Genomic DNA, 64,313 nt, shown 5'->3' with positions numbered 1-64,313 from the left:
CATTCATGGGGTCAACCAATGAAGAACTCAAAGAAAGGGAAAAACAAGCACAGTATAATGCCATGTCATAGACAGTATACTACAATGATGGATGCCCCACACATTATGGGGACAAAGAGGGCTCGGGATGGTTCCCGAGAGAATACAAAAAGTTTGGTCCACACCCAGACCATGCCCTAAAGCACTGGAAACAGAGCTTCAACAACACGTGCAAGATGTACAGGATGAAGAAAATCACTGCAGGATATTACCCGCGAAAGGATGGGACAAAGAAAGAGTTGGACAGAAAGGACGCCACGATATGGCAGAGGGCTAGGGCCTCAAGGATGAGGCCCAGGGAGGGAGGAGCCCAAAATTCATCCACGGAAATGGAACCAGATACCAGAAGCCTACATAGGCAAATCTGAGGACTCTGAGAACAACTGGGCCAAGCCGAGGCCACAATTTCGACAAACGATAAAACGATCGAAGAGATGAAGCAGCCGAACGATGCCCAGTGATGCACGATCGAGATGGCAAACCTCACCTTGGAAACAGTGAGGGTAAGATGGCGGAAAGCAGACGACAAGCTCAATAGGTTACGGAGATCCATGTGTTTGGCAGGACATGAACTATTGAAGCTAGGAGACAAAGCCTGATGGGACTCAGGCTTAGAGGGAGAGGAGCTAATATCACGAACGTGGCTTGGCATGGAAAAGGTTTTCACATAACTCATGATTATGAGTCACAGGTACGTTATAGTTTCATGCATATGATTTATTTAGGTCATATGACTTATTATGTTATGATTTGTTATGTTTCGCACATGACTCAATTATGAGTCATGAGATGTGCTCCGAGTAAGTATACCTTGTGAGTATACCTTGCGGGTATGCCTTGCAGGTATGCCTTGCGCATATGATTTATATTTCACACATGACCTCATTATGAGGTCATGGGTTTCACGCATGTGACTCAGTCGAGTTATATGACTTGTTTATTGTAGTATAATTGGTTTATGAGTTTTTGCACATGACCTTGCTATGAGGTCATGTGTTTTGAGCATGTGACTACTTTGGTCATATGATTAGTTTGTTATGATTTGGTTTCACACATGTGACCACTTTGGGTCACATGACTACAGGTGAGAAGAACACTAAATAAGGAGGCCAATGCGGTCATGGAGGATAGGCTCTTCACGCTTTGTTCTAAATACTTTTCCTTGTCCTTGCCGTCGCTTCACCTCAAGTGATTCTTTCGCACCCATGATGGGTCCTGATGTCTCGGATTCTGTGAGAGATATCTGAATTTGCTCAGTAGTTCCTAGGGTTCTTGGTATTGAGGTTTGTTAGGCATTGCATGGCGGATTACTTGTTTGCTTCTTATTTCATTGCCTGCTGGTTACCTCACGATACTGGCAATTTGAGCTATTTATCACAGTCGCTTACGAGCCCCTTTCAGTAAAATATCTTCAGCTTCCTGTCTATCATCTACTCACAGGTTTCATGTTCGTTTGCGGGGATTGAACATTGTGTTTAGGGGGATCACCTGTGTCGTTCTCTGGGCCAGCTCATGTTCTTGTTGGGTTTTAACAGAGTCCTTAGGTCTCACGATATAAAATGCCCTTGGGTTAGACTGATGATCTTACCAAGTTTAACTCATCATACCGGCCGCATCATTCCTCAGGTGGCAGGGCAGTACCCGCCCAGCCACTCCTCATTATGTTTTTATTTCTACAGTCAGAATCCTACCATGTTGTTTACTTTTCCTACTTATTACTTTAACGAATATAAAACACCTTTACGATTTTTATCTTTATTGCAATGTTATCGTTACGCCAAAGAGAGCGCTTCATGAAGAAGAGTTAGAGAAAGCTTATGATAGGCATTCCAGATAGAAGACCAAGGTCTTATACTATCGGTAACATAGGCAGAGGCCTAGTGCTATCATAAGACTAAGGAAAGAAACAGAAGAAGAGAAGTATCATTCCCCATCGCCAAGAACTAACTATCCAAGGACGGATCGTTACACAAATGCGCAAAACCTATGTCTTATAATCAAGTCATCTGTAAAACATAACAAATCATAACCTAAACAAGTCATATGACTTATAGTGGAGTCATGTGTGAAACATAATAAATCATAATAATATTTAATTATATCTCTGAACACCTGACCACCCTTAAACAACCTTGAATATTATAATAATCAAGATAGAAGAAAAAATTAAAAAAAATACACCACAGTACAAGTAGCAAATGTAAACATATAAAGAATCTTAAAATTTATTTTGCATCCCTTTCCACTGCTTGAATTGTGCAAGTCTCGTAGGCATACTGTTGATATAACAATTCTAATCACTAGGTTATAAACGATCACACACCTCCTGAACTGCCATTCTCATCTGATAGATGGTTTTAGGAAAGGTATCTCTTCTCTTAATTTGTTGCTTCAATATCCTCTATACTCTTTCTATCAGATTTAGGACTGGTAACAAAGCTGGCCAAGCATGAAGTGAAATACCTAATCTCATTTTTCATTTTATGAGAATTCCTTAGGTTCTATGAATTGAAGCCTCATCCTCAATAAATTCGGCTTCTGCAGATACATCATAGTTTAGGAGATGCATGTAGGCAGGAGCAATAATTGGTTCAATAACCTGATAGAGGTAGTCTTTTACCGTAATTCCTTTTTTACCTGTTCCTTCAAGAAAGACTAGTGATAACTTCTGATTATAATTAATCGCTCCCCATATCATTTGGGATGCACAGCCACTATGAAATAAATACTACATGCAATTATCATGGTAGCCCTCTCCAGAAAGTCAAGTAACCTAAATGCCACTTTGCTGAGATGTATCAAAGATACATTTATCTGAAAACATATGCTTTCGCCATCAGTCTATGGGCTTGAGTATATGTTCCTCAGCATAGACCTTACACTTTTGCTCATTTTCTCTTTTAATAAAAGGCTTCTTACAAGCCTTGCATCTAGAGTATCCTCTTTTCTCTAATACTTACTTAATTATCATAGAGAAAACTGTTAGGAGTATTGGGATCTGATACTTAGTTACTACCCTAAGTAAGGTAACTCCACTCAGAATTGGAATCTCTGGTCTCCAACACCCCCCTCCAGCCCCCTTATGGGGCTCACATATCATCATACATATTTATCTTAGTTGCGTCCTGTAACTGTAATACCACAGAGTTCAAGGTGTTAGGAAAACACCGTCTACATTGCTGCTATCTATCCAACCAGATCCTGTTCTTAGGGTCTATGAGAGGGGACATTCGGCTAGATCCGAAAAGAGAAACAGAGTAAATCTGTCAACTACTCAAAGAGTTACTAGGCTTCAAAAATGTAACATCTTTTGTACAGACCATAAGTAACAGGACATTATTGCTCAAAGATATGATATTGAATGTTAGAGGATCTCTATAAAGGGCCAACACATTCTCATCCACCCTACTATAATTAGGAGTGTCTAGAACTCCAAGGAATACTACCAAAGAAGTCAACGGACTTTGCAGAGTGTTACAACCAGGTCCAAGGAGGTTTTGTAATTGCAGGAATTGTATCTAATACCAAACAATGACTAAAGTCCTACTACCTAGAACAATCAGGAGTTGCTAACCAAGGGATTATCTACCAACCTGGTAGAATGGCTTCCTTTAAATTAGTAGGAAGTTATCTGGAAGATATCTGGCAGTTAGATCAGGAGTTATGAAGGTTTAAAGTCGGTGATCTAGAAAGGTTACATCTACAACAACTCCTGCAGACACAACCCGTGAATGAAACTAATCGTTTCATCAATAGGGAAGACAATTGAGGCCAACACAGTTCAACTTGTGAACTAGGCTATAAGTCTAAAGATCAGATAATTACTATTGGAAACAGCACAGTTTCCAATTGACAAAATAGTAATTACTGAAGAGTATATGATAGTTTTCAGGGTCTTATAGTGTTTGCACTTCAGGAGAATATCCAACATTGCTAGTTATAGTTAAAGAGGTACACAATTTGTATGAGAGATAGATGTTGTCCATGAACACTCAGATGCAGAATATAAATATCGAAGTGCCTCCCAAGCTTGTATACACTACCAAGCAGTAGAGAAGAGACCTTAACAATATAATGTTGTATTACAATTCAATTATACTTTACTTTACTCTTAGTAGTCGTAAATGAAATAAGTTACCCTTTGGGCCTTCCTAGACAAATCTCCATCTACAAAACAAATCTTGATTGGCCTAGACAATTCTGTATCTATACAGATCATCTCCGCCTAACAGAAACTGTCAATCCCACCACTTAACTCAACCTTTGCCAGCAAAGGTGTTGCCCCTCCTAGCCACTTCAGAGATGGAAGATTAATCGCCAAACATCTCGCTCATCTAGGAGGTGTGGGTGTCCTGGTCAGTCCCATTGCCTTCATGACCGTTGCTGCTTATTCCAATCACTGATTGTTCATTGTGGAACCCCAGTCTGCCATGAAATCTCGGATTGTGAAAGCCCAGTGGAGAGCAATGTGAGAACTCTGGCTTGCATCGGTGTGCTATGCCATTCACCGAGGGGAGGCTTTCATGGGGGGATAGAGGTCATTTTCAGCAAATATAGGTATTGGGGTTGTGATTGCGATGTGCGATCACTAACCGTGATTTTTGTCCACATCCTCGTACATAGAACAAAAAATAATTCCTACACAAATTGTGTAGATACTATTGGCTAACACCATAAAGTAATCTACGGGTAATGCAACACCTGTACTTACTCGATACTAAAAAATTATCAGACACAATGAATCATAGAAAATCACTCTCACGAGAATAATACCCTGGGCACGGAGCTTGTATTAACCTTATTATTGGGAAGAAAAATTGACTACGATATCCATGCTCCGACTGCCGCTTACCACTATCTTCAGAACCCGCACGCAATACATATTCTAAAGAAAAACAAGAATTGACACAGAAGCACCATTAAATCTCCTTGATTTCGAAGACACACAACCCAAGCCAGCAAATTATCAAGGCTAAACACAAAAAAAGCCACCGAAAATAATTTGCCCATAGACACCCTGCCGTAGATATCCCCATACCAGCAAGTTAATTTCAGTATTTCAGATCCTAGGGTTACAAAAAGGTAAACCTCTATCGTTGAACGAGAAGCAACGAGACAATAAAATAGAATAAGAGAAAGAATGCGATCCCTAGCTTAGATAGATATAACGAAAAGGAGAAAGGAGAAAGGAGAAAAGAAAAAGAATCACCCACAGAGCAGAATTGATTTTTTTTACAGGATTACTTGATCAGGACAGGGTTTCAGTCGAGAACCGAAACAGCGAAAAGGTAACGCAGAGGAAGAGGTAAAAATCGACTCAGGAAGGAGGATGGAGAAGGGGAAAAATCGATGAAACCTGACTCCCACAGTTCGCCTAATTTTTTTTTCGAAGAAAAAAAAAGCTCCCCACCACCCGCTCCCTAGCCTCGCCTAAACAGGTCCGCAAGTCTGCTTCCACCGCTACTTCTAGAACCACTGTTGCCGCCATTGCTGGGGGAGGAAGAACCACCAGGTGATTGTGACTCGTTCGGCGGGCGTAAAGAAGTGTTAAATGGCCATACAGCTGGTCGGGGCTGTTGCGCATTTGGTGACTGTGGCTGTTGTCGTGGATCTTCTGGTGTAATTGGATGCCTGCATATAGGGCAAGTCTAGAAGTGTTAGTTTTGTAGTAGTGAGCGATATGGGGCGACGAGCGCCTACATCATGCTCTTCTAGCCATCTCGAGACGCATTGGAAGTGGTAGCAATGTTTACATGGTAATTGCGAGACCTCTTCATTAATAACAAGGTCTTCCTTGCAGATTGCGCAGTCGTCCCCGTCTAATACCATTTGGTGAGTGACCTTAACTTTAGGCAGAGACTCTATGGCCTCTCTCGAAGCTGGAGGTGGAGCATTTCCTTGGTGTTGCTCCATGAGTTGTGAAAGCACTCGGTCAAGCTGCGCCTGAGAATAGACAAAGTCACCCTCTGCGCCGGGGGGCATTCCCATTAATCGAGCAAGCAAACCGCCCGGGCCGGGACCAAGTGCAGGCCCACCCCCCTCCTGCCTAGGTCCAAGTAAACTGAGAATCCTATCAATATATTTAAAACATGTTAGCAACAATACACCTTGTACCCTAATGGCTGCCAGTAAAATCATCAGGGTCCCGAAAGTAATAGCAACAATAACGTACGCTGTCAAGTCCACCACTCGCGGCTCCCCTGCCGGTTGCGGCGCATCTGCATCTCTCGGGCTCAATCTAGCACCAGAATCATAGAAGAATCTCTCCGAGCCACTGAGCCCCGCGGGGCCAAACATATGAGCATGTGCGTGGGCATGTGCATGAGAATGGGTGTGGTTATGTTCATCAGCCCCGTGTGACTGTGGCGATCCACCCCCACCTGGCCGATGTGGCGGCTGACCAGGTGATGTCACAGGACCAACCAGTGTCTGAATGATGTTCGTGAACATATTCACCATATCCTCCGTAGCAACTAGCGGGATATCATCGTCCAAGCCCGTTGAGCCCGCCGAACCCTGCCTTGGCGGCTGGTCGGAACTACGAGGGCCTCGGAAACTCCGCTGTGTAGAGGTGACCCTCAAGCCCGGGCCATCAAAACGAAATAAAGTGGCATTGGTACGGTGTCTGTGATCATCGTCGTCGTCATCATCGTCAGCATCATCAAGTGCGTGATGAAAAGCGAATCCACCTCGACCCACCCGGGGATCGTTATTTCTTTCAATCTGCAAGGCGTAGATTAATAATTAGTACAATGATGGCCCCCATCAGGGAAGAAGAACCAGGACAAAGGGGACGGGAAGCTTGCGATCTCGACAACATCGCTACCACAGTTTGGGCGCGGGCAAACCAAGCCATGCTCATCTCTATACCATTCCTCTGCGCAGGCGTGGCAATAAACTAATTCCCGCTCGGCAGGATGGCTTTGGTTCGAAGACATGGCTAATTTGTGCTCTCCGGAGTTAAACTCGTGGGAGGGTGGAAAGAGGGGTGTAGTTGAGTTTGTTTGTGCAGAAGCAGAGGGGGCCGCAATATCAAGTCAAGCGACTACCGAAAGGAGGAACGGAACGGATGAGCGTTCTCGTTTGTTGTAGGCTAGTGGTGTGGGGTGAGTTTGAAGCTTGGAGAAGGAAGAGGAGGGGGTTTAAGGATCGGGATGATGTCGACTGAGCAGGGGGGTGGACAAGGGGCCGGGTGGGGCAACGAACTCCAGGGTTATGTAGCTGGTGCCGGTATCAGCCGCAAGTTTGTAACCTGACAAAACCAGCGTCAATTGTATTATGATATGATAGAGTTCCCAGTTTCTAGGCCCGTTGAGTACACGAGCCACGCAGATGCCGCAGACAGAGTCAGATGAAGGGGGAGAGGGAGATAGTCTACCGGTATGGTGATGGTGATAAAAGGAAAAAGAAAGCAGGACCCCCCCCCGAGACCATAAATCACGGCTCCGATACAGAACTTAATAGTTATCGCCAGATAGGACACGAAAAGGTGGCGGAAGGTTCGAATCGGAAGTGCAGTGACAGTAACCGATGCATTCAGTATGGGTTATGATAGAGATTGCTCTATCGATTAGCAACAGCAGGGTTTCGAAGCCCTATCGACCACTGGCTGCAGCTGTGATGCTAGCAGTCTGCCGGTATGCCTGATACTGGTACGGTACATATCACAGCTTAATAATTTACACCTGCGAGATTTCCCCCTCCCCCCATTCCTGCAAAATACCCGTACCACACGAAAGTTGCCATAACCTACTCGAATATCGACAGTGACTTTGGCGGTACCATATCACAAGTTAAAAATTTCCTCCCACAGAGGCATATCCGATACCGGTATCGTATAATACTGGCCGGCTAGCGGAAAACCAAAAAACATCCTGGGCAATCCAGCTTCAGGCCGAAATCGCTGGAATGTTCCATGGGTGCGGTGGCTCTGATCTAAGGAACAACTCTGATTAACTTAGTCTGTTCCGGCTTCGCGAGGATTGCCAAGTCTTTACAGTCTGATTGGTCGAGACTTATTTGCGGTGCCTAATTTCTGTGTGGGCACTTGCAGTGCCAGAATCTCGCGATTCTAGAACACACTGTATGCTACCCTATCGATAAGTTACTGTAGAGGGCTGGACCATCCAGTTTCCTTGTGTATCTGGACTCTCTGACCCGAGGGGATCGCGGTGCTCGACTTCTATTTCCACAACAAGTGCTCGAGCGTGATAGTACTGACACTCTTTACTATGAGCACGGAAGCCGAGTATTGAAGAAGAAAAGGAAGGAAGAAAAATCTAATACCCATGATATACGGGAGCTAACCCCGTCATCCTGCCAAATCAAACCCCAATAAAAGAAAAAGTGCCTTTGAAGTGAAGTAAAAAACGGGCAAAAAGTAAAGTAAAGGGACACAAAAGAGATATCAAAGACTGTGCAGAGAACCTATCACAGCTGCTACACGGCTTTCTGGAAACCCCACCACACTATGCATAATCTCACCCCAAGTTTAGTCAACACCCTCCTCCCCCTTCCACAATACGTTGATCATAGGAAACGGGGCATCAATACATGGCAATCGTTTCCCTCGTATCATTCACCCCTTTTCAAGCGCCTTCACAGAGTCAAATGTGCGCAGCAAGTGTCACTTCCACCACTGCTCACCGCTTTCTAGACATACCTCTCCAGAGCGCGGAGCCGACAAGTCCTGCTGCTAACGCTACACCGCCGACGATGGCTACGCCGAGCATACCCTCTACACAAATCCACACACATCAGCACCCGAAACTTCATCATCAATAGAAAATTGGAGAACAAACCCTTAGCAACCTTATCATCAATCAACCCCCTCAAACTCTGCGACTGCAAATTCGCCGGTTCGTTCTCTAGCAATCTGTCATTGTACCTCCTAGCCTCGGCGTAATTCCCAAGTTTATAGTTTCCGAGAGCAAGGTAGTAAAGGCATTCACGGCGGCGCTCGTTATGGTCGCGGAAGATATCTATTCCACCCGATCAGCTCCACCCACCCAACACTAAAGCGGAGTGAGGGGGAAAGAGGACAAACCAGTCAATAACCTAACCCCCATCTGCTGCTCCAACCGCTTCTCGCTCTTGATCAAACCCCATGCGTAGTTGAACTTAGTCTGGACGCCAACAAACTGTCCCTCTTTCTCGAACTGGTTACGAAGAACCTGGAGCTCTGCTTCCTTGAGAGGGCTACTAAATATCAACCTCCGCCATGCCCGATACTTGTAAAGTGTAGCAGTTATACCGGGGGCAAACAAACCTTTCTGCATCGACAGCGTCTAACCCCTCGAAAAACATTCAGTTCCCGGCTCACTTAGAAATCGAAAGGAAAAAAGAAATGAGGGGGAAACAACTCACGTGGCAGGTTATCAGACGGCATCGAGTTCTAATTGAAAAACTTGGCTCGGAAAAAAAAAACCCGAATGTGAAACGGGTCTATGTATGGTGGACAGTGAGATAGGTTGTTGGGGGGAAATTATTGAAGGTTAAGGTACTCCAGTGCAGAGGCGGGTTGGTCGGTAGGGTAGCCAGTCACTTTTAAAGTGGCGGATGAGCGAGCAGCGATACGGGATCGGATGGATTGTGTATGATAATTATGATGGCATTTGTGGCAGTGGATTTTGTGTTACTATACAAGTATCATACTATTATTATGATATAATATTATGATATAAATTTTGAGAGTGTGTGAGTGGCTGGTGAACAGTAAGGTCTCGCGTGGCTGAAAGACAGGAGGGGGGTTGCCGTGGTAACGGTTTTGGACTCTCTTTTTCTCTCAGCCGATAAGAGTTCTTGCTTCATCACAGCTTCTTCCTCCTCTCCCATCTCACTCACTACAATCCCCCCACGTACGAAAACGGCTTCCAAATCTCCACAGCTTTACAAAGGCAAAACGGAATAGTTCCAAAATCAGGCAAAATGGTCCTCCTAGATGAAGCCCCCGGTACCCTCACTACCCCATTATATCCCCCCACCACTAACCCCCCCGATAGAATTCCTAATACACGAAGTCCTCTCAAACTTCAACATAAGCAGCGACATGCACTCCCTAACACGCATCAACGAAACCCTAACGCGCATCGCCTCAGAGCGAGAAAAAATCCATGACGACTCGCGCGCGACGCTGCGCGCGCTGTCGCGTAAGATGGAGATATCGAAGCAGTCGATGGAGGCGACGGCGAGCGCGGCAGGGCGCAAAGAGCATGGCGCCAATATGCTGCGGCTGGATCGCGAGAAGTTTGCGCTGGCGAAGGGCATCAACGAGCTCGAGAGTAGCGCGCATGGGCTCGAGGGACAGTTGGCTAGGTTGAAGGAGGAGCTCGAGCAGGTTGATGGGGAGGACCCCATGCAGAGCGCGCTTGTCGAGGCCGAGGATGGGACGTTGCTGAAGTTGAAAGTTTATAGGTCCCTAGGCATTGATTTGCAGGAGGATGGGGCGGCGGGGTATTCGAAGGCGGTTATTCGTGAGTTTTCCTTCCCTTCTATTTCTAGTGGGATGGTGCTGACTACTTTTTATGATTATTATTACAGGAAACTCTTCAAAGGGCGATATACACGTCGTCAATATCGAGAGAAAGTTCTCACATTTCTTTTATGCGAATTACTTTTGGAACGTCATGTAAGTTCTTTGGCTTATCATACTTTCAAGGTTTTTTTTCCTTTTTCCTCTTTCCTCTGTATCTCTTAGGGACTAGCGGTGGTGTTAAGATTCAAGTTTGCATGTAATTCGTTTATACAGTACTTGGTCAAAACGTTTGTCCGATGCCCTTTTTATACCAAGAGTATCCACCTTCACCACCCTCTCTTACAGTGCAATGCCTTTGAAAATCTACTAGAATTTTGGAGCGCAACTAGTAAGCCTACAGACAACATGGGGAATACTACAGAACTTTTAAGTATTATAAAGGAGAGGAGAAAATGTCATCTTAGTATGAAGTATTGGTTGTGATGTGCTTTTTTGTATAGCTCCCCATACAAAAATCTAGCTCACTTTCACACTAGTGGACACCATCATAAACAGTTAACACAGCTTTGATTCATTACAGCTCTACTTCTAGAGGGTTAAACGGATAGTAATTGTCTGGTCTATGGAAAGAATTAAAGTGTTTTCAAAAGGGTAGCGTTGGGAAATGTCTGTTTGGAAATGCCCATTTTTCGTTAAATTGGGTGTAAAACCGGGCGTCGGACGAAACGTTCTGACCTGGTATGATACCTTTATATAGGATTTACAAAGACATTACCGTATATCACCTCCTTGAAATCCACAACAGCAGCAAAACCATACCATATGACACTTCTCCAACCTGATGTCGCAAAAATAGCTCTCTAAAAAATATAGAGGCTCAGAACCGCTAAATTGCACAAACTCCACCAGCATTCATAACCTATCACCCGTTCACAACTCATCACTCAGCCGCCGCTTCAATCGCCAGCCGCGTCTCCGCCCACGACTCACTTCCCCACTTCAACCCACCGTATCTCTCCTGATCCCTACCCCTCCAGTACTTTGCCCGACCTAGATCCGATAAGTGCCTCATCGTTGGCCTTCCGTGCGGGCAGTTCCAGGGTTTATCTAGCTCTCCCTATACACCACTTCTTAAGCACGCCTGACAGCAACTGGGAATGAACAGTGTGACTCACCATGTGCTTGACGAGTTTCTCCATCCCCTTCTCCGTAAGTGCTTTTCCAACCATGACGCTCTTCCTGCATGCCCTCATAGCAAACATCTTTCGCACCTTCGAACAGCGTACGGCGGAGTTCCCGGGGTCTTCGCTTATTAGGTGGATTAACTCTTCCAGATCTATCCTCACAAGTTTAGCCCCAAACCTCATCTCATATGTTTAGAGCGGGGGGTACGGTACCATCCAAACCAAACACGGTCTCCTTGCTTATCGGCAAACTAATAAGCTTGCATTTCTCCCCAACGGGCGCACCGGTGTCAACCTCTATCACAAACCCATTCTTCTTGAAAGTATCTATGTGATCGATCACAACAATTTCGTCCACCGCCATCAGGTCCAACTTTTTCGGTACTGCCAGCCGCTGGTTCTGCACGATTGTCACCTGCTGTAGTTTTTCAAAATTGTACTTCTCGTCACTGGCGTGTTGATCTATTATGAAGAGGTCGTCGGCCCGAGTTGCTAGTATGAATCCTTTGTTGAATTGCCCCTTTATTTGCATTTCGAAGAAATCTTGCTTTGTGACGGCTAGGTTTAGGCGTTCTTCAGCGACATCATCGCGTTCTTCCAGCCCAGTCTCACCCCGGCCCGGTGACGCGATGTATTTTACGGTCGAGGCAACCTTGGATAATTCATGCACTCGGTCTCGCAGCTTGTTGATTGAGGTAGGGACGAAGCGGACCGCATTCTTCGTAGAGATTTTGTGCGAGTCTTCTAGGATTCGCAAGGCCCGTTCGAGGGATTCGGTAGTAGGCTGTGTAGGCTTCTCTTCGGCTTCTTTAAGGAGGCGTTCGGCTTTTTGAGCGGTTTGCTGACGGTTTTGTTCTTCGTCTATATAGCCCCCTTCGACGTATGCATCGGAGGAGGAGGCGGGGGATTGTAGGGCGGTCTCTTCGTCCTCCTCAGAATCGTCAGGGTCGACATCGGGGTTCAGGTTTGGGAGGAATAGGGGAGAATCATCTTTAGTGGATGGCTCGACCGCAGTCATTTCGGTGTCATCTCTACAATCGCCACCTTTCTCACCCCCATCTAGCGCCATAATATCTGTCGCCGGCTCCTCCGCCCTACCATCCCGAACCGCCTCGCTGCTGCTCTCTTCACCCTCTACAACTTCTGAATTATCATCCTCATCCATAAGATGATCACCGTCTTCAGACTCCTCGTTGTCCGTGGTCGGGAGTGGCAGTTCAGTTCCCGGCGCTGCGAACCGACTAAGTGTACTGGAGAACTTAGAAATGCCGGTTGTCTTCCCCTTCCTGCTCGCCGGCCCATTACCCGTCTTCCTCCGCTTAGTGGGCGAGTGTGGGGGGCTGTCCCCCCCAGAAGTTACCGGCTCCCGATCACCAATCTTTATTGTTGCCGGACCCTGCTGCGGCCTCCTAGGAGACCTATGTGAAGCAGCGGGAACAGCGCTCGTAGAAGCTCGGTGAACTAAGCCTTGAGACTCTAGGCGCAGAGACGGGAGCATAACATCTTCTTCCATGCCTTCAGGATCTTCATAATCAGCAGCATCAGGCCCTCCGGATGGCCCACTAACTTTATCGGGATTCTTGATGCTCCGAAAGGAGGGTGTTGGATGGGTTTCTTTGCCTTTCCCTTTTGGATCAGAACCTGCTGCTGTAGACTGTCCCAACGAGAGAGAATCAAAAGCGGCAGCACGGGAAGGCGATGAACTGAGAATGTTCAGTAATTTGGGTGGGGCATAATAACTTGCGTCATCCTCTTCGGCGGAATCATCTTCCATTACTTGCTGCATTGCTTGCGCGGGTTTGGCAGGAGTTTTATCTAGAGTCATCTGCTTCAAGTTTTGCGTTTTTGACTGGGTCACTGAATTCGGGACAGTTTGTTCGTGATTGTCGAATAAGTCCGTCAGTGAAACCTATTATTGCCCCGTCAATATCATTTCATTGGCATGGGTCTCAGGTAAACACTTTTAATGACTCCATCATTTCCGCCTGATCGTGCAGGAGGATGGTCCTCTTGTCGGGAGAAACGTTGACGTCGTATGCATCTGTCCTTGATTAGAATTGCCTGTCTACACAACGCGCCGAAGGAAGGGCTGACTAGTATCAAGCTGGATATCGGCAAATATGAATGGCGATTGGGTCACATTAAAATGCTTGTACACTTCGTTTATAGCACGAGCAACCTTGTACTCTGTGAGCAGCATGCTCAGATCACAGCCCATATGCAGCAGTTACGTACCTGGGGTAGCATACAAGGCCTTCCGTTGACGAAGAACATCTGACGATCAGGGGCCAGCCTGCCTTCCCCAACGACAGGCCGTGATATAAAGCCCACTATCTTGATCATTTTTTCACTAGGGCCCGAAATTATATGTAACTTTGCTCACGGGCCAGATAGAACTATAATAGGAAGGGGGACTCACCTGGGTTTTGCTGCCTTCTGAAATCCCTTCCTCGTAGGCTTCATTTCAAACTCCAAATTCATTGGGACCAAGGCGGACAGAGCTTTTGCCCCAAAAACATTTGAGACATTCTCCCTAACGGTAGGATTGCCCTTGGTAGCAAAAACCGGGGTTCTCCTCCTAATAACCCAGTCAGCACTCCTCTTTCATTCAAACAAGCGCGACAATATACCCCTTCGCCGGCTGGTTGAACACCGAGAACTTGACCCCAACACATACGCCAGCATAAGCCTGGAGTATGCCTAAGACCTTCGTATACTCCCTCTTGATATTCCTCTCCAGCTCCTTCCGGCGAACCGGGAGCGTTTTGAATATATTCTCTACAAGGACAGCAGTCCCCTTCTGAGCGGCCGTGACGGAGCGAGACTTGAGTTTCCCGGACATTTCAAACTCGAGCTTTGTGCCCTTCGGAGCTTCAGACGCCGTCGCGGTGACTATCTGCAAGTCTGAGAGAGCACAAAGCGAGGACAAAGCCTCCCCTCGAAAGCCGAATGTGGTGACGGAATCAAGGTCCGCATACGAGGTCAACTTGGAAGTCCAGTGCTTGAGAGCTGGACGGACACCCAATATTCAGCAGACAAAACCCCCCAGCAGTAAAAAGCCAAAATAAATAAATAAATAGGGAAAAACGTATCCCTTACCAATACTCTCATAATTTTCCGGCGAAATACCATCCCCATTATCTATAACCTCGATTGCATCGAGGCCATTACTCTTAAACCTAACTTCTACACTCCCCCCCACACACAATCAGAGCCCATACATTCACGGTGTAGGAAGAGGACGATTGCCATACCGATAGACGTAGCATGAGCATCCAATCCATTCTCCACCAATTCTTTAACAACAGAGGTCAAGCCCTCGCTAATAACTTGTCCAGATTGTATTTGGTGAACCTATCAAAAACAAGCCAATCCAAGGCGAAAGCACAAAACCGGCCACGCACAACTCAATTTAATACACTTTTTCTTTTCTACAAATTTTTCCTCTTCCTTCTTTACAAACTATTCCAGCAGGAGGGGTGGGGGAGGAGGGAGAGGGATTTCCAACGTACCGAGCGGCCTTCAATAGGTCTAATTGTGGCCATACTGTATTTGGAGGGTCCGAGTTTTGCTGGAGGGGTTTGTATGTATGTATAGTATAGGTCGGTGATGTCGTAATTTTAGAAGAGAGAAAGGGAGGGAGAGAGTAGGGGTGAGAGCATCTCCTCCACCCTTGAAAGAAAGAGAGGGCAAGGGAGGGGAGAGAAGGGTGTGACACAACCTCTATTGTACAAGTATTGTAAGCGGAATGGAAATAATCCCTTACACGTACAGTACAAGCACAGTCCGTCCCGAGCTACATACCCCCGGTCCCGGTACCGCTCGCTGCCGCCCTATCAGCACTGTACCTGTATTCTAGTATAATGCCAACAGTGAGTTACCCTGTCTTGGCATCAGCAGGGTGTTAGTCAAGTTTAATGTTGCCGGGATCATAAGGATTCGGGACCGCGTCACTGTTCGTGAAAGGGTTGTGTGGCTGCCTATGACAGGAAGAAGAGTCAGTAAATCTTTGTGTGTGTGGCTGTGGGATGAGATGATGATGCTCTCTGGGGAGTTATTATGGTGGTCGTGGCTGGAGTTACAGTACCAGTATGTGTGATGGACTCAATTTAAGTTACTCACAATTATTGCACTTATGATGGAGCCAATACCGTCATGTATTGGGCTGCACGAAAAAGTCAGGGGAGAGCTGCAATCTGCAGAAAGAGAGAGAGAGAGAGAGAGATGGAAGCATCTACCGACTACGATACGCAGTGCAGTATCATACCCGTGCTTGTATAACCCTGAGAGAGATAGACGGGTATGCTAACCCAGCCCCACAAACAACTGTACTCGAGTACGATAGGTGTCAGAGCCTCTCTCTGTCCTCCCCCGGATTCCTTCGGTAGGCTATAACACGGGGATGCAGGGTCCATTTGACAGTGACGGTATCATACCGGGAGCCGAGCGCTCCCTTCATTACAGTAACATATAAAACAACTCCAGGCTAAGGACAGGTTTCAAGTTGCAGTTTGTGGATTTTTCCCCGCGATAATGATATGATAAGATAACAACTTTACCTTTAGGATACCCTAACACTACCACACCTCCTCTCCCCTCTCATTGAAGTGTCGTAGTCACGAGACTGATTGGGCTTGTATAAACCCTCGTCCCGCCCCACCCTTCCGTCCCTCCATCCTTCCATCACCCCACCGCCACCAAACATCAATCCACAACCACAAAACCCCAAACAAAACAATTCTCCCCCGAACCACAAAACCAACCATAAAAATGTCCATCCCCCAATCCGAGATCCCCCGCCTCTCAATCCTCTACCACGCGAAGCGCCTAATACCTAGTAGCAAGCCCCCACTGCACACCCCTTCCGCAACCCTAAACACCAGAGTGGGCCTGATCCGCAGCGAGATAACCAAACTCTCCCTCCCGAACGGGGCAATCGTGAACACCACAAACACATCACTCCTCAACGCTGGCGGCATCTGCGGTGCAATCCACAACGCCGCGGGATGCGGACTGCTGGCAGAATGCCTGACACTAAACGGGTGTGAGACGGGTGATGCAAAGATCACGGATGCGTACGATTTGGCGTGCCGGAACGTGATTCACGCTGTCGGGCCGGTGTACTGGAAGGCGCGCAGGACGAACGAGCATGCCTCGCTGCTTGCGAGTTGCTATGCGGCTTCTTTGAGGCTGGCGGTGGAGAACGGATTGGATGCGATTGCCTTTCCTGCCATTTCGGCGGGGGTGTTTGGGTATCCGAGTTACGAGGCGGCAGAGGTGGCAATTTCGACTGTTAGGGACTTCTTGGAGAGGGAGGAGCAGGAGGGCGGAGCAGAGGGGAAGAGGTTGCAATTGGTGGTCTTTTGCATGCTTGAGAGTAAGGATGAGATTGCGTATATCGAGTTGTTGCCGTTAGTACCCTCTGCCATACTCTTTGATGTATGGTAATTGATCCTGTTACTACAGGAATTACTTCCCCCCAGCAGGCGACAAGGAAGACCCCAGAAAGTCACCTGAGCGGAAAACCCCCGGTGAAGTCAAGGCCGGCTCCTCCTCCTTCTCCTCCTCCTCCTCTGCTTCCTCGTCGTCCGCTGCTGCAGCACTTCGCAAGGATGCCCTCCGGATATCACCAAAGTTCAGGGAAACTCCCGGGCCTCAAGATCCGAATCGCTACCACTACTACCAACAGTACTAGCACACGGCTTCCGCCCCTGATCACCAGGGGGACGAATTCGTCCTAGCTACCGGAGAACCCTATCAGCATTGAGCTTCCCTTCCTCCCCCTCCTGCTCCTGCTCCTCCCTCCTTCTCCCCCTTCGTTTTCTTCTTTTTCTTGTAAAAAATCCTCAATATGTCGCAAAGTTGGAGGTCTTTCGTACTGGTAGAAGGGCCGGATTTTCGCTGACGCTTTTTCCTACTCCCCCTCCCTTTCGATAACTCTCTATTAACGCCACTTTTGCTCTCACCCCCGCCCCCAGTTTTATCCCTTTCTCATTTGCCACAATGGATGGGTTGGACCGGTGCTAGGCTTTGTGGAGACAGACGTGAAATGGATCGGCGTTTTTCTTTCTTCCTTCCCATGATAACTTAGCGTCTATGAATCTCGAATTCCTGATAGTGTATTTTCATGTTTAGCTGATATGGGTTTTTTGGACGTCTTACTATATTCCTCGTACAAGTACCGTAGTAAATTAAAATATCATGTGTGGAACTATGATATAATTATCACATTCTTGAATCACTCATAAACCGTCAAATTGATAAAACACTGCTCCTGCAAGTATGTTAAGAAACCTAACCCAATCAGTAAGTCAACCCCAACCCCTAGCCTAGGCCCTTATGTACTCGAGTACTAGGACAACTGTACGGTACAAATATTTACTTGTATCGTATCATACTTGTACCTTACCCGCACCGGTATGATACTCGTGCTCGTACATACCGTACCCGTTAAACGGCTCATCCCCATCCCATCCAATCCCATGATTCCCATTCCATCCCCGCGCCTCACAACTACCGGTAGTACGATACCTTTAGAAAAACCTTATCCCAACCTCACCCACCCTCACCACAACAACCAACCAACAAACAAACAAACAAACCCACAAACGAAAAAGAAAAGAAAAAACGGATATCAACAACAACCAACATGCCCCTCCCCCTCCTCCTCCCCACCTTGAAAACCCTCCCGCTAACCCTGCCAATCCTAATCTTCATAACAAACCACGTCTACTCCCTCCACCGGATCCACGGAAGAAGCATGTCGCCAACCCTCCCCCGCGACATGATAATCCTGGCGCAGCGACACAACGCTACGGCGGGTCTGCGGCGCGGTCAGGTGGTCCTGTACCGCTCGCCGGTGGATCCGGAGAGGGTCGCTGTGAAGAGGGTTGTCGGGCTTGAGGGGGATGTGGTCGTTGTCAGGCCGGTGGGTGGCGGGTTGGCGGGCGGGAGGGTTGGGGAGGCGGTCAGGGTCGGTGCGGGGAAAGTGTGGGTGGAGGGGGATGAGGGGTTTTGGTCGGTTGATAGCAATGTTTATGGGGCTGTAGGTTTTTTTCCTCTTTGTTTCTCTCTCTTGCGTTTTTTTTTTTGTTTTTGAGATGGTGGGGACTGATGGGGATAGATTCCGAAAGCTCTGATCGAGGCAAAGGTTACTCACGTGGTCTGGCCGCCGTCAAGGGCCGGGAGGGTCAAGGAAGATCATATGGGAAGGGTTGGAGCTTTAAAGTACAGGGTTCCAGGATGATTGAGCGACTCCACGGAGGAAGAGGAGGGTGTAAATATGAATTATTTTTGTATGATAAGTATAATATTAATATTAGACGCTATACCCGACCTCATTAGACTATTAATTTACACTAAGCTAAGAACGTGAGCGGAAAAGGCTAAAAGCCTCCACTGAAATACTCGAAGAGAGGGAAAAGGAAAAAAAGAACAAAGAACTGCTACACTAAAAAGGAAGGGAAACACCCATTCGCTATGCTTCGAAAACCCCCCAAAAAAAAACTACAAGCAAGAAAGCACTAAAATCCCAATCACCTAGAGAACGCATGCATAATCAAGCTGTAACCTGGATATCCTCCGGTGTTGTGGCATTCAACCTCTCAATCTCCATCCCAATACTCATAACCCAAGCGTCCCTCTCCAGCCTGCTTCTCGCCTTGAACACAATCGACTTCCCCGTCTGTCCCAGCGCCGTCACACGATGTCTAACGGTCTTACCTCTGTCATCCTTGGTCTTGAAAATGTTCCTCCTCATGCCATGCCAGATTACGAAGCAAGTCATTGTATCCCCGTCATGAGATGTCATCCCGTCCTGGTAGACTCGGGGAAGTGCATGACGGCCCGGGGTGTTGGAGTCAAATGTCTGGTTTTGGTAGAGGAGTTCGTCTTCCGTTATCAGGCCCGAGTAGACGTAGCAATCTCGGAGGGAGAGTGAGAGATGGCGTTCTTGGTGAATGTGCGGGAGCTCGGCTCCGGAGCTCCTACGATAGGTGTTATGGAAGGTTAGGAGTTCGCCGTGACAGAGGACTACATTGTAGCGGTTGAAGGTGGCGTGGCGGCGGGGTTTGCGATATAGGACGCCGGACATCTGTGATCTGTGTCAGCTGCACCTTGTACTACGGGATCACCACTCGACCTACTGTAATAGCCCTGCAAGAAGACAGTCCGCAGACATTGAATATCTCCCCGGATGCGATCGACCGAGATACCTCCCACTTCCTAGCAAACTGCCCAACAATTGACTCCATCTCCTCATCCAAATTCAGCTGCTTCAAATTTGCATCCCGGGTCCTTCTGATAGTGGCCAAATCCTCCTTATCTCTCGCCCTCCAGTACTTGACCAAATCCTTCAACCTTGTCATCCACTCGTCCCTGGTCCTTTGATCATAACTCTATGCCTCGGTCAGCACCCACCCATACTACCCAGCTATGCACAATACCCACCTGCAACCTCAAGGTCAGCCCATTATCAAGAAGAAGTTCGAAGGCCTTCTCATCATTAACCTCGCCGACAGCCCCATCCCCACGATTTGGATCCGGGACAGACCGGTCAAAGTCCGCCGATTCGCCGTGACCAATTCCAGCATCTTTGCCTCGTAGCTGCCGCTTGGCGTAGCATACCTCGGCAATCTTGCATAGATCAATGAACCCTTCAGCCCTAAGTAGGGTGTTAACCTTCCTCTCCCCTTCATCATAAGCATCTCTATCACGGGCGCCAATCTCTTTTGCCGTGCCCTTCGTGATCCAGGCGATGTCTCCGTCCGCGTCTGGGGCATAGGGTGCTACAGCGTATATGAGTGGGATTTCATCCTTGATTTCACTAAGCTTTGGAATGACCCCTGTATTGACTCGCAATTTTGGTGGAGGCGGAGGCAATGCTCTCGCAGGCTTGCAAAAGCAAAGGAGGTTGTCGTGAGTAGTGAAGTACAAGCGCTTATAAAAGGGCCCGCCAAGACGCTCCTGGCGGCCCCTTCCAGACGTCAACCGGAGCAGGAACCCTTCAACCGGAGCAGGTTCCGTCATTTCCTCACCATCAACTCTGATTGCAGTTGGATAATGAGTCTTAGGTCGTATCTCCAGCTCATGTGTCTATCATACTCAAAAAATTAGTAAAGGGTGACAAGCCATGACTAAGAAAATAGTTAAACCTTCTGCATAGCCATGGTTCCGTACATCCTGTGCTCATTCACCTATACCCATATTAGCAACCATATCAAACAATCATTCCTGCAAATCACCCTACTCCATGGACCCACTCCAAGCGATCGTAACGCCTCCACGCTAGCCCCATACGCTCACTCTGCTTCCAGTGTTCTATGATATCACCCCATTCTTTGACTCCTCCTAGCAGTTGCATACTTCTGTTCAGCAAGTTCTTAGCGACAGCCCTTTCCTCCCTTATTGGTGCCTCATCATCTGAATCTTCCTCCAATTTTTGCTGCACTCGCGCAAAAGGCTTGTCAACCGTGATTGACAGAGACAAGTCCGGGACGCATATAAGCAGTTTGTCCGGGCTATTCCAGCCTAGTGCTCCCTGAAGAAATGTATACCACTCCACAGATGAAGAACTGCAGCGAGGTCGCATAATATAAATGATCGACCCCTGCTTGTATGGCAACCAAACAACCAGCGTCTTGTCCAAAGTCGAGTAAAGATTGACTTTGGTAATTTTCGGATTAAGCGGTATCTCCATCACCCCATGGGAGGAGACCCTGGGCCTATCAATGGCCGGAATAACCCTCTTCTTGTAAAGTAGCAAGGCCAATGGGGTCTCCTTCTCCCCGGTCTGCCGACAGACCACGACGAATTCCCGCCATTTCTCCCTTAAATGAGTGACAATTTTCATGCTTTCATTCTCGTCGTATTCCCCAGGCACGGGCGCAGCGGATATTTCCACCCGGACAAGCATATTCTCCATCTTGACGATCTCACCTTCCCGTTTCCGGAAATGGTGATGATATCGCCCCATATGACGGAATGTCCTGCTCCGACTGAGATCAGCAAGCTTCATCTGCATCTCCCTATCCCTCTCACGGACATCTACAGCTGTATTAAAGCGCACTAGACCTGCCGCAACTCGTTCCTTATTGGTAACGACACGTTGGGCGGGCGGGGGAGGCGGGGGAGGCGGGGGCGGAGAACCGCCGGTAGCATTCTTCTTTAGCGATCGTGAGCCCCGGGTTCTCGAGAGAATTCCGAGTCTCCTGCCCGATAGCTTGCGTTCCGGCGGCGGGGTGCGCCCTCGGGAGGACGCTTGTCTCGATAATCTTTCTCGAGCCTGTGCATCGTGCTTCAATAGAGATGCCAGTGAATTAGATGCCTCCAGAGATCGAGCCGGCGAAACTGAACTTGCTGCTACGTCGCTGCCGGCGCTAAGAGGAACTGGCTCTTGACTTACAAGATCTTCAGGAAACCCTTCCAAGTCCGTCTCAACGTGCAAACCCTCTATGCTCCGCATTTGCGGGGCATTCTCACCCTCTTCATCTTCCTGTTCCTGCTCCCCGAGGAGTTGTGCCTCTTCGGCAGAGTCCCAAGATTCATTGGCCGTCGCAAACGACTCCCCCCGATTCAGGTCTGCGGGTTTCAAGCGTTTGCGTGATCCCCGAGACGTAGGTCGCTGTCGAGTCCCATCCGTATTGGTAGCCCTTCCTTTGCCTTTCCTCCCCTGCGATTCGTTGGTCATTGTATCAGACCGCGGTATCGGGAGGGGGGCGGGGGTCCTGAGGACGCCATTGACAGCTCCAGAACCCTCCCCCCCGTCCCCCTCGGTCCGCCAATCGCTCGTGTCCCGCCGTATCAAACCCCCAAGCATTGGTTCCCCGCAGCCATCCTCCGCGGCAGAGAAAGTCGGGTTTTCTCCCGCCCCAAACACGCCGAGACGATGGTGCCCATACCACTCTGACCGGTGGTTCTTTAACCAACCTATAGGTATCGGCCCGATAAAGCTAAACACCGTTAGAGGGGCCCCTGGGAGCGGGGAGGAAAGAGAAGAGGGACGTAAAACTTACACCCGTCGCGTCGTGACATGTAAGTGTTCAGGGGTAGCATGATGCTACAAACTCACCCATACACAGTCAGTCAGCTTTCACCCCCAAGTCCACAAGCCCCCTGGCGGAGAAGGGAGGGAATGGTGAACAGACCAGGCGATGCGCAGTATAAGAATTCGGATCAAGTCTGAGGCCACCGACATTCTCCGGTTGCTCAATCAGCACCTCCTCCTCCTCCTCCTCCTCCGGCGCGGGAATTTCCTCGCTCATGCGGAGCAAATAGCAAGTTGTGGGCAAAAAATCAAAATGCTCCCCCCCGGACTTTCCCCGTTATGCGTTGATGTGCTTTTTTTAAAGTGGTGAAATCCCTCCCCGTGTTTAACACGTTGGTAGTGGCGTGGGTCAAAAAAGCTTTGAACAGCACTTCTCCCTGCGAGTGACAGTAAGGTTATGGTTAGGTCAGGGTAAGCCTGGTAAGGTAATTTACCGGTATTCATACTCATACTGTACAGTATCAAGGAACTCAACCCCCCCAGCCAAGAAAACTCAAGCAGGCAGGTATCATAAGCAAACAAGCAAACAAGCACAGATAGTCTACGTAAATTTAAGTCAGCGGTCCAGCAACGAAACCCGGCGCTGTGGCGGCGGCAAATTGAAAAGCATGCTTGATTGATTCGCAGGGATCCGCAGGGATGCGTAATAGTTATCACAAAAGTCACGGGATGATGACATGTGTGAGAAGTGAAAGTTACAACATCAAGACTATGAAAAACTACAGCAGTTTGTGCCGTTGGGCTACGATCATGATACAGCATCCCGAGTGGACTACAGTACAGGTATCATACGAGTACCTTGCTACTCGTAGAGTATGACACTGTACTATGATCCCGGTATGATACTGGTTACCAAGTCTACTACTGTATCTATACTGAACAGCGCCATAGTTCCCCGCACCTAAAGTACCGGTACCTGTAGCAATATCTGTGCAAACACAGGTGTACTGTATAGTACTCGTACTGTACTGTACGCCAAAAACGGCTGATTTTAAACACTCACGACTCATCCGAAAGCAACACGAGTACAGAATCATAATTGGCCAGACTCCCTGGGTAGAAGCCATGAGAACTTTCCCACTCCACCGCGACGACTGAGAGCTCAGGGTCTAGATTAGATACTGTCGCAAATGTACTAGTACAGTACTCTCCATACGGCACGGCAAGCTCGTATAAAACTGTAATTCAAGTATCGTACCCTTTTTTTTTTTTTTGCAAAGCGATGGGGCTGAAGTTTTCGCAATGTGAGAATACTGTACTCGTACCCATTGTTGGTGGTGAAATGGGAGGCGGGGGGAGCCACGAATTCTGTCACCAAACTGGTGCAATAGCAGGGTATGGCTGCGCGAACCCTATCGTGTCCAGCTATCATAGCGCCCCTACATATCATCCCTTCCAAGCTCCAGATACCCAGTCTAAACACAGGCCACCATACCAGTACCGGCACAGGATAGCAGGCTTGCAATAAGTTAATAGCCCACCACCTATGGCTATCCTTCGCAACTGTGCCTCCAGAGCGTTTTCTCTCTCTTATTATGATATTATTATCATTATTATTATTATTTTAAAAAGCCAACATAGCAAGCTCAGCACGATAGCTTATCATCCCAGTGGAAAGGATCAAGTGATACGGCATCCCCCCACACACACACCACGCACACCAAATACGATAGTCTACATGCGTACCCATGCCAGCGCTCTCGGCAAAAGGAAGGAAGCCTGTAATCCAAGATGATGGTACCTGCGTCTGACATCCGTCGAACGAGAAAGAGAAAAAATTAAATCGCAGGATGTGCATAATATGATATTACGACCGAGCCTATCAGATCCCACCTTACCAAAATGTCGTGCAGAGGTGTGGATCCTCGAGTGCAATGCATGCTCCTGTACGAGTACGGGTAATGCTCGAGTATCATATTATTGGGGGTTTCTTCGAATAAGATATTATCATACTTGTATACCGGTACTCGAGTACATCTACAAGTGCATTAAAATACTTTCTTCTTTCTCACCCTCTCACCCCCCCTCCAAGCATAACCTCATTAAAAATACAGTACTGCTAGCCAAATCTAAAAAACTCGTCGACTCACTCACTCACTAACCCCGCACCTTTCGGTATCACCGCCACCACCAACTCCACCGCCTGCCTGTGAGCTCACTCACTCAGTCCAGAGGCCATAAAAAGACAAATAAAAGCGACCCCGAACAAAACGAAAAAGAAAAGGAAAAGGAAAGCCAGAGTTCCAACCCACAGAAGCAAACTTTTTTCAACGGATGATTGCATCTTCCCTCCCAACCCATTCCCCTCCTCCCATGACCCATCCGCCGGACCAACTAATGTTACAGATTTGCCCCTCGCCCGAACAAGAAACACCCATAAATAAAGAAAATGAAAAGAAAAAAAAAAAGCGAAGTGAACAAACCGGGTATAACCATTCCATCCCTGCCCCAAAGAAAGTAAAACGGAAAAACAGCGCCAAGCCGCGAGGAGATAGACGATGCGAGCGATAGCCTTGAAAAAAAAAAAAAAACTTGTATCAAAGAGCGACTCATAAGTAAAGGATTTTGGTCCGGCAGGAGCCGGGCCCGAGACAAAAGAAGCTCCTCACGTGTATCAGGGCCCCAAAGTCCGTATAGGTAGGATGCTGCAATAAATGGAATGAACAAACGAAATGCAGAAAAAACAAACGTGACATAAAAGTTAGGACATTAAACGTATTTCTCTCGGCGAACACCATGAAATGAATGCCTGTTCCCCAAAGAGCAAGTCTTTGGGGGGCTAGGACCAGGCGGTGGCGGAAGTTTTCGATGATGTGGCGAAGGCATGGAAGAAGTGTACACAGAGTTGGAGTCATCCTCACTAGGTGGCAATCTAGGTAGAGGAATGGAGGGAGGTGGGTGTAGCGGTGGTCCCGCAGCTCCGGTCCCAGATGGCCCAATGGCAGTCATGGATTTTCTGCGGAGGGACTTGGTCCGGGGTGGTACCGCAATTCCAGCTTGCAGATGGTGCTTCTTGATTGATGGAGATTTTGAGAGATTTTGTACCTCGGAAGGCGGCGGGGACCGAGAATCAAACATGGACACTGGGCGCTGTGGCCTCGCGGGTATAGGGGTCGATTTTGCCTTTGGTGATACAATTACAGATGGAGATGGGGGGTTGGACTGGGATTGGCGTGGTCGCGTACGTGGGTATGATATTTCAGAAAGGACGCCGACCGTGGACACCGCAGATAAACTTGGCCGAGTGGAAATGGGTGGGGTAGGCATCGGAGAAATTGCTCCAGGGGGGATCGCCGAGAAAGTCGAACGTCTGCTTCCCAGCTGGGGGTGGCCATTAGAAAGAGGAATAGGGAGTGAAAAATTGGGAGCGGATGGTGAAGGTGTCCGTGGGATCCAGTATAGATTACCATCACGGTCCATGACTGACAGTGGCCTCTGGGAAGGTGGTTTTAGATCCATTGATGAGCGTGATCGAGCCGACAGTGCCACAGAGGATCGCTTGTTTCGTGTCGAGGACCTTTCGGGACTCGTGTCTGGGGAAACAGTGGGAACCCTGGCACCACAGGTAGAGCTGAGAGAAGAAAGCCTAGACCCACGAAGATGTTCCAAGAGAATGTGATCCCCGGACACTGTCGTCGTAAACGATCTCCCCGCATCTAAGGAAGACCGATAATACGTGGAAGCCCGTTTCGAGGTATTTTCGTCTGATACAGTCCCGCCCCCAACCGAGCCCACCGCGCGATCTATAACAAATCTCCTAGAGTGGCGAGGGTCATCCTGCTCTTCACCTTCTTCCTCCTCCCGTATACCGCTGACGACTTCGCTCACCGGCTTATTCACATTTCCTTCCCCAAGCCTGCTAGCTTCGGCCCTTATACACCCCATCCAAGCATCCATTTCCTCCGCTCCATCAAAAACTAACAAGAGAGACACTGCAGTATTCTTTGCAGGACCCTTGAATGCAATTTTAGACAAGAAAGAACCTTTTCGTTCAGGCAATAAGCTACCATCAGGACCAGCGCTCCGGTAAACCTGCAATACCCAAGGCCTACCAGGAATTACATCGCTCGCAAATGCGATGGAGGTTGAAGTTAGCTGTAGCGTCTTCTCTGGGCTTCGATCGTGAGGGCCATCCCCAGCATATTGAAGGAGAAATCCCTCGATCAGCACAAAAGTCTTGCGTGTCCAATCCAAATCTACGGACCTGGTAGAAGCATGGCTTCGGTGCAGAATGCGACCACGCCTGTCTTTTGGGTTCTTGCCACGCTCAGAGTTTCGCCTGATCAGTGTTTCCATTGAGAGAGAGGAGGCCGAGAGGGAAGCCATTCGGATAGCTTGGGTGAAGGCCTCGCTAAGAGGAACAGGCTCCCATGATTTCCGAGAAGGTGAAGAAGGAGAGTGATCGCTTGTTGCGCAAGTGTTAAATACCGGAATAGATAAAGAACGCTTCATTGAGGGTGTAACCGGCGTACTTGGGACGGAGGGTCTACTACTTTCAACAGGTTTGGTGAATGCTTCAGGCTTTGTGATGATATTAGATAGAGACTTGCTTTTCCCACCAAAACGCGAGAATAGCGAAAAGAAACCCTTCTGCTGCCTTGGGGTATTTAGAACCCTGGAATCCTCAAAGCCCCCAACTAGAGGGGCCAGCGGAGGGGTAGCCATGAAATATGTGCGGGTTGGTGGTGGTGGTGAGCCATCGACTACCGGTACCGGTACATGCGCGCTGGTTCCCGCAGATTTCGATCCATTGCCACGTTCGAACATCGGGCATCCAACCGGGAATGCAGAAGTCGGAGAGGTAACAGAGCACTCGATTCCGGAGTGTCGGATAAAGGAAGAGGAAGGGGATGTACCGGTATGTGCAGGAACCCTGGACAAGAGGAAAGCAAGAAATCAAAAGAGTGAAAGACAATGGAGGCTGCGAGTAAGGATTGACAAGGACATGAATGAAGTCAGAAGCAAGAACAAGAAGGGAAGGAGGGGGGGATGAAGGGGGTCTTCTACTGTACTCGAGTGTGGGTGTAAAGGACGAGCAAGGGGAGAAATGGAGTGGATGAGAGAGCAAAAAAAAAATAGAGAAATAAAACAAAAGAAGTAAAAAAAGCAAAAACTAAAATAAAATAAAATAAGATAAAAAAGAAAGAAAAGACGGAGGTGATGTTTTGGGGAGTACCGGTAGTGAAAGGGGGGCTGGCCTAAGCTGAACGGTCAGGCTGGGGTGGAGGAGGAGGAGCGAAGAATCCCCGAACGGTTTTGTCGGGGGGGGTAGCCATGGCAGCAAGGACTCCCCCACCAACAGAGATGTCTGATGGGGTGATGCGGTTAGAAGGTGATGAAGAGTATTATGATGATACCGAGTACTGCGTACGAGTATTGAGAAAGGAAAAGCCCGGCTAGTATTAGAATTGATTTGGCCAGTACTGGTGTCGCACGATCGTATGTACCTGCCCAATTGTTGATATTGGACAGGAGGACGAAAAACAGAATTCCGTGAGAGGAGATGCACACCGGAAAGGTTTTGTTCTAGTGGACAAGATTGTTTGGTTTATTTTGTTTCTCAATTAGAACCAATTCAGTTGGCGGATCGGATGCTCACTGTTTCCCATTCTTAAATATCCCACGTTTCTGCTTTCGAAGCCTGGTCCTGTTTCTGCGTCCACTACCGGCAAAACAATGCACAGCACCGCCGGGGGGGGGGGTGGACGATGCCTACAGTATGGTCCATTGGCCCACATGGCACTAGTTTCTCGCTCTCTCCACTACCGTATCGGTATAGTATGATATTTCAGCATTTCGTCCCGTTGTGGTGGGAAGGCAGTGGGCCCGCTCGCTACATCGTGCTCGAGCAGTGAGCTATGGTAGTTTATGACCCAGTCTCAAGCAATTATGACACCTTTACAAGTATTTTCTCTTGCCCTCGCGTACTCCGCGCTTGGAGCTCAGTCGTGCTGGAGCTCGTCCCATGCAACCACCAAAACAGCCCTGAGCCACAGGAACAGGAAAGGAAAGGAAAAAGGAAAAATAAAAAAGCAGGAACATGAACGCCCACCACCACAAAATGGCCAAAATACAGAAAAAGAAAAGGAAAGGAAAAAAGAAAAAAGAAAGAAAGAAAGAAAAAAGGTGTGTAAAATACCGGTAAATACAACGGGACGTGCATGATCGAGTTGAGATCCCTGGTATGATACCAACTCCTGTCGGTCTGAACTTCTCAACTCTTCCCGTTAGGGGAAATATGGCTGGCCGCATATAACCCACTCTAGCGCTCGAGCAGCAACGGCGGGGGCCAAACCCCTGTTCAAAGTTCCCAGTTGCACGGCACACCATCCGTCACCATCCTTCTTGCTTTCCGGTACCGTACTCGAGTACCGTACTCGTACAACGTTTTACCCGAAAAGCTCTCTCGTTCGCCCTCGCAAGCAAGCGGGGACCCAAGATGGGCTCATGTGGATACCGGTACCAACGTGGTTCAAGTGTGGCGTGGCCGGTGTTTCATGGTGGCTGCCGGCCGTAGTGCCCGCCGCTCGTGGCTTCTTATGATATTCCCCGTGGTTTTGCGCTTTTCCAAAAGGTGTCGTCCTGAGAAACCCCCCCCAGCCTTACCGCATGTCCTGTGGCACAAGTACCGGTACGGTACGAGTACTTAGGGCCTGTACGGTATTTAAAGAGGAAAAAAAGAAAAAAAGAGAAAAAAATAGAAAAAAAAGAGTCAATCGAACGCAACATAACGCGAGACTTTCGCAACCCTCTATTTTATGCAAGGTAAGTGGGAGAGTACCATGGAGAAGAAGTTAGAGTTATGGGGTAAAAAGAGAGAGAGTATCATACCGGTATTCTACACATACCGATACTCATACCAGGTGAGAAGTACCGGTGCCCGAAAATGAGAATTTGCAGGATATGTATATACAGTATGGCGAAAGATCTGTGTCTGTGCGAGCGCCCATGCAAATTCACCACCCCTATTTTCGGATATTTCTTGCTCGCCAGCCACGAGCACCAGAGCGGCAACTTTCTTTTACTCGAGTATGATATCTTTTATTTCGGAGTAAGATTACAGCGACGCAATCTGCAAAGTACTGTACATTATCTTATCCCATCGCACTTCAATGTAAACTAGACCGCAATAAGCTTGATGGGCATCAAATTCTGATATTCGATATTCAACCATCCATGCATGGAACCGTACTGTAATCTACTGCAAAGTGTTTCTAGCTGCCGAAATAGTCGTTGAGATTAATACCGTTTGATTGTGCACAGAAAAGAAAAAGAAAAAAAGAGAAGAGAAGAGAAAACCCCCCTTTGTCCATCCGTGCTTGCCATGGGCTGGTTGAATCGACAATGCCCAATCCGTAAATCCCATTTCTCCTGAACCTTGAGGGGTTAAACATAAACCGTTGAAGGCCAAAATTTTGTGCCTCCCCCCTCTCACACTTCCTCTTTCTTTTGCATTCCTTCTCCAATTTTTGTTCCTTCTCTTCAACCGCCTCATGCACAACTCCTGCACCGTGAAATAAAACATTAACCTTCTCACTATTGGGACGAGGAGCTAGTCTAGGTTACTTGAGTACCAATACTCCCGCCCCTTATGGCAAGGGCACATGCATACCGGTACTCGAGCATAGCAGAAAGTGCAGATCCGGGGGAGCGAGGAGGAAGAAGGAGAAGGAAGAGGAAGGAAGGAGGGCAGGGGGGAGTCATTTTGGGCGTCTAAAAAGGCATTTTTGGTCAAAATTGCGAGCCCTTCCTTGCGTGTACTGTACTCGTAGTATGTACCGGTGGTCGGTTTTGCCATAACGATATGCAGTAAATCTATATTATCATACCCTGGCCAAACATTAAAAGATTCAAATCTCGGAAAATCAGGACATTCGGTCCCATACCGGCAGCTTGCGACCACTCCGGAAGTGTGCATTCTGTTGCCAAGACGGTGTTATGGTACTTGTACCAATAGTACTCGCACGCAAAGTCTGTCCCCAACCTTTAAATTTACATATGCCCACACGGGTAGGGATACTGTACCCGTATTGGTAAGTGTTCAGTGGACGAGATCTGCTGCGGTTGCCCTTTTTGTGGGTGGAGTGAACCCGATTGATCCGCTGGAGTGTTACTATAATTGTATTTCTATAGTATTCTGTTTTGTTTCCATCTGCTTTCGAAAATCTTGATGATAGTCCCCAGACTGCAGTTCCACATCCGATGGGCTGAGTGGGGTTGAGGCTGTTACCGGTACTGGTATTGTAACGGAGTGCTTGCTCGCAGTTACTATCGTACCTCACCCTTATCTGATCTGATACGATACCCAAGTTCCAGGATCTACCGCACCTGCTTGGTTTACCTACCGTGCCTGTCTCCTTCTCTACCACCACCACCTGCTTCCTTTTCTTCCCCCCAAGCTTCCGCAACAACCTCTACGAGCTCCGAAAAAAAGAAGAAAAAAGATACAACAACAAACTCAGAAGAGATGCCAGATGTCAACAAACTCGAAGCTGTAGCAGGTACTACCACTACTACTAACGCCTCACCTCTCACCGTACAATTCACCACCACCACCACCACCCCTGCCCCTCCTTCCGCAACTGCCGCCGGACCGGCAACCGCAACCACAACCACAACTATAATGCCCCGCACCTCCACGGAAGCCCATTCTCCCCTCCCCTCCCCAATCTTCCAAACCTCCCGCCCAACCACTCCTTCCCCCCGTGCCTCCTCTTCGAACCTCCACCATTACCCCCCTCAGCACCACCCATCAATCTCCTCCCGCCGCCCCTCATCCTCCCTCTCAATCGGTTCTTCGTCATCTCGTCGCCCCTCTTCCTCAATTCTCTCACCATCCTCAGTCGATCAATCCCTCCCGCAGCGTCTGCCCCGTCAACCAACCCCTCAGGATGCTGCTGCCTTCGCAGAACTCCACCAAGAGCTCGAGACGGAGCAAGAAGCGCAGGTCAATAGATTGCTAAACATGATCCGCCTGCAGCAACTCCAGCAGCAGTCTCAGAACCAAGGTTCGGGCGGTAGCGTCATTGATGACAACTGCTCCACCGCTGCAACCGTTGATTCGAACTCTACTCTCGGCGCCGCCGTGGGTAGTGGGCGAGCCTTGTCACCAGTCTCAGCATATAGCCGTAGCGGACGCTTATCCCGGGAGAATTCAACTACTTCTGCGAGTAGGGGTAGGAGGAGAAGGTCAGGCTCCAGGACTTCTACGGCTACTTCGACTTCCAGTCCTAGTTTTCCGACTGGAAGCTTCATTCCGGATAATGCTAGTGATACTTCTGCCAGTGTTCCCTGGCTCGGATCCTCACACAGTGACATGGGATTCTACATTGCGGAGGCGCAGATGCTCACGAGGGAGAACGAAATGCTAAAGAGGAGGATTAGAGAGCTTGAAAGACAGGTTTCGGAACTTAGCTCCAAGTCGTCGACCGCTGGGAGCGATGTTGCGTCGCCGGGTGGCACTACTTCTTAAGTGCGCGATGAGGGGGGGGGATGCAGGACTGTTACTACCGTCTTCATTTATTATCCCGCTGAGTCTATTTGTATTTTCATTCCTGTCTCTTCTTTATTCCGGCCTTTCCCCATTCCGCCCCTCCAACATTTATCTATCCACAGCGGTGTTCCTGTTTTCCGTGCTTTCTTCTTCTTTCCGGCCTTCTGTGATTTGCTTTTGCTTAGTTATAGTGGTCCCGATTGATGTTTATTTTTAGTAGAAAATAACGATAAACACCCCTTCTCTCCTCCATTTTGTTTCACTTGTAATTCAACGAAAGTACACAACAAACGTGTTTGTGGTTGCCAGCTTGCTATTGCCATTGTCATACTGGTACGTGTATAATATTGTTCTGGGAGAGCATGGAAGAAGCCGTGTGCTGCCATCGTCCCATAGCGATATTCAATAAATTTATTTATCCTTGTATCGCCGACCAGGCCTCAACAAGCGATAGGAGCTTATGTAACTTTCGTCACCCAAGTAAGATGGCTGATGACCCTCCAATCGCCATCAAAACTCCCCATTACACAACCTTCCAATTCTCACCAGCTCCACTAATCAACGCGTACCGTTAGCCATACACTGCTCGAATTTGCGTTCCCATAATACCAGCACAGAGGAAGCTACCGGGTATCCGCACCGGGCCTCAAGAGGGTTCTCAAACCGACGCAGGAGCCAGATCCCCGCGCCGAGGTGGCCCTCGGGGAACCGTCAAGATAGCTCATATCTGCCGCCCGGCGGTGGCAGATATGCCATCGCTAGGGGAGGCAATTATGCTATTGTGGTAATGCCATTGCGGGGAATTAGACTTCTAAGTACCGTGCAGACTCGTATATATAGTAGCTGGATTGTTGGTTTCGTAAATTTGTATATCGCCTTGCGTGTTAGCTGATAATTCGTTCTCACGGTCTCTACATTATGTTAGTGTGGTAGCCCCTGCTCTCCGGGATGTTATCTATCGTGCAGAGAGGGAGGAGGAGAAACCTGAACACGAAATTGGATTATTACCTTCTCAGACGGTATCATCCTCCATCACTCGCACTGCAGTGACTGCAACTGTTGAAACATACTTCTCGCACTACTGTAGTGTTACTCCTACTACTGATACTTTCTCCTTGCACCAAACCTGATGGCGCATCTAGACCTCCTGGATTATTGAAGGTACCTCCTTGCCTTTCTCACACACCTCTTTTCTCTATTATTGTTATTGTTCGCTCAAGCTATTTGTCTTGCTCCAAAACAGTAGATAGTCAGGGTCTTCAGCTCTTCCCTTTGAAAGTGTTAAGCATTCAAGTTTCTCAAGCAATCGATCACTTCTTCACATCTCGTATCATCGTTCTATCCAATATTCTCACAACAGCAACAGCCGGCAACCTGCAGCCGCCGGGATTGGTAAATTTACCGGTCTGCCCATTTTTCCATTGTTAGGAATGGAAGCAGCCGTGGCACAGATTGGGGTACGACCAAAGCAAAACAAGTGGACTGCCTACTCGAGTACGGGACGCATGCTAATGAGTATCAGTCATGTATTCAAGGCTGCTCCTTTTCCACAGCTCTTATCATATCAGTAACAATGCCCCTTTTGGCACCTTACCAGAAGAGGGGCTCTCCGCGCCACAGGTCAAGACTGATCGACTACCGTGCTCAAAACGACAACAACCGAGTTTCCGGGAACCAGCGGTTCTCCCTTCCTTCCTTCCTTTCCCATCACACCTGCACCGCGTGGTAAAGGTGTACTACTACTCGTATTATAAAAAGAAAAGAGTTGAGAACCGGTATTTTAGGTAAAAATGTTTCTTAGGACATCAAGGAGGCTTTTTACATCTACGGCGGGGGTGGGGGCGGGGGCGGGGGAGATACCTTCTAGGAATGATTTTACGCATTGTGTAAGCAGAGGAAGAAAGATATAGTGATAAAAAAGGTTCTGGGGCTTGGCTAACTTTTGAGTTTGGGGGTGGGGAAATATATATATATAGGTCATAGGAGCGGGAGTTGTGGGCTTAGCTGTCGCCAGACAATTATCCAAAAGGCCAGGAACAAGTACGTTATTACTTGAGCGACACAAAGCAATTGGTACAGAGACTTCGTCCAGGAATTCCGAGGTCTTTCCTCCCTCCCTCCCTCCTCCCCCTACTAATCAATCTCTAGGTGATCCACGCGGGCCTCTACTACCCACCCAACAGCCACAAAACCACGCTCTGTAAGACCGGCAGCGCCCTTCTCTACGCCCTCTGCGAAAAGTACCACATCCCCTACCGGCGGACCGGCAAATGGATACTAGCGCAAGACTCCAGCCAACTCGAATCCCTCGAGCGCTTGCATGCTCACGCCCGCGCTCTCTCCATCCCTATGACATGGCTTACGTCCGAGCAAGCGCGCTCGCGGGAACCCGCCGTCCGGGCGGAAGCCGGAGTTCTCGAGTCACCGCTGACTGGCATAGTAGACTCGCACGCGCTGATGACGTTCCTGCACGGCGATTTCGAGAGTGCCGGCGGTGACTTTGCTAAGGGCGCGCGGGTGGTCGACGTCCAGACGATTGGATCCGGCGGGGATATGGGGTATAGGGTTGCCGTGGATTATTGTGGGCAGGGCGGTGGTGGTGGGGAGTTTAGTATTTCTGCGGATGTATTGGTTAATGCAGCGGGCCTGTCCGCCATTGACATCTCAAATATGATTTTGCGGAGCCACCCGGAGAGGCTATTGCAGGCTTACTTTTGCAAGGGAACGTACTTCTCCTACTCTGCTCCCACGCCCAAAGTCAGGACTTTGCTGTACCCCACGCCGATCAAAGGCTTCGCCGGGCTCGGCACCCATCTGACCGTTGATATGGCCGGGCGTGTCAGGTTCGGGCCCGACGTGGAGTGGGTGTCGGAGCCGAGCGACCTGAAACCCAACGGGAGTAGGGTGGCCGCGGCGATTGCTGCTATAAAGACTTATTTGCCCGGGCTGCGTGAGGCTGCGCTCGCACCGGATTATTGTGGGATGAGGCCCAAGCTGGTGCCTGAAGGAAAGGGTGGGGTTGGGCAGGTGGACTTTATCATTCGGGAGGAGGAGGGGTATGGTGGATTTGTGAATCTACTAGGGATTGAGAGTCCTGGTGGGTTTCGCGCATCTATTCATCTATAATTCTCTAGAGAGAGCGGATGCTGATTGTTGAATAGGACTTACTTCTTCGTTAGCAATTGCAGAGATGGTTGATGGGATTTTGTACAGGTGAATATTCAGATAAAATCTTGGTATTGTGGCGTGCGATAAATGATATCCGGCGAGCTCCAGAGCACACGCATTATACCCGTTCCCTCTTTGTGTCTATGATTTCCCATAATTCATATACAGTTACTACCCCCCGTTACTCCAAAACGGCAAGCATCTCCTCCTCACTCGTAAACTTCTCTCTCTCCTTCCCAAACCTCTTCCCACGCTCCTTCTCCGCCTCGTCAATCTTCATCCATTGTGCCCAGCTTATGGACTTCATCCCCCGACTTGAAACTTCATGCCTAACAGCTTCCCAGCCAAACTTCTTCTCTTCCCCACCGAACCTCATAAACTCCACTTCCCCACCCGTCCAGTCACTGACGATCCTATCGCCGGTGTCAAAGGCGTCGTACATGGTGCTAGCAATGACACCCGTAGGCCCGCGTTTGACCCATCCGCTGGCGTAGATTCCGGGTACGGGGATGACCGGATCCCCAGCTTTTGGGTCAAGGGGTTTAACGACGCGGCCATCCTCATTGGGGACTAACCCACGCTTCTCGTTGAAGGGGATGCCGAGGTCTTCGAACCCGGGGATTCGTTCGCTCAGATAGCCGATGCTCCTGAATGCCAGATTGGTGGGGAGCATTTCCGTCTCGCCCGTGCCGATAGCGCTGGAATTGGGCGAGAACATCGGTTCCTCTAGTCTATTCTTTTCGAACTCTATCGCTCCAATGCGAGCTGAGCCGCTCGCTGATGGGATAAACGCCTTTGGCGAGCGTAGGAAGCATAGCTCCCACAACTTCTCCGCGTCAGTCAGCTTTGTCTTCGGGCCTTTCTGTAGAACCTGCATGATGCGCTTCTGCGCTCTCGGGAAAGAACCCGGATCCTCGGGAAGTAGCGGGGCATGCACGGGGTGAAACCCGACTCCCTGCAGAGATAACAGCTCCCTCAGCTCCTTCACGGTAAACGCCGCCTGCAATAGTCCCCTCCTGCCCACAACTCTCACCCGCCTAACCCTGCTCCTTCTCAGCTCCTCAATAGCATACTCGGTGATATCCGTCGTTCCCAGATCGCCCGGTCGGGAGAGCAACATCCTCGCCACGTCCAGCGCAACATTGCCTTGTCCGATCACCGTCGCTTCCTCCGCCAGGTGCAGGTCCAGTTTCAGATGTCGATACTCTGGGAGGCCGTTGTACCAGCCGACGAACGCCCGGGCGGAGTGCACGCCCGCTAACGTGTCCTCGCCGGGGATGGCGAGTTTGCGGTCTTTGGAGGCACCGTAGGAGAGGAGGAGGGCGTCGTAGTGCGGGCCTAAAACGGCTAGCGGGAGGCTGCGGTGCGGCGGGTGTGGCCAGGATGTGCCGATCGGGGTGTTGCCGATGTACGTGAAGCGCGGGTCTTGGGCTACTTGGTTGAATTTGTCTTGACAGTTCTGGGGCGTTTTTGTTTTGCAAGTGTGAGTGATTGGTGGCGGTGGTGGGTGGAAGCTAGGGAGGGGAAGAGGGAACCTTGACTTCAGGATGATCTGGTGCAACGCCGAACCTAACAAGCCCGTACGGCACTGGTAATGACTCGTACATGTCTACCTTCGCATTGGCAAGCTTGCTCAGGACCCGGTACGCTGTGTAAAATCCGGCCGGCCCAGCTCCTATCACCGCCATATGGAGCGGCCGCTCTGGTCTTCCAGCCACCGTATTCAAACATCGGCTCCCAGGTGGCTTAGGCAAACCTTGCCGTAGTCTTGAGAATAATGGCAGTTTCGAGAATGTAGTTGTGGCGGACATGGTTGAAAATTTCCTTGTGCGTGTCATACACTACGAGTGCGGTCGATAGATATATTCGTCATGTGGGTCCAGTGAAAGAGCTTTTGATGGGAAACCCTCGCCAAAAATCTCTTATCAGACCCACGTGACGAATATATCTATCGGCCGCACTCGTACTTGAGTACTCATACTCTATCTAGTACCGGTAGTCAAGCAGCCTATGGCGGGGTTGTGCAGGTGCCCGAGACCATAATTTGAGCCGCGATTTTAGAGTGAGATTTTGTGGTTTAAGCTTTGTTTCAAGGTCATTTTAGCACTTTTGGTCGGCTCCACGCCAGGGTCCTCACAACCACACACACAAGCTTTATATTCACCAGTGCATGATACGAGTACATTACGGCATGCACCCCCGCAGCATCTACCGAGAGTTTGTCGACTTTGGACGGTTATCGAGGGATTATCCTTCCCTGGCGAGACAGTATGCTTGGTTTTATGACCCCAGTAATGTAACGCGATGTAATTCTCCACTCTAACTTCAGGCATGGGGTGAATAGTCTAGATGCAAGCTCGAATATCAACTTTAAAGACCCGAACGCCGTTCAGTGTGTACCGGCTCTCATGGCTCCCGGTGCTGTACAAGGACTAATACTTCCAAGGGAGCTTACGAAATGTCTTCTTCATCGAGACTTTGGATTGAACCTTGCGCTCCCGAGCGACCGGCTGTGCCCTACTGTGCCGAATAGGTCTGGAATTTTCGCTGCTCTGATGGCACGGCGTACGCGGGCCCTGTGCTGAATGTTTTAATGGAGGTTTAGGTTGAATTATGTTCTTTGGATTCAAGATTTACTCGATTCTACTGGTAATCTCGAGAACGATGAGTTTGACTCCACACGCGAGGTTGTGGGGTTGGATGTGTACGCTATTCTCGCTTCTCGAGGCCCTACGAGCGCGCTGAATTGTGTGTAATAGGGGCACTGGTGCGAGTTGTATATACCCGCTCCTTGGGTGTGCGTTACGAGATGGTTGGAAGTTTATTGCTACAGGTTTGCGCGTCTGATAGTTCTTGGGGGTTTGGCGAGCGTGGGAGCGTGTGTATTTCTGGCTGACGGGTTAGACATCGACGGGAAGTCACTTGAGTATGCTAGGGAGAATGTCAGGAGGAATAAGGAGAAGGTCGGAGACTTAGATGAGAGGATCATGGTTTTGGATAATTCTCCTGATGATGATATCTTCCCGGTCGGGAAATTGGGGATTGAGATGTATTGTTGCCTTGCTCGTGAACAAGTGTGTGGTATGCTAATAATGGGTAACCCAGGCTTGATTTCACAATGTGTAACCCTCCGTTTTACGCCTCCATAGACGACATGCTCGACTCTGCTAGGCAAAAAGACTTACCACCCTCATCGGTACCTCCTCAACCGCCCGCACTTCCCGCTGACCCTCCGTAGCTAATGTCCCTAGGCCTGCACTGGCACCACCACCGAAATGGTCTGTCCCGGCGGCGAAACCTCCTTCGTAGCCTTAATGCTCAACCAATCCCTCCAATTCTGCTCAATTCTCGGCTTCAAAAACACCTGGTACACCAGCATGCTTGGGAAGCGTAGTTCCGTGGAATCACTCGTACCGGAAATAAAGTTGCATACACAAAACTACGCAATCACCGAATTCAAGCAGGGCTCTACGCGGCGGTGGGGAGTTGCATGGAGCTTTGGTGATAGGAGGCCTTGTCTGGCTGCTGCGCGCTATGAAAGCTCACAGTTGAGAGGGTTGATGCCGTTTCCCACCGAGTTCGAATTCGATGCTGCAGGGGATGTAATCAGTGTTGGTGAGGTTACCGATAACACACTTGCCGGGGAGGTTGGGCTTGGGCCCGGGGAGTGGGTTTGGGATTCATCGGTGAGTGCAGGGTGGGGAACCGTGAAGGGAAATGTATGGTCAAGGGCTGCCCGAAGGGCGAAAGCTAGGGGATTGGAGATGGAGGGGGTTAGTAAAGGAATTGTATTAGGCTTTCGGGTTGGCGTAAAGGAGAAGGAAGACCAAAGTGTAAAGGTGAGAATCAGGTGGACAAGGGGGACTGATTCTGTCCTCTTTGAGAGCTTTTGTGGAATGATCAAGCGGAAAATTTTGGGTCGCTAGGATGGGCCGATGGTCTTGTAAGCTGGTCTTCCCTATCATACCTCCAAGCGCCAATAAACTCCTACCTTAGCCTTCTGCTGTGTGCCACGTTCACCATGAGATGGGTTCCTGGGCATCATGAAGAGCGTTTCTAATTTATATGATATTTCGCTCAGCTCCACATTTGCATAGCCTAAATTATGATACTGTAAGTTAATTGATACATTTGGGACACAAGACAAGTCAGCGAAGTCCGATCCAAGCCAAATTCCGAGTGCTACCCGATGACTCTTGGCAACCCAAGCTCATCAAGAAGCTTCAACAAACCAATCACCAACATCCCTACCATCATCCACAATCACAACCCCAACCAAAATGTCAACCGCTGGGACCACCACCCCAACGGACCCGCACCCCCAATACCTCCACCACCTGCTACAAATCGTGCATACAAATCTCCAACACCAAGCCGACTGGCACTCCCTCTCGATCCACACATCACCGAGCCTCCCGCGACCACTGATCTCGGGAATTCCGCCGGAGGGTACGAAGAAGGAGTGGGTGCTACCGGTTAACTTGCGTGAGAAGTGGTCTCTGCGGAAGTGGGCGGAGGTTTTTGACGCACTGCCTGAGATGGATGAGGATGGGGATGGGGGGGAGGAGAAGGTGAAGGAGAAGGAAGGAAGAAAGTTAATGATGGGGGTTGTCAGCGATGATAGTACCGTTGTTTATTATGTTGTTGGGGAGGGGGCTGTTAAACCTAAGCAGAATTAGGGGGAGGATTGGACGGAAGGGCACGATACCTGGGGTCTTGAAAAGGTAGCTCGATCGGAACTGCTCGGATATTTGTCCCTTTTGTTGGGGGGGATATTCAATTTTTCGGTTTTAGCAGAAGCCGCCGGTACCATACCGTCAGTTGTATTGACATCGCCTCGCTCGATCAATATCAAGGAAAGGAGAAGGCATGGTTTACAATATGGTACGACGTTTTTTCTTTTCTTTTTTTCAAAGGAAAGAAATTCTCTATCCGTTACCATCCGGTGAGGTATAGTGCGCTGGGGTAGACCAGGAAAAAAAACTCAGCATATGCCGCTGGCACCGCACCCCGCAATATACCACCAATAATAATAACAACTCGCCTCCCAAATAACCCACCACCCAACCTCCGGGGCCATCATCACCGCACTTTATCTGGGCCCCACCACCGTGTTTTCTTCGTGAAACATTATCCAATGCCAAAATACCGATATTGAGTTCACCCCACCCAAGATCAGCTCACTGCCGTCTGATATGGCATGATTCAGCGACTCGAAAACCCCGTATACGATTCATTGCAAGGGTATTTCATAGCGAGTGATGTTCTATGAAGACCAAGGGTTGAACGGGAGTGATGGATGGATAAGCCAACAGACAACCTGGACATATATATATAGCACAGTAGAGGTAAGAGGGGAAACACTCTATAAATATAGAAATATTGTTTTCAGTTCACGTAATTCAATCCCGATAATATTCTCGCAACCAGCCCGCCTACGACACAAAGTAATACCAACATTACAAAAAACTACTTAACGACACACCACCGTGGGGGGAAAGTTAATTGAACACCCAGCCACCCAGAACTCATCACGCATACCATACATTTTGGCAAGACGGATGTTAATAAGAGGAGAAAGCAATAGGATATACCCTCCCTTCCATCCGTCCGTCCGTCCACCATAACTTTACTCGTAGTTAAAAATATCGAAAGTAAAAATACATCTAAAGAACCGAGCCGAACCAAACCAAACGAGGAAAAAAAGAAAACAAGTTTCCCCCGGCCTGTGATAATAGTACGGTACTACATAATAGGGGGGGATGGGAATAAATACATGTGAGGGGAGGTAAGCGGAGGACTAATGTAGGTAAGGGAAGTAACTAGCTAGCTGGGAATGTAAACGGGAATGAGAAAGCAATGATCCAGTGTTCTGTGACAAATAGTAAGATGAGTCAACTAAACATGAAGAGGAAACTAGAATGAAAGAGGTACCAAAAGATCCGCGAAAAGCAATAAATAAAAGAACACTGGATCACCGCTAGCACGTCTACTGTATCACCTAATGGTAAAATTTGTTTGCGGAAAGAAGAAAAAAGTGAGAGTAGAAGGAAAGAAAATAAGGAAAAAAAAAGGCAAGTATATGACATTAACTGCTCCTTCCTTGCTTCCTTCAAAAGGGAAAGTCGAGGAAGCTAAACTCCGCCGGTCCCATCACCAGCACTACCATCGGCTCCCTGGGCCTCCTCCTCCTCCTCCTCCTTCGCCCCGGTCTCCACGACTCTAAACGCCCCACTAGCCTCTTCCTTACCTTTGGCAGCGCGCGAGTACGCTTCGGGACTGCGATCCATTAAAGTCTCTAGCTCTGCATCGGTGAGCAACTGCGTGCCCTGCTCAACGACATTGACCTTCTCAAAGTCCTCCTTGAGGATCTGGGCGAGCTCTTCCTCCTCCAAGGCTGAGGGGGCGGAGACGCTCCTGAACTTGCCCTTCTGGATGACCAGCTTTTCCAGGCGGCGCTTGCCGTCTGCTTTCTCCAGGATGGTTTGCTCCACAGTTGCGGCGGTGGCAAAGCGGTAGATTATCACGGGCTTCTTTTGCCCGATGCGATGCGCACGATCTTGGGCCTGGAGGTCCTGCTGCGGGTTCCAGTCTGAGTCGAAGAGGATTACAGTGTCAGCGGCTGTGAGCTGTTGTTTTAGTTAGTAAAAAAAAAAAAAAGAAAAAAAAAGATCTTAGATAGTGGATAGGGATGGGGGGCTTACGTTGATACCTAAACCACCGGCCCTAGTGCTGAGCAAGAAGATATTCCACCCTTCGTCTTTATTGAATCTCCTGATATGCTCACGTCTATCTTCTTGCTTGATTCCACCATCAATTCTACAAACGGGCCAATGTCTAAGAGTCACGGCCCATTCCTCGATAATGTCAAGCATCTTGGTGAACTGACTGAAGATAAGAACCTTGTGACCTCTCGCGAAGAGCGCTGGAACGAGTCTCTCGAGGAGCATCATCTTTCCGGAGACGGTTACTAGACGTTCATCAGGTTCACCTTGGCCCCACGGCCAGTAAAACAAATGAGGACTATTGCAAGCGAGACGTAGTTGCATAATGCGATTTTGCAGCTTCTTGGTGCCAATTTCCTGAGCTGTTGGTGAAAAAAAAAAGAAACATGTTAGTGAATCATTGACAAAAGAAAATTGTACAATTCAAAATTTTATGTGGTGGGCCGGCCACTTACTGGCTTGAAGAATCAGCTTTTCATCCTCAGTGACAGTAGGCTCTAGTCCCTCTTCCCCGGATGGCGCTTCTTCTAGCATATTGAAATACTCATCATCCGATAGCTCCTTATATGAAACACACTTTTTCTTCCGCTTTGGATCAGGGCTCTTGGCCCTCTTATTGGGTGATTCTTGGCCGACGGTTAAGAGCTTACGCTTTTTGCTACTATTCCTGCTGCTGAGTAGTTGTTCTATCAACCACTCCTTGGCCTTGCGATCCAAGATCATTCCATAGAGATCCTTCTGGTTCCTGGTCAGAGGTGCATACAAGATATACTCTCTCTTGGGAGGCAAGTTAGTTTCAACGTCTGCCTTGATTCTCCGGAGCAAGAACGGTTTCAAGATTGCATGTAAACTAGCAACAATCCCAACCTTCTTCTCCTCTTCCAACCATGCGTGATGCCCTTCCTTCTCTTGCAAGTCATTAAAATTGAACCAATTTTGAAAACTAGCGAGATCGTCAAAGATATCAGGCAACAAAAAATTCAACAAAGACCACAATTCTGACAAATTGTTCTGAAGGGGAGTGCCAGTGAGAAGCAGACGGTTTGCTGAATTGTACTTCTTCAACTCGCTGATCAATTTGCAGTTGAGATTCTTGATACGATGACCTTCATCGATGATGATAAACTTCCAGTTATGCTTTTTGAGATGTTTTCGGTCAATCATGACGAGCTCGTAAGACGTGCATATAACGGGGAACCTCGCATCCATCTCCGCCATCCTTGTTTTACGTATTTCCTCACGTTCAGGTGGAGTCCCATGGTATAGAACAGCTGGGATCTCAGGTGCGAATCTAAACAAACAATAAGCCATCAAGCCCAGTATGGATAGCAACCAAACAGAACCACAAACCTCGCAATCTCTTCAACCCAATTCGACAACGTAGATACGGGTGCAACGACTAGGAAAGGGCCCAATGTGCCCTTTTCTCTCAGGAACGCTAGGAAACTGATCGTTTGAAGAGTTTTACCAAGCCCCATCTCGTCTGCCAGAATTCCGTTGAGTCCATTCTCGTACAGCGAAACCAGCCACTCTAGTCCTTGAAGTTGATATTCTTTCATAATACCGCCAGTAATCAACTTGGGCTGTCTGGCTGACTTTAGGTCTTTCTGTTGACCCAATTTCGTCTCACCGGCTTCCCCGACTGCAGATGCCAATGCCTGCGCAGTATTCCCCACGCCTTTCAGTTCGTCTTTGGTGAAGTAATCGGAAATATTGGCAATTTCTTTCTTAGCAGTGCGTCCAGGCCTTCTCTTGATCTTTGCGCTGTGCGACTCCTGTTCAGTAGAGGATGCACCAGCAGTGCGGGAGCTCTTTCGGACGTTCTCGACCTTAATGTTCCCCTCTTCTTTTGCCGCCTCTTCCTCCATTTCGGCCTTTTGCTTCTTATCGATGGCTTCAGCTCTCTTCCTCATCGCTTGCTGCTGCTGCATCATTTTCTCACCAATAATGGAGGTGTAAATTCCACTCTGCTTGATTAAAAAGTCGAGACGAATCTTCATCTTATCCACAGGAACATTGGAAAAGTCATCCTCTAACGCAGGATAGTATTGAGTCAGTTGTTAAAGCTCCCCAATAATATGTACATATATACATATATATACAAATAAAATTGCTCAAAACGGACAGATAAAATAAATAACTTACCGGTATCTTCAACCTTTATTGGCTCTGCAGGAGAGTAATCTGTTTCACCAGGAGGTGAAACAGACGTCGCCTGGGTATCAGCAGGGGAGTTTGCATTAGAAGGAGACCCGCTAGACATTTCTTCAGTTGTAAAAGGAATTAAGGGAAGAACAAAATAACCAGACGAAAATGATCGATAGCGGGAGAGGGGAAGAGAAGAAAGAGAAGTAGAGAAATGCTAAAGAATGGATGTGTGATCTCTCAGGAGAGTACGTGGTGTGGGTGTAGGACTGAGCTCTGGACGCGACAAAGAGTGTGAAGGGAGTGAAGTCAGGAGGTGGCGGCAAGAACGACGGAAAGACGCGTTTAGTTAGGGTTTTTTTTGTTTTTTTCCTCAGCATTTCGCGTTGCGACCTGCAAAGTGGTTCACAAATAGCCCTCAAACACAGCACTTTTGGTCACTTAGGAATTTGTTTAGGGGTACTGTAGGCCCAGGCCCCTACACCGACTACCGGTAGGTTGCAAAAATATATGATAATTATTATAAAAAAGAGATATGATACCTTACATTGCACGGATAAGTTGCTTGTGGTAATCATATCCATCACGGTTCTGTCGGTACTGTAGTTTCTATTGTTACTATGTTCCGGTAAGCTGTTGATTGCCAGCGATAAATAGCGGTAAATGATCGCGAGCCCCTGTTTGTGAGATTGATGGTGATAACTTAGGAAAGGCTTGTTTATGAGCAACATTATCTTTTCGGGGGCCCCTAGGGATGATACACGCATTACACCATGTTAGCATAATTATTGGGATGGTAGATGCCAGTAAAGGAAATCCGACTAAGCAAGGAAATGGGTTTGGGTTTTGGATGGGAAAACGAAATTGAATTCTTTACAGCTTTAGTGATACTTGTACAATAATTTGACCTGACTAGCGGCGGTCATGGTGATAGATTATGCCTCTCTGTCGACAGCATCATATTTTGCGATCGTCTATGTACTGGTAATGTGATAGTATATATAGTGTGCTTAAAATTTGGGACTAATTGGTAATATGTAGTTATTTCTTCTCTGCGTTCAGTTTTTCTGTGAGCTCCGGTACCTGTCACGTGGATTATTAGCCAATGATCGGAAGTGTGGTTTGGATCTAACCCACAGCCTGGAATAGATCTGCCACCAGCCCAACATCGGCAACCTGAAATATTGGCGCATCCGGATCTATAATATATTAGTCTTGGTATCTATCGTTGATGTTTATCATATGGTCTATGTATACCCTTATTAATAGCGGCGATAACCTTGGAATCTTTCATTCCCGCCAGATGTTGGATGGCTCCAGAAATCCCAGCCGCCAGATAGAGTTGAGGAGCGACGACCTTTCCTGTCTGACCAACCTGTAAACTGTTATCTGCGAATCCGCTATCCACGGCAGCCCTTGAGGCACCAATGGCAGCACCAAGGGCGTCTGCGAGTGGGAGCATTAATCTATCAAAGTTTTTTTTATCCTTAAGTCCCCGTCCACCCGAAACAACCTTTGGAGCAGTCCCCAAGTCTGGCCTCTCTGATCTAGTGAGGTTCTCGGACACCCAAACCGTTGTACATTCTGCATTAGGATCTATAGGCGCCTCCTCGATAGTCGCTGTATCTGATGTCTCTTCCGCTGGGGGGAACGCAGTTCCTCGGATAGTGACAATCTTGATTGTGTCGGTAGACCTGACTGTTGCTATGGCATTACCGGCATAGATGGGTCGGACAAAGGTATTTTCGTCCTTGATCTCAATACAGTCGGAAATCTGTTGAATGTCCAGCAGAGCAGATGCCCGTGGCAAAATGTTTTTACCAAATGCCGAGTGGGAACCGACGACATGTGTAAAGTGTCCCCTCTTAATGTTCTCTACGAGTAGGGGTGCAAAGTTCTCGGGTAATCCCTTGAAATAGTTGTGAGTGTGAGTGTTGACATGGGGGGGGGATGGATGGTGTCGGAGCTCAGAGGTGGAGGGGGCTACCTTGTCGTAGGCGCTGTTTGAAGCGTAAATTACCTTCTCGACGCCATTGAGTTTCGCAGCTTGTTCTGATACTTCCTTCGAACCTGAGCCTGCGAGAAAAACAGTGACAGGCCCACCAAATCTTGAAGCAGCGGTGACGACCGGGAATGATTGAGAAGAAACCTTTCCATCTTTGTGTTCGAGAACTGCAAGAGTGTTGAGAAGTCGTGGGCTGGGCGTGAATGGACGAGAGCGGACGGTAGAACGAGCGGACTGATGAGGTAATCGAAGCAGGGAAGCTCTTGTCTGGGCGACACAAATAGACATGGCTGAAAGTTTGTTTGGTGGTGGAGAGAATGTTGGAGTGGAAAGAGGCGGCTTTACTTGGGAGTTCCCACTTATGGAGGGAAATGTTCGGCCCTTGGCTAGAGAGAATTAACTCGTGCTCATGATGAGTTGTATTATGATATTATCAGAATGTGAACTTGTGATCACGATTACTAATGGTGCATCTAGTCACTCAATTTTATCAGCCACATTGTTTCGTTCCCTGCAACCTCCAGCCGCCATCGCGCAACTGACACCAACCGCCCTTCGACGCGACAACTTCTCTCCATCGCAGATCTAAGAACCAACCCTTATCTGGGCAACTCGGCACCCGCTTGTTCCTTTCGGCATTACTACTCCAACTAACCCAAGATACCCGCCTACTCCTATTTTACCCTGGGGAAATAAATCAAATATTTCCCCCTCCCCCCCCTTTCTTCTCCCTAAACGGGAACGAGTGAATATTCGACTTATTTAAGGCCGCAGCGATCGTACCTTCCGGCTTCATCTTATAGTTAAAGAAAAATTATGGATTCAGACAATATCGATTTCGGCGAATCGCCTTTATCAGGAACTAATGCTGGCACCCCGATAGCCAACAATCCGTTGGGTCAGCCTCATCTCGTCGCTGATGCGGGAACTCCTTTGGGACTAACACCAGGACAACCCATGGAGGATGACGAGCAGAGCACTGGACACAACCCGATTCACTCCCTTCAGCTTCCCGCCAATGCAACTGATGGACAGCGAAAAAATTCTCCGGGAATTTCGACCGCTGGGTCGCCGGCAAACGCCAATGCGCAGCAGTTAAATATCGCACCTGAGGATGGCGATTCCATCATGCAAGGTGCTGGCGATTCCCCTCAAAAAATCGATGCCCCAGGATCCCCTGGGAAGAATGGCGACAGCGCGCAGGTGGAAGGAGGGCAAGCATCGGGAGCGCCAGCCTCACCTGGAACGGAGAAGAAAAGGCTGGAGGAGACTGCGAGGGGGTATCTCGTTGAGCAGACCCACACTGTGGTCATGCCTTCTTATTCAACATGGTTTGACATGAATGTTGTCAAGGACATTGAGCGCAAGTCTTTACCCGAGTTCTTTAACAATAGAAACAGATCCAAGACGCCATTGGTATACAAGGACTATCGCGATTTCATGGTCAACACTTATCGTCTAAACCCGTCTGAATATCTCACTGTGACAGCCTGTAGGAGAAATCTTGCAGGCGATGTTTGCTCGATAATGCGTGTTCATGCCTTTTTGGAACAATGGGGTTTGATAAATTATCAGGTTTGATTACTTTTTCTTCTGGTTTTACAATTTTTGCGGTTAATGAATATTTTATTAGATTGACCCTGAGACACGTCCTTCGAATATTGGACCACCTTTTACAGGCCATTTCCGGATTACCGCAGATACTCCTCGTGGTCTCCAGCCTTTCCAGCCCGCTCCTGGAGCTGTCACTACAGCCGGAAAACCCCATGCCGTAACTGAGCGCGCAGCAAGCGCTGGTCCCTCTAAGGTCGAATTGAACCTGGAAATCCGTAAAAACATCTACGATGCTTCTGGCAATAAGATTAGCGGCTCATCTCAGGCCAATGGACACTCGATAGACTTGGAGGATGGTGTGGACAAGAAGACCCATAATTGTTTTTCTTGTGGTATCGATTGCACCCGCATTCGTTACCATTCCGCCAGGAGTTCTCGCAACCAGAAGCAAATCGAGTTGTGCCCCAACTGCTTCCTGGAGGCCCGCTTTCCATCTTCATCTACTAACACTGATTATGTGCGCATGGAAGATCCCTCTTACCCAACAGTAGAAAGGGACGCACCGTGGACCGACCAGGAAACATTCCAGCTCCTCGAGGGGCTCGAGCTTTACAATGAAGACTGGAACCAAGTTGCAGAACATGTCGGCACTCGAACAAGAGAGCAGTGTGTAATTCGTTTTCTCCAGCTTCCAATTGAGGACAACTACCTCGAAGAAAAACCTGAGCAGCTAGGCCCCCTCCAATACAACCGCACACCCTTCACCCAGGCCGACAACCCAGTAATGAGCGTAGTAGCCTTCCTGGCCAGCATCGTTGACCCCAAGGTTGCCGCAGCCGCAGCCAAAAGTTCTATCGAGGAAATGACCAAGAACCTTGGTCAGACAATTGAGTCCGGTTCCAAAAAGTCCGACCAGAAAGCCAAAGAAAACGGCCCTGAAAACTCTGCAACACCAAAACCCACCTCCCCAGATGCCGCAACAAACACCACCGCAACCCCGCCAGTAAAATCTGAAGGCCAGATAGAGGAGAGCATGGATGTTGACGAACCCGAGACCTCCTCCACCGCCGGCGGCGACCCCCTCTCACCTTCCGACGACGCCTCCACCTCTGAAAACCCCCTCGCGAAGGCCGGCACAATCGCCCTTGCTGCGTCCGCCGCACGCTCACATGCACTTGCCTCTAACGAAGAGCGCGAAATGACAAAACTCGTCAATGCAGTTGTGAACTGCAGCCTCCGCAAGCTAGAGCTCAAACTCACACAGTTTAACGAACTCGAGCAAGTCCTGCAAGCAGAGCGTCGAGAGATTGAGAAAGGGAGACAGCAACTATTCCTGGATAGGCTGTCCATGAAGAAACAGTGTTTGCAGGTGCAAGAGCAGTTACAACGCGCTATGGTTGTCGGCGGACAGGAGGGCTTCCAGATCGCGGCGCAGGCAGGACAAGTTGGCGGGCAGGGCCCCAGGTTGGCTTTCGAACAGCTTGGGGCGTCGATGACGGCAGCGGTGGGGAGTGCTACTTCTACCCCTGCGCCCGCGGGCTCTTCGTCTTCTGCTACGGCTGTCTCTACCACGATCCCGCAGATGGGTATGAAGCCGGTATCGCTCGAGAACCCGGGCGGGTATGTGGCGTTTGAAGCTTAGATTGGTTGATGGATGGATAAATGGAATAGGCAGGCGGATTACCCTTACTACCATCCCATCATCACTCTCCTTTCCCTGCTTTCCCGCTTTCCCTTTCCCTTTTCCTCTCCTCAAAAGGGTGTCATTGGCGCGTGAATCGTGTTTTTTTCTCCCCCTTCTCTTGTCCCTTTCTTCTCTTCCTTTTCTTCTCCTCCTCCTTCCTTTCTCCCAGTGGTGTGCCGTGGCGCTCTTACTCCTCAATTTTCCTCCTTTCTATTTTTGTTCAGGTTCAATTCACATCCCGACGAAACGCGGGCGGTGTATCTAATTTGTTGAATGAAGTTCCCCTTTTTCCCTCTATATCATAACGGGGAATGAGCGGATGGATTGTCTGGGTGGTAGGTATGGGTTGAGAATTTCGTTTTTTTTTTCCTGTTTGCACGTTTCTAAAACTGCAGTGGTGTTGGGCAGGGTACTGTATGAGTACTATGCTTGGGGTAGCCGAGGCGGATTAAATAAATGGATAAAGTATTTTCTGTATAGTACCTTAGTGTGTGTCTTGGTGAATTGGATCGTATGCGGTGAGCCGAAGGAGTGTGAGTGAAGTTGGTTGCTGTATCGGAGAGCGGTGGCTGTGTGTTTAGTGCTGTATTCAAACATGTGCTGTACGAGCACAGTATCATATCTCTTAGGAATATCCATCCCCTATGTATCTCATTGCGGATCTATGGTAGTACTAGGTCATAGCATGGTGTTAGAAATTAAAATGAATCATATCCCTACAAGTATGAAGCCTCTATATATTCTGGTTTAATGGAAGTAGAAATCTGCCATCACACTCTAATTCCCAGAAGGAGCGATTCTAGAAAACTCACAGGAAGCTATCGGGTAAGCTCGGTTTTGGTATGATATAATTTCATGGATCAGGAGTGGATGATGTAGTTAGTACAACAGTAGCAACAAAGGTATCCCACAAGGAAAATAAAAATATCCGCCAACGCCCCTGCTACAGTTTCGTACAGACATCCTCCTAGCACAGAAAGATATATGTAAAAAAACCCAAATTAGAATTTCTATGCTCCCCGCCTATTGCTTGTTTTTTTATTGAAAAAGACCACCCATAAATCGGACCATCAGGGCTTTCAGAAACCACTAGCGCCGGGCGCCTAAGAGAGACGGAGTCAGAGCTAGAGCGGGGGCGAAATAGCTTATTTTCCGTCCTTACCTTCTCGTCCTTTTTCAAGCTCAAGAGCATTTCCCTAAATCTGGTCTTGTCGCTTTTGCCACCTCTTGCACCCTTTTCGGTCAGGTCAACAAGTTTTGCAATTCTCTCCCAAGAGGTGCCTCCGGAAGTAGTATTCTCGCGAGAGTCCAAGAACTCCTGTGCCTCGGTACTATTGTACTTTCGTTAACTTTTCGTAAAAGAGTTGAAATGATATAATTACCGGGTCACCTCGATGGCCTTGTCACGCTTGGAATTGTAGTTCTCGTAGAAGTCGTCGACGGCACGCTGAGCTTTCTCGATAGTCTCACGCTTGCGAGTTTCCGAGAGCTCATCACGGCGCTGAATCTCTAGAGTTTGACGTTCGCGCCATTGCCTGTGGGTTTCAAGTTAGCGAAAAGTCTGTAATATAAACTCGTAGAAGTTTAGGGTAGCCGACTTGATTACTTCGGGTTCCTCCTCCTCAGGCTGTATTGACATCCCGGAATAAGTATTCTGATTCGGGAGGTAAGGCTCCGAAGTTCCAGTGATAACACCTCCAGGACCGATGCTCTGCCCAGGAAACTCTAGGATTAGAAGATACACTTTCTTATAGAAGATTCGGACAAATAAAGAAAATAGGGGGCCTATAGCATAGCTCCACCCACCGGATTATCGAGAGCTGGGAAGTAAGTGCCCTCATAAGAATCCTGCTGGAATTTCTCCTGAGCATCGCTATCCCCACCAAGGAGATCAGAATCGGCTGGATTAGCAAAAAGGGCTGCGTCTTCTCCTAAAGCAAGTCTCTCGCGCTCAGAGAAATCCATTCCGCTCGTTCCCCCAAGCCCAAGATCTAAAGGGGTTTCACCGCCAGTGGTAGCGGAGGTCTGCCCCTCATCGAATTCCTCAATCGATGGAAACCTAGAGGCCATGATTATCAACGATGAAGAAGATGTTTGTGTATGATGGAGGTGGCGTAAAAAGAATGAAAGATGGGATGGTGCTGTTGAGTTGTTGGGGTGGACTAGAGCTTTAAATTAGAAGTCTATGATATTTCCCAGAGAAAGCCACAGTTCCTGCTTCAGGTGTCTTTGAGGTTACCCGGCTATTTATGGAGGGGTTTCATGCCAAGATGTTGCAGCCAACCAGGTCAAACTCCATTTGATATTCATTCGAAATACACCATCTCCCTTTAATTTCTTCGATATGCTGGTCCTCCGAAGCAGCTGTAGGGCTATCCTTTATTCCTCGAGAGTAGTTCTGGGCAGACGCTATGATGCTACTTTGACCGGCGCTCAGAAGGGCAAGGCACCTCCTCCGAATGCGCCAAATGGCCAGATGAACCACTCTACACCGCCGCCCGAAGAATGTAGGTTCCACCGAAAATGGCTTTGTTGATGCATTTGAATTATTAAATACTGATTGGTATTTCGCTAGCTTTTGGCAAGGGGTTCTATCTCTCGATTGCGGCAGTTGTTGGTACCATCGCTCTCTACAAACTTGAACAGAGTATCTCCGGTAGCGACCGATCTCCTTTCACCCGAGCTATCGAATACTATTCGGATGTTCAAGACCTTTGGGAGAAAAGAAACACTCGACGTACTGTACTTATAGAGAGAGCTGCGGCCGATCGAACCTTGTTCTTGAACTCTGAGCCTAATAAGACAGTCCAAGTCAAATTTCCAGAGTATACCTACCTCCCTTTTAATCTCGTGGCACATTGTTCGCGAAGTCTAATAGAGGTGCAGGATGTTAAACAATTTCAGCCCTCGTAATAACGAGGTTGGTTGGGCGCAGTCGGTAGATCTTTCGACACTCCGGGAGCACTACGAATCGCAACGCGGGAAATAGTAGAGCCGGATCGAGAGAATTTGAACAATGTACAGAGCGTTAAATCAAACGGCGCAGCAAGTCCTTAAAAGACTGTATCTTTCCCGTAAAAATAATAATACTCAAGCTCCTAATAATACAAGACGCTGTTCATTGACCCTATAGTTCTTAGATTCACGGTAGTGATGGAATCTGTAGACCCATTTTTATTTTCAGTCTCGACACAGCCGATTCGATCAATTTAAGCCTTCTTCGTGCTTTTCGGTTTCGGTTTGGATTTTAGGTGCTGTCCCTCGGGGGTTGTTGCTGCCATCGAGGGGATGGAATTTGATATAAAGGTCATGAATGGCTTCTCCACAAGGAATCCCTGTGTATCAAACCAGCTGGTGAAGGGACTCTCTACTTCGGTCGTAGTAGGCCTCTGTCCCGGCGATCGAGAAACAATTTTGAGATGGTAGATTGGTGAATGCTTCTCGGTGTGTGACGATATAGTGATCTTAATACCAAGTTATTAATGTTTATCCACCGAGCACTTTTTTCTTTGTAAGAATCTACTCACAGTGACGCCGTCTTTTGAACCCACATAAACCTTACCGCTTTCCATACCCCATATCCACCATGTGAGAATTATGTTGGCGACAAAATAGGCGATCACAGCATATAAAGTCATGACCTTTGTCTTATCGAAGCCGAGAGTGTAATCATAATAGAAGGTGCCTCCGGCGATTATGACGGCAGAGAAGCCCAAGACAAGGCGGACATCCGTGAGAGTGTGGTTTTGCTTCCAGCCTTTTGATTTTAGATACTAGAGAATAGGTCAGTTGTTAAACTTACCTCGTCGCTATGCGGGGGGAAAAGATGGAACAAACGAGAGCTATAGAATCATCGGATGTGTTCTTCAGTTCTGGGAGCCACATGTTAGCACGCGAATTTTGAGGTCATATGGAGAAGGAAATAATGAATGACCTACCTGGGAGGGCATGAAGGTTAGCTTTGGGCTTTGCTGCCATTTTCGAGAAATTTCGAAGGTGCTTTGTTGGTGGAGGCGGTTATGGTTGGTCGGAGTTTTGGGCATGGAATTGTACCTTGTCTGCCGTAGAGGAGAGTTGAAGCAGAGTGTCCTTAACACACGCCAAGCTAGAATCAAGTCTTGGGACCGAAATTATCTAATCTGATCTTCTCGATTCCTGGGTGAAGTGATATCTGTTATCGTATGATAGTCTGTTTACAGTTGAGCTCACTTAACAAACAAACACCCATTCACTATCTTCACACCTTAACTCCACACGAAAATGGCCTCAGAATCTCCTGGATCGTCAAAGTCATCCCGCATTTCTACTTCATCCACCACGCCGAATACGCAATGTACACAACAACGTCGGCCACCTATAATTGTTTCCTCAGAGACGGAATCGGAGCCAGAGACTATCAGAAAAGCGCAAGTTACCAGTGGTCCTGGGGCGAGCTCTCCCACGTTGGAGCCAGAAAACGCGAACTCTGTATCACAGCCCTCTTCTCTAAAAACAGATTTGTCAACCGCTTCAGAGGACTTGGAGGAATGGGTGAGAATAGAGCAAGGTGAATTACACTCGCCGGGGTTAGTGATTATCACTGACTAGAATTAGATTGGGGTTCAGCTTCGGAGCCGGACGACGCAGGCTCTGGATTTGAATCTGGTGATAGCGGGCGAATCCGCGGAAACTCTGGATTTACGCCCTTGGAGGAAATTGTGACTGCCGCGGTGCCAACTCCGCCCCCCCTTAGTGATGAGGATAGTGAGTCCAGTCTCGATTCACAACATGATGGTTACGTAGATAGCGGAGGAGATGAACATGGAGGAGATGATGGGGGAGGTGAGGAAGAGCACTATGAACCTGCGGAAGAGGCAAGTCCTCGAGCTTACTCTTTGGGGTTGACATATGATAATGGTGACCATGGGATCACAGACCCTTCTCAAGCGGGCGAGACCGCTCCCCAGATCACCGAGGATGATGTTTACCGGAAAAGCAAGGCAGGGTTTTCTTTGCCCAATACTCCTACCAGTGAGGCATTAGGCTCGAGCTCGGATGCTAGTGATTCCACCGAGAACACTGAGGAAGAGTCTGATCAAAAACCAGCGCCTAAACGCGGCACTCCTGGAAGAAGACGTGGGCAGCAGATCGATAGATTCAACCCGGAATACGTGACGGAGCTTAATGACGCCATATTTTCAGCAAACTCACAAGAGCTATGCTCTAATGGCCTTGGGGTCCTACGAGGATCGTGGGTCGTTGGTTCTTGGTGGAATCATACAGAGAAGCACAAATTCTTCAATTTAATAGCTAGAATTGGAAGACACGACGTTCTTGCTCTCGCAAACCATATGAAGACAAAGAGCATTGTGGAATGTCGTACATATTTAAAACTTCTAAATCAGGCAGTGGTGGAGGCGAATGAGAATCTTTTATACAAAGGGGGGAGACTGCCAAGAATGACCGACATACCGGCAGCTGTAGAGATCTCGGACGAGTGCGCAGAGGCCCTGGAGGAGGAGGCACAGCTCTTGGAAAATCGAACGGTGGCTGACGAGCAGAGAAGGGAGAAGAATAAGTGGGGAAAATTCTGGCTGTTGGATAACAACACCTCTGAACACATTGAAGATCTATACGAGCGTTACGAGGATGGCACCAATGAGGAGGGCCTTGAAAAGATTAGTGAGTTTGCGCCAGAGGCTGAATTACTTAGTCCCTTGAGTATGCTGAATTTATCTGAATAGTATGTACATTTCAATCCTTCACACATTAACCTTTCACCTACTTCATCCCATAATCTATCGTCTTGGACATCAATTGACCGTCATAGTGTGTTCATGAACGGTCCCAAAGAAAGCTGGCAAACCTTAGGTGACCAACCCCCCTCGATCCGATACACTGCCTTCATCGATATACATACTCTGGTCGTTGGCTTTACAAGAAAACTCGTATCAGCATCCATTTTCATGGCGCATTCACGGCTTAGATCCACCAACAGCAGAATACTCAGATCTAGTAAGGAATCTGATGTGAGACCATCTGACGTAGAAGCGGCTACCAACACTCTGGGACTCGCTCCTAACATGAAGGAGTACTGGGCCAAGGTTCCGCGAAGACTAAGTCTAGATGTCCTTGAGAGCAGGTTCTACATTCTCGATGGCAGAAAAAACGTTCTAACTCCATTAGATGAGGTAGAGCGTTTCATGCGCTCTGAGGAAACTTTTCGAACACGTCCAGCGGCCAAGGAGAAGCTAGGAGCATCCGACCAAGAGGGGTCAGCTCAGGAAGGGGGAAAGGAAGAGGGAACAACCCACGCTGATTCCGAAGTTGAAGGTGAAAATGACAACTCCGACAACTCCACCCAAACACCAGTCTTTGCCAATTCCAACCAAACCTCATCACCACCCTCAGACAGCGATTCAGACGACGACGGAACCTTACGGGACGAAGATGGCAAAGAGGGCGACGACTTTATAATTCTGAACCCGGACGTAGACCACGAGCCAAACAAAATCCGTAAGCGCCTCGACCGCGAGTACCAAGTATACGCGGACCAAGAAGAATCCTACCTCGAATCGCGCGATCAGCGGGACTCTCAAGAGGAGGAGCGACGCCTCTGGCAACTCCTCGGGAAGCAGCTGGAGCGGCCAATCCTGGAGGGGTTGCCAAAGGTGCTCGCGATGCCGAAGGGGCGTCGCAAGCGGCCGGCCGACATTCACGATTGGACTGATGACGTCGAGTACTACGCGCCCTGGGAGACCAACAAGAAGCGCAGAATTGAAAACGTGGGGGTGATCACTAGTGAGTCGACGCCTAGGACGGTTTTGAGGTCGGGTAGTGCTACCTCCGTGGGTCCGGGCGGGAAGAGGGAGGAGGAGGAGGGTAGCAGTAAGAACAGTGGGCCAAGACTAAAGGCAATCAGTAAGACCGAGGGCGTACGGTTGAGCAAGTTGGCGAGGGCCCCGCGCAGCCCGAGTTTCTCTTCTGGGTATACTTCTGCCCTCGAGAGCATACCTACCGAGAGTAGTGACGAGGAGACCGACTATGAGCCAGAGGGTGGTGCCTCTTAGGAGGAGGTTTAGGAGCAGCAGTTCGAATAATCGCCGTCCGGGGGAGTTCGTGGTGGTCATTTCTATTACTTTTTTATGATTAGGGCGGTGTTCCATCCCCTCGTGCCATGTATTACTGTAAGCATATTTCTTCTGTTGAGATTAGAGGCATTTTTCTTGGTGTTTTCTGGGGATAATTTTTTGCTATAAATATTATTATCATGGAGGGAAGGCCTATTTGTTTTAAACGCAATGTTAATACCTAGTTCTGTGAGGCAGCAGATATATCTTGTTTAATTATCATACCCAACACAAGCACACTATTATTCTATTGCCTTACAGGCCTCTGGCCACACAGCCCTGGCACAAGATACTATGTGAAGTTCTCTGATAACCCATAGGAGCGAATTCCTCTGATCGAGAGTGATGATAACCGCAACAAGTATAATAGACATGATTAAAAAAATGTACATTCGAATTGCGCATCTCTCTTTAACACCCATGCACCATCTTGCTCTTAGGCCACGGGTAACCAGTGTCACCCCATGCCTTGTAGAAATGTTAGCCCCTCCGTCCTCCGAGGTCTCTCAGTGTGGCGAAAAACTCACGGTAAAACTTAAATTAGTATACGCCTTTGGGTGCTTCGCAATGTAATCTGTGGTGGGATAACCAGCTAATTTACCCAAAAAGTGTTAGAAACCAGAAAATCTGTGAATTAGAGTGCTCACGTGGGTCACAAGTAATAGACTCCTCGCCCTCTTGCTGATAAACGCGAACGTAATCAATATACAGGGTCACCCCTTCCTCAAGCATGGGTCTAGTAAAGTCAGCCCCCTTGTATCCCGGGGTGCGGCTATTGCTTTCCTGTACCTCGAGTCCGCCTGGCCCGTCCAACTCCAAGAGGCACTGAATCCTAAATCCATGACGATAGACATTGGCTCACGGGATATCTCCCGCTGACTAATATTACCATTTGACCCAATGGCAGGTCCAAGTACACGGAAAGTTTCCTCGTCTCCCACAAACCACGCAATTGCACCATCCTCCTCCCCCGGTATGTATTCAAAGGAATACTTTTGATACTATAGAATCATGGTTCAGATCCAGCGATACCAGGAGGGGGGCTGGTTAAGAGCTACCTGATGGTTGTGATACCACTCGTCATTCAACGCAGTAACACCTAGATTCGACGATCAGAGATACAACACACCAGATTAGACTTCACTAGCATACCGCTGATAGCTTGTTGGAAGGGGCCTCCCTTCCATTCATTTATCTTCGTGACGTTAGGGTTATTGATAGCTAGGTAGTCGTAATCTGGCTTGTGCCAAGTGTCGAATGGGGCCTATCTTCGATTTAAGTGTTAATGCACAGGTGCTCACTCGGGTAGTCTTACCACTTGGTATGATTGTGTGACGGCGCCGGAATTCAGGTCTCCATCCGCAGTTGCCTCCAGAACGTCGATTTCAGGCGCGCCACGCCCAGTCCCAGGATTAGGATGGTCCTCGCTCTCACAAACGCAGCTAGCAAGCTTCTGGCCCGGAAGGGACGATAACCCATCAAAGCTGGTTTGGTTTGGAGTGATACCCAGATCACATTTATTGTAAGAATAAGGCCAAACGCCCTCAGTTGTCGCACTATATCCGGGACGTGCGAGATTCCCGATTGTCCAAATCCCGGGCCAGAGCCCTGGGACACTCGGTGGGCCGGGAAGGGAGACAGAAACTTCAAGAACGCCCCCTTTGAAACATAGTTTATTCCAACTCTGGATCATTCCAGACCGGTAGTTTAGGTCATGGTTTCTGAACACGTCCAGTCGCATCTGAAGAGTACCATCTCTGGTCGTTACAGCATCCGGGTCATACCATTCAAGATCGTGGGTAACTGCATAATGGAGATCTACAGCTTGCCAGAAAGGGTCATCACCCTCATAAAATGACCTTCCGTCTTTATTAAACTCGTCGCTGAAAACAAGCTTCAGATTCCCTTTCCCAAAAACTGAACCTCGCGTGAGGGCAGATTCTGGGGTGTGCGGGTCAATCAGCGTGCTCCTCACATTGCGGAGGAGTGGATGATCTGAATCTGATAAAGGTTGTTCTGTTAGGGAGCCTCCTTTACCGTAACCACCCCCCAATAATCCATACCCACCATATGTCAAGACTGGCCACACAATAAACAATATGAACAGCCCAGAGACAAAGGTCGCACAGGTGAAGATAACAATAGCCATTTTTTTGTAACTAGGTCTCACCCCCTCATCCGCATCCGGGCTGTGGAGTGCGTCGTCATCCTCTTTTTCGTCAATAGTAGGAAACTCGACCGCAATTCCACCTTCGCAATATGGCGAGAATCCACATTCAGGGTCTTCGCTATCGAAGTAAGAACTAATATCAGATACCTCGTTAACTTGTGACCCCTCCCCGCCGCCGAGGTGAGCAATGGAAGTGACGACTCGGAGACCCCGATGTACAGGGTATCGTGAGTATTCTCTGATTGATCGGAGAGATGTTTTGGATATTTGCGAAAGTGATACAGGGGACGAATTGGAACACCTGGGGTCACCCATTTTTGCCCTATCCCCCAAGACACCCGAACTTGGTCCTGCCCCAGAGAGGTTCTCAGTCACCCTAACCTTTAGGTTCATCTTGTGAACAAGCGGAGCTTCCGTACCTGTTTTACTTCCGTCACAGCTCCTCACACTATTTTCCAGATGGGTCTGTATGGCCAGAGGATAAGACATGACTGGAGAGGAGGTTTGACGGAGGTGGACATGTGGGCCGATAGCATGTTTCTGAAGCTTGCCCTCTTGGGCCAGTCTACTTGGTGGAAGAAGCGGAGAGCCGGCTCTTTGAATCCCCCCGCTTTTCAAGCAGCTTACCACGCTCTCTGCATCAATTGGAGTTTGATCTGCAATGTCTGCACCTCCTGTGAGGTCCCTCTGATCTGAACCCTGCATGGATGACAGACAACAGGAGCTGGTGGCCTCTCGTCAGTCTCCTTTCCATTGATTCAACGGCTCAGGAGAAGAGCCAAGTAGGGAGAAACAAAATACCGGGGTAAACCGACCAGCTTTGAACCAGAAGGGGGGGGGAAACAAGGAGGGTCCCCTGGAGGATGCAATGAACTTAGGGTGGTTGGAGGGGAGAGTATATATATATATGTATATATTAAAGGAAAGGAATTTTGGCTGAAAAATATATTCAAAAGCTAGAATTTGGGCGATGGATGTCTGGGTATTTGAGATTCTTACCATGGGGGAAGTGAATAGAGCCGGCCTGCAAAGTGGGATCTTAAACCAGCGCACTGGTACCCCAAACTATTACTTGTATAAAATAGCCTCCTAGTAACCACGTGTCGCCCAGTAGCTTGAATGTTAGAGTCAATTGATTCGTAGTCTCCCCTGATTGTGCCATAGAGATATTAGTACAAGCAGACTATGGTGCATAGTGTTCGGCGCCAGTGCAGGATCCTGGGGGATTCTTGGCTAACCATGTTTAGAAAAAATAAATAAAAAGAGATGAGTGACTGTTGATGAAGAAGCGAGGCCAGAGAAGGCAGTGAGGTCCACAAAGTTCCTCAACACCAACTTTGTCCGTAGATCGAGGTAAAATCTCTTCCCTTTTCCATCGCCGTACTCCCAAATCTCAAAAGATTCTCGGCGGGGGAGTCTGGGGTTGGCCTGAGATTGTATTAGACAGGACCGGTTCAAACATCTTTGTCTTATTCCAAGCATCCATGAACCTATATTAGGGTATTGCCAGTGGTTTCAATAATTTTACTACAGCTAATTACTCGAATACAGGTGACATTCCGAACCGGCATTGTTAGCTACAACATTAAGTCTAAGAGGTATATATATAAGCTAGCTCCAACCCGCCTATGCTGCGGTCCTGGTATATCTGGAAAGCACCACCCGCGCACCTCGTAACACAAAGCCGAGGAGTCGGCCGAAACACCGTAATACCAAACCAAAACGGATAAATCACTACCACGGCCCGAACACCGTCCCACAGCTTCCACCACCCGTACACGGTTTGTACTATATCTCCGGCCAAGGTGTTGGTGAAGGGGAAGGTGTGAGTGAAGACGAAGGAGATATTCTGGAAATGTATGCTGAAATTGGCTCTGTTTCCCGAATCATCATGTCTCATTTTTCGCTCTTCTCTTTTTGATCATGTTCTAGTTCCACGGGTTTTAGAATAAAAGCATCTGGGATGGCGGGGAAGCCTCGAACTAAGGCACTCATGACATTTAGGATCGCATAGTAATCCATGTTAATAATCATCCTAATGCGGTTAATATAGCCAGTTAATTTAGCCCATTTGACGAGCTTCACTACTAAGTAAGTATGATATCAGTGTAATAGCATTTTGGCCGTTTTGATCTGAAAAAAACCAGGCAATGACATTGGGTTACACTCACCTAACTTTAAACCCCAATACAAGTACTGTGCCCTGCTCAAAAGTTAATGTTTTTAAAACCCCTTTCCATTCCCTGAATCTCCAGCATACAGGTATTGTGTGCAGCGAAAATAGGGAGAAAATAGGAGCGAATGTTGTTGCCGGGGGGAGCCTTAGCAGTTTGAGGTTAAACACTTTTCAGATCGGATGTGCCCCGGTTACAGGTTGCAAGCGTCCCCACAACCAGCATCCTGAAGGACAATTTTAAAATCCTCGAGGACTACTACTCAGTACGGTATGCCAGCCCCCCTACCGGTAAGAGGCGGGAAGCCTCGCCGTTAGCTCTTTCCTCCCTGCCAGGAACCCCGCTCTGAACACCAATGATGCGTCCAAATTGTCGGCTCAGTACTGTACGAGTACTAGTACAGTCGCACCTCGCTATCCCGGAAGAATCCGTCCGGCACAGCGAGGGATCCGGGACAACGGGTCAGGCTTTAGTGGAAAGAAATTCAGAGTTCACAGAGATTCGTACGGGAGAGCGAGGTATCCGTATTATCGAGATCCGGGACAGCGGGGTGTGACTGTACTCAGTAGCAAGTAAAATCATCATCCTCATAGAGTTACACTGCCAAACTAACTACAAGTAGCATGCTCTAAATAACGCCAATATGGTCACTCGTTGAAAAATTAAAATACCCTCCCAACTTAGTTATATTTTGTTGGATTTGGTGTCTATCCGCCCAGTAGACTTGTCTTGTTTCACTAGGGGTTTTCAAAGTTAAAAAGATGATTTCTCAGTAACGAGTAAAGTGGAAAGTTGCATTAGGTTACTTTATAATGCTAGCCAATCATGTTCCCATATTTGGGGTAGCATATTTGAATACACCAAGGTAACTGAAGGAAAATGTGTTGTGGCTCAGGTGGTACTTACAAACATTGTATAAAGCCTGTTTTATCAATGAGTCAACATCAAGAGATTTTTATCACAGAATGTAGATAATTATTTCTAGAGTCATTGAAAATGTTTTAGGGTTTTTCATCATTTTGTTTGTGCTTCGTGTATTGTTTCTGGGTTTTAGTGGGGTTCAGTAAGGTGGAGACCTGTAGCTGTTACTGACCTCCAGACCTCTGTCTCTACTGGTATAAAAAGTATTGTATGGTATGATAAAGTAATGGTAAATTAACTGTTTCTGGGTGTGCCAAGTTTACATGAAACAACAAAGTAAGCTAAGTTTTTTCTACTTTTTTAACTTTGAAAACCCCTACTGCTAGTTTCCTTATTCTACTAAGTATTTTATTGTACAAATACTAGTACTTGTACTCGTACTTGTACTGCGGTTAGTTTCACAATTGGTTCCTCCACTAACTTACTCGAGCACTACTACAGTCGCCCCTGGCTATAGTGAACCTGGATATAGTGAATCCTTGGTTATAATAAACAGGAGCAGGAAAAATTGGATTCCACTGGATTTTATTTGCTATAGTGAACAAAAGTCCTGTAGTAAAGTGAACGGGAAATAGGGGATGAACAGGGGTAGTAAAAAGAAGTTACATACAAATGATTTTAGCAATAAGGAATAAAAAATAAGAGAAAGATTTTTGTTCTATCCTTTCCAACTGCCTTCTGAAATTGTGGTTGAATAATGAAAACACAGTTTATATCTCACCTTGAGTATCTCAAGTCTGTATCACCTATGTTCTCACTCTAGTCCAGATTGGATCAGGGAATAAATTACTACAGGCAGAGTAGCTCATCCCTGATCCCTGGCTTCCTATGCCTGGACTAGTTATCTGTCAGGCTAGTATGATGCCTCAAATAGGTTCATGTTAGGTGGAGACAACCTGATAGACTTCAGAGTTGTCTAGGCCAACCAAAATTCATTTTTGTAGACGGAGAAAGTCTAGGAAAGCTCAGATTTCACTCATTTCGTTTATGACTACTAAGAATGAAGTAAAGTAGGTAAAGTAGAGTAGAATCATGAAGACAATATTATATTGTTAAGGACACTTCTCGGTTGCTTGATAATGTCTAAAAGCTTAGAAAGCACTTGGATATTTGTATTCCACGTCTGAGTATTCATGGACTATATTTATCTATTGTACAACTATGTACCTCTCTGATTATAACTCGCAATGTCAGATATTCTCCAAATGTGCGAACACCTGGAGATTCTGAAAATCACCACACCCTCTTCGGTAATTACGATATTACTAACTAGTAGCCATGCTGTTTCCAATATTAATTATGTGATCATCAGAGTCTTTAGACTTATGGCCTAGTTCTCAAGTCGAACTGAGTTGACCCCAATTGTCTTCGCCCTTAATGAGATGATCAGTTTCATCTGTGGCTTGTATCTGTGGAGGTAGCAGTGATTGTAACCTTTTTAGGTCATCTGACTTTAAACCTCCATAACTCCATATCGAATTCACAGATTTCTTCTGAAGTACTTCCTACTAACTTGCAGGAAACTATTCTACTGGATGGATAGATAATTCCTCGGTTGGCAACCCTTGATTGCTCTGGATAACAGGATTTGAAATGCTGTCCTAGTATTGTAAATCATTTCTGCAACTACAGCCTCTTCCTGAATCCAGTTGTAACACTCTGTAAACTTCATTGGCTTCTGTAATAGCATTCCTAGGAGTTTTAGATGCTTCTGGTTATTAGAAAGTAGGTGCGAATGTATTGGTTTCTTGTTGATATCCTTCACCATTTGGTATTATCTCTTGATGCGAAAATGTCCCATTACCTACAGCCTAAGCCAAAGATATCACATCTCTAAAGCCTAGTAACTCTCTGTGTAGTTGACGGATTCACACTGTTCCACTTCCCAGATCTAGCTGAAAGTCCCATCTCATATATCGCATGATTGAGATCCAGTTGGATAGATGGCAGTGATGTATATGGTATTATTCTGATATCTTCAATTCTGTAGCATTATAGTCACAGGACACAACTGAAATTAATATGTATAATGACAAGCGGGCCCTGTTAGAGGGCCGGAGGGGGGTGTTGGAAACCAGAGATTCTGATTCTGAGTGGGGTTACCCTACTTAGAGTGATTCCTAGGTATTGGATTCCAGTATTCCTAATATGAGCACTCTCTTCTTAAGGCTTCACCTCGAATGCCTTTTGGGTACATATAAAATAAATTAAAAATTAAAAATTAAATTAAAACAATTAATTATTAAACCTTAAACATTAACTCCTTTAGGATCCGATGAGAGTAGGGTGAAAAACCTTCTGTGTTTGCTTGGCCACAGTAGGAAAATCTTTTCCTCATCGTTGTTTTTCTGTTTACCATAACATTTCCGGATTATCACGGTGGAATTTTTCCCCCATTTCCCTCATTTTATCTACACCTGTGGT

The 64,313-nt window shown here is 48.0% G+C and overlaps 21 protein-coding genes; 10 read left to right on the top strand and 11 right to left on the bottom strand.

Moving 5' to 3' along the window:
• Positions 1-4,825: 4,825 nt before the first annotated feature.
• GSTUM_00002151001 (uncharacterized protein) lies at positions 4,826-7,539 on the bottom strand. XM_002835984.2 has 3 exons: positions 6,212-7,539; positions 5,740-6,109; positions 4,826-5,687 (listed from the first exon to the last, which is right to left on the bottom strand). Exons 1-3 carry the CDS (start codon positions 6,487-6,489, stop codon positions 5,460-5,462), a joined length of 876 nt encoding a protein of 291 aa, XP_002836030.1. The 5' UTR covers positions 6,490-7,539; the 3' UTR covers positions 4,826-5,459.
• A 708-nt stretch (positions 7,540-8,247) lies between these two features.
• GSTUM_00002150001 (uncharacterized protein) lies at positions 8,248-9,542 on the bottom strand. XM_002835983.2 has 5 exons: positions 9,406-9,542; positions 9,308-9,326; positions 9,086-9,237; positions 8,841-9,020; positions 8,248-8,776 (listed from the first exon to the last, which is right to left on the bottom strand). Exons 1-5 carry the CDS (start codon positions 9,425-9,427, stop codon positions 8,682-8,684), a joined length of 468 nt encoding a protein of 155 aa, XP_002836029.1. The 5' UTR covers positions 9,428-9,542; the 3' UTR covers positions 8,248-8,681.
• Positions 9,543-9,966: 424 nt separating this feature from the next.
• On the top strand, positions 9,967-10,670 carry GSTUM_00002149001 (uncharacterized protein; the record flags this gene model as incomplete). The annotated part of the gene is made up of 3 exons (XM_002835982.1): positions 9,967-9,991; positions 10,041-10,511; positions 10,579-10,670. The coding sequence occupies 3 exons, from the start codon at positions 9,967-9,969 to the stop codon at positions 10,668-10,670; spliced, it is 588 nt and encodes a 195-aa protein (XP_002836028.1).
• Positions 10,671-11,239: 569 nt separating this feature from the next.
• Positions 11,240-15,769, bottom strand: GSTUM_00002148001 (uncharacterized protein). XM_002835981.2 has 12 exons: positions 15,579-15,769; positions 15,210-15,522; positions 14,952-15,051; positions 14,797-14,883; positions 14,328-14,706; positions 14,117-14,275; positions 13,933-14,047; positions 13,792-13,876; positions 13,659-13,738; positions 11,911-13,606; positions 11,689-11,849; positions 11,240-11,630 (listed from the first exon to the last, which is right to left on the bottom strand). The coding sequence occupies exons 2-12, from the start codon at positions 15,240-15,242 to the stop codon at positions 11,454-11,456; spliced, it is 3,072 nt and encodes a 1,023-aa protein (XP_002836027.1). The 5' UTR covers positions 15,243-15,522; positions 15,579-15,769; the 3' UTR covers positions 11,240-11,453.
• Positions 15,770-16,394: 625 nt separating this feature from the next.
• Positions 16,395-18,943, top strand: GSTUM_00002147001 (uncharacterized protein; the record flags this gene model as incomplete). XM_002835980.2 has 4 exons in its annotated part: positions 16,395-17,108; positions 17,164-17,228; positions 18,315-18,742; positions 18,821-18,943. The coding sequence occupies exons 1-4, from the start codon at positions 16,468-16,470 to the stop codon at positions 18,941-18,943; spliced, it is 1,257 nt and encodes a 418-aa protein (XP_002836026.1). The 5' UTR covers positions 16,395-16,467.
• Positions 18,944-18,987: 44 nt separating this feature from the next.
• GSTUM_00002146001 (uncharacterized protein) lies at positions 18,988-23,220 on the bottom strand. XM_002835979.2 has 7 exons: positions 22,842-23,220; positions 22,710-22,753; positions 20,945-22,646; positions 20,850-20,891; positions 20,146-20,790; positions 19,842-20,093; positions 18,988-19,789 (listed from the first exon to the last, which is right to left on the bottom strand). Exons 1-7 carry the CDS (start codon positions 22,956-22,958, stop codon positions 19,256-19,258), a joined length of 3,336 nt encoding a protein of 1,111 aa, XP_002836025.1. The 5' UTR covers positions 22,959-23,220; the 3' UTR covers positions 18,988-19,255.
• Positions 23,221-24,728: 1,508 nt separating this feature from the next.
• On the top strand, positions 24,729-25,252 carry GSTUM_00002145001 (uncharacterized protein; the record flags this gene model as incomplete). XM_002835978.2 has 1 exon in its annotated part: positions 24,729-25,252. The coding sequence occupies exon 1, from the start codon at positions 25,016-25,018 to the stop codon at positions 25,250-25,252; it is 237 nt and encodes a 78-aa protein (XP_002836024.1). The 5' UTR covers positions 24,729-25,015.
• Positions 25,253-25,255: 3 nt separating this feature from the next.
• Positions 25,256-28,073, bottom strand: GSTUM_00002144001 (uncharacterized protein). XM_002835977.2 has 1 exon: positions 25,256-28,073. Exon 1 carries the CDS (start codon positions 27,506-27,508, stop codon positions 25,451-25,453), a length of 2,058 nt encoding a protein of 685 aa, XP_002836023.1. The 5' UTR covers positions 27,509-28,073; the 3' UTR covers positions 25,256-25,450.
• Positions 28,074-30,907: 2,834 nt separating this feature from the next.
• On the top strand, positions 30,908-32,213 carry GSTUM_00002142001 (uncharacterized protein; the record flags this gene model as incomplete). XM_002835976.2 has 1 exon in its annotated part: positions 30,908-32,213. Exon 1 carries the CDS (start codon positions 31,209-31,211, stop codon positions 32,211-32,213), a length of 1,005 nt encoding a protein of 334 aa, XP_002836022.1. The 5' UTR covers positions 30,908-31,208.
• Positions 32,214-34,024: 1,811 nt separating this feature from the next.
• GSTUM_00002141001 (uncharacterized protein) lies at positions 34,025-35,451 on the top strand (the record flags this gene model as incomplete). Its single annotated transcript, XM_002835975.1, has 4 exons — positions 34,025-34,120; positions 34,211-34,336; positions 34,383-35,331; positions 35,396-35,451. The coding sequence occupies 4 exons, from the start codon at positions 34,025-34,027 to the stop codon at positions 35,449-35,451; spliced, it is 1,227 nt and encodes a 408-aa protein (XP_002836021.1).
• A 132-nt stretch (positions 35,452-35,583) lies between these two features.
• GSTUM_00002140001 (uncharacterized protein) lies at positions 35,584-37,236 on the bottom strand (the record flags this gene model as incomplete). XM_002835974.2 has 2 exons in its annotated part: positions 36,938-37,236; positions 35,584-36,861 (listed from the first exon to the last, which is right to left on the bottom strand). The coding sequence occupies exons 1-2, from the start codon at positions 37,088-37,090 to the stop codon at positions 35,584-35,586; spliced, it is 1,431 nt and encodes a 476-aa protein (XP_002836020.1). The 5' UTR covers positions 37,091-37,236.
• A 574-nt stretch (positions 37,237-37,810) lies between these two features.
• GSTUM_00002139001 (uncharacterized protein) lies at positions 37,811-39,328 on the top strand (the record flags this gene model as incomplete). Its single annotated transcript, XM_002835973.1, has 7 exons — positions 37,811-37,935; positions 38,002-38,106; positions 38,162-38,235; positions 38,307-38,451; positions 38,508-38,598; positions 38,654-39,017; positions 39,099-39,328. 7 exons carry the CDS (start codon positions 37,811-37,813, stop codon positions 39,326-39,328), a joined length of 1,134 nt encoding a protein of 377 aa, XP_002836019.1.
• A 354-nt stretch (positions 39,329-39,682) lies between these two features.
• GSTUM_00002138001 (uncharacterized protein) lies at positions 39,683-40,305 on the top strand (the record flags this gene model as incomplete). XM_002835972.2 has 1 exon in its annotated part: positions 39,683-40,305. One exon carries the CDS (start codon positions 39,683-39,685, stop codon positions 40,079-40,081), a length of 399 nt encoding a protein of 132 aa, XP_002836018.1. The 3' UTR covers positions 40,082-40,305.
• Positions 40,306-40,960: 655 nt separating this feature from the next.
• Positions 40,961-43,638, bottom strand: GSTUM_00002137001 (uncharacterized protein). XM_002835971.2 has 5 exons: positions 43,478-43,638; positions 43,072-43,418; positions 42,583-43,005; positions 42,107-42,489; positions 40,961-42,031 (listed from the first exon to the last, which is right to left on the bottom strand). Exons 1-5 carry the CDS (start codon positions 43,603-43,605, stop codon positions 41,537-41,539), a joined length of 1,776 nt encoding a protein of 591 aa, XP_002836017.1. The 5' UTR covers positions 43,606-43,638; the 3' UTR covers positions 40,961-41,536.
• A 1,131-nt stretch (positions 43,639-44,769) lies between these two features.
• Positions 44,770-46,565, bottom strand: GSTUM_00002136001 (uncharacterized protein; the record flags this gene model as incomplete). XM_002835970.2 has 4 exons in its annotated part: positions 44,770-45,355; positions 45,410-45,471; positions 45,530-46,181; positions 46,260-46,565. 4 exons carry the CDS (start codon positions 46,563-46,565, stop codon positions 45,314-45,316), a joined length of 1,062 nt encoding a protein of 353 aa, XP_002836016.1. The 3' UTR covers positions 44,770-45,313.
• Positions 46,566-46,817: 252 nt separating this feature from the next.
• Positions 46,818-49,883, top strand: GSTUM_00002135001 (uncharacterized protein). XM_002835969.2 has 4 exons: positions 46,818-47,852; positions 47,911-48,189; positions 48,421-48,709; positions 48,848-49,883. Exons 1-4 carry the CDS (start codon positions 47,094-47,096, stop codon positions 49,471-49,473), a joined length of 1,953 nt encoding a protein of 650 aa, XP_002836015.1. The 5' UTR covers positions 46,818-47,093; the 3' UTR covers positions 49,474-49,883.
• A 463-nt stretch (positions 49,884-50,346) lies between these two features.
• On the bottom strand, positions 50,347-51,712 carry GSTUM_00002134001 (uncharacterized protein). XM_002835968.2 has 5 exons: positions 51,322-51,712; positions 51,114-51,226; positions 50,898-51,050; positions 50,678-50,846; positions 50,347-50,618 (listed from the first exon to the last, which is right to left on the bottom strand). Exons 1-5 carry the CDS (start codon positions 51,583-51,585, stop codon positions 50,595-50,597), a joined length of 723 nt encoding a protein of 240 aa, XP_002836014.1. The 5' UTR covers positions 51,586-51,712; the 3' UTR covers positions 50,347-50,594.
• A 96-nt stretch (positions 51,713-51,808) lies between these two features.
• On the top strand, positions 51,809-52,553 carry GSTUM_00002133001 (uncharacterized protein). XM_002835967.2 has 3 exons: positions 51,809-52,022; positions 52,091-52,340; positions 52,402-52,553. The coding sequence occupies exons 1-3, from the start codon at positions 51,860-51,862 to the stop codon at positions 52,502-52,504; spliced, it is 516 nt and encodes a 171-aa protein (XP_002836013.1). The 5' UTR covers positions 51,809-51,859; the 3' UTR covers positions 52,505-52,553.
• Positions 52,554-52,583: 30 nt separating this feature from the next.
• Positions 52,584-53,526, bottom strand: GSTUM_00002132001 (uncharacterized protein). XM_002835966.2 has 4 exons: positions 53,454-53,526; positions 53,353-53,387; positions 53,043-53,288; positions 52,584-52,979 (listed from the first exon to the last, which is right to left on the bottom strand). Exons 1-4 carry the CDS (start codon positions 53,491-53,493, stop codon positions 52,725-52,727), a joined length of 576 nt encoding a protein of 191 aa, XP_002836012.1. The 5' UTR covers positions 53,494-53,526; the 3' UTR covers positions 52,584-52,724.
• Positions 53,527-53,775: 249 nt separating this feature from the next.
• Positions 53,776-56,820, top strand: GSTUM_00002131001 (uncharacterized protein; the record flags this gene model as incomplete). XM_002835965.2 has 3 exons in its annotated part: positions 53,776-54,061; positions 54,109-55,176; positions 55,348-56,820. The coding sequence occupies 3 exons, from the start codon at positions 53,776-53,778 to the stop codon at positions 56,562-56,564; spliced, it is 2,571 nt and encodes an 856-aa protein (XP_002836011.1). The 3' UTR covers positions 56,565-56,820.
• A 215-nt stretch (positions 56,821-57,035) lies between these two features.
• GSTUM_00002130001 (uncharacterized protein) lies at positions 57,036-59,109 on the bottom strand (the record flags this gene model as incomplete). Its single annotated transcript, XM_002835964.1, has 6 exons — positions 57,036-57,092; positions 57,152-57,216; positions 57,272-57,360; positions 57,414-57,625; positions 57,754-57,888; positions 57,940-59,109. 6 exons carry the CDS (start codon positions 59,107-59,109, stop codon positions 57,036-57,038), a joined length of 1,728 nt encoding a protein of 575 aa, XP_002836010.1.
• Positions 59,110-64,313: the final 5,204 nt, after the last annotated feature.

The sequence above is a fragment of the Tuber melanosporum genome, assembly GCF_000151645.1.
Source record: "Tuber melanosporum whole genome shotgun sequence assembly, scaffold_122, strain Mel28".
Classification (NCBI taxonomy): Eukaryota; Fungi; Ascomycota; class Pezizomycetes; order Pezizales; family Tuberaceae; genus Tuber; species Tuber melanosporum.
This window is presented reverse-complemented; position numbering and strand designations above follow the sequence as displayed.

Excerpts from the sequence above, each read along its gene's own strand:
- GSTUM_00002151001 (XM_002835984.2), bottom strand. The coding sequence starts at position 6,489 with ATGTTCACGAACATCATTCAGACACTGGTTGGTCCTGTGACATCACCT. Across the intron at positions 6,110-6,211 it reads CGAGTGGTGGACTTGACAGC|GATTCTCAGTTTACTTGGAC; the intron begins GTACGTTATTGT and ends ATATATTGATAG. Across the intron at positions 5,688-5,739 it reads GATGGCTAGAAGAGCATGAT|ACTTGCCCTATATGCAGGCA; the intron begins GTAGGCGCTCGT and ends TAACACTTCTAG.
- GSTUM_00002150001 (XM_002835983.2), bottom strand. The coding sequence starts at position 9,427 with ATGCCGTCTGATAACCTGCCAC. Across the intron at positions 9,021-9,085 it reads GGGGGTTAGGTTATTGACTG|ATATCTTCCGCGACCATAAC; the intron begins GTTTGTCCTCTT and ends CGGGTGGAATAG. Across the intron at positions 8,777-8,840 it reads TGATGATAAGGTTGCTAAGG|AGGGTATGCTCGGCGTAGCC; the intron begins GTTTGTTCTCCA and ends GGATTTGTGTAG.
- GSTUM_00002148001 (XM_002835981.2), bottom strand. The coding sequence starts at position 15,242 with ATGGCCACAATTAGACCTATTGAAGGCCGCTCG. Across the intron at positions 15,052-15,209 it reads GACCTATTGAAGGCCGCTCG|GTTCACCAAATACAATCTGG; the intron begins GTACGTTGGAAA and ends TGTTTTTGATAG. Across the intron at positions 13,877-13,932 it reads GGCCTTGTATGCTACCCCAG|GTTGCTCGTGCTATAAACGA; the intron begins GTACGTAACTGC and ends ACAGAGTACAAG.
- GSTUM_00002146001 (XM_002835979.2), bottom strand. The coding sequence starts at position 22,958 with ATGAGCGAGGAAATTCCCGCGCCGGAGGAGGAGGAGGAGGAGGAGGTG. Across the intron at positions 20,892-20,944 it reads GCTTGGAGTGGGTCCATGGA|GTGAATGAGCACAGGATGTA; the intron begins GTAGGGTGATTT and ends ATATGGGTATAG. Across the intron at positions 20,791-20,849 it reads GAACCATGGCTATGCAGAAG|ACACATGAGCTGGAGATACG; the intron begins GTTTAACTATTT and ends TGAGTATGATAG.
- GSTUM_00002144001 (XM_002835977.2), bottom strand. The coding sequence starts at position 27,508 with ATGTTCGAACGTGGCAATGGATCGAAATCTGCGGGAACCAGCGCGCAT.
- GSTUM_00002137001 (XM_002835971.2), bottom strand. The coding sequence starts at position 43,605 with ATGGGGCTTGGTAAAACTCTTCAAACGATCAGTTTCCTAGCGTTCCTG. Across the intron at positions 43,419-43,477 it reads TGGGTTGAAGAGATTGCGAG|ATTCGCACCTGAGATCCCAG; the intron begins GTTTGTGGTTCT and ends TTGTTTGTTTAG. Across the intron at positions 42,490-42,582 it reads AAAGCTGATTCTTCAAGCCA|CTCAGGAAATTGGCACCAAG; the intron begins GTAAGTGGCCGG and ends TTTCACCAACAG.
- GSTUM_00002135001 (XM_002835969.2), top strand. The coding sequence starts at position 47,094 with ATGGATTCAGACAATATCGATTTCGGCGAATCGCCTTTATCAGGAACT. Across the intron at positions 48,190-48,420 it reads CGATAGACTTGGAGGATGGT|CTCCTCGAGGGGCTCGAGCT; the intron begins GTGGACAAGAAG and ends GAAACATTCCAG. Across the intron at positions 48,710-48,847 it reads GGAAATGACCAAGAACCTTG|GCCAGATAGAGGAGAGCATG; the intron begins GTCAGACAATTG and ends TAAAATCTGAAG.
- GSTUM_00002134001 (XM_002835968.2), bottom strand. The coding sequence starts at position 51,585 with ATGGCCTCTAGGTTTCCATCGATTGAGGAATTCGATGAGGGGCAGACC. Across the intron at positions 51,051-51,113 it reads GAGGAACCCGAAGTAATCAA|GCAATGGCGCGAACGTCAAA; the intron begins GTCGGCTACCCT and ends TGAAACCCACAG. Across the intron at positions 50,619-50,677 it reads GCTTGAAAAAGGACGAGAAG|GCGCCCGGCGCTAGTGGTTT; the intron begins GTAAGGACGGAA and ends CGTCTCTCTTAG.
- GSTUM_00002133001 (XM_002835967.2), top strand. The coding sequence starts at position 51,860 with ATGCTGGTCCTCCGAAGCAGCTGTAGGGCTATCCTTTATTCCTCGAGA. Across the intron at positions 52,023-52,090 it reads TACACCGCCGCCCGAAGAAT|CTTTTGGCAAGGGGTTCTAT; the intron begins GTAGGTTCCACC and ends GTATTTCGCTAG. Across the intron at positions 52,341-52,401 it reads GTCCAAGTCAAATTTCCAGA|GATGTTAAACAATTTCAGCC; the intron begins GTATACCTACCT and ends ATAGAGGTGCAG.
- GSTUM_00002132001 (XM_002835966.2), bottom strand. The coding sequence starts at position 53,493 with ATGGCAGCAAAGCCCAAAGCTAACCTTCATGCCCTCCCAG. Across the intron at positions 53,388-53,453 it reads TAACCTTCATGCCCTCCCAG|AACTGAAGAACACATCCGAT; the intron begins GTAGGTCATTCA and ends TGTGGCTCCCAG. Across the intron at positions 53,289-53,352 it reads CCGATGATTCTATAGCTCTC|TATCTAAAATCAAAAGGCTG; the intron begins GTTTGTTCCATC and ends CCTATTCTCTAG.